A 71,164-nucleotide genomic window follows, 5' to 3' on the forward strand; every position below is an offset into this window, starting at 1 on the left:
ATTTTTAATTAATGCCGTAGGTGTTGAAAATAAAACATAAATCCCATGTGGTGAAATAAATTGTCACCGACTATAAGACGGAACTCCGGAATGTTCGTCTACATTCGAATAGTACTTTCCAATGGCGGTTTCTATGTAGGGCAACTAATACCACAAGCATCGGACTAATCTAACGTCGCCGCAGCTTGCGTGCACTCCTGTGCGCCTGGTTGAAGTAACGTTTTGTTGACGGTACAGCTATAAATCAAGCGCATTGCTTCTAATGGTCGGTATAAAAGCCATAAAAAGTTGTTCCACCGTGGCGTAAACAAAAAACACCGCGCTCCGTGTTAAAGTCAAAATGAAACCCCCCGTATGGAGCCGCCATGGTTGTCAGAGCATGTAGTGAACCCCAACAACGGCCCCTGCTAGGGGTGACTTTCACGATGGCACTTTGGCATTTAAAACGCGACATTTCGCTTTGGAAAGCACTGGGCCCCCAAAAGCAGGGAGAAAAGTGTCCCCAAAGTTATCAGGCGTCAAGCCCCGGTGGAGCACGATCTGGCGAGTGACACAATCCAGCGATGACAAAAAGGCGGCAGAGAAAGCGCGCCTACTGGCCATGTCGTTCGTTCCAGCGTTCGTCATTCGCCCAACCACTTATGTTCCGTCGTTTCATTGGTGGACACTTTTCTAACCCCCATACCGGAGGTTATCTACATTCCAGCAGTTTCGACGGGAAGCTTCATAACGAAGATACCCTTGTCCCCGCTTGACGGGGGACGGTGTTTTTACGACCAACCATCACGATGACACAACTTGCAGAAGGGAGGTTCCATCAGTCGTATCTCTGACGACAGTAAACTGTGTGACGTTTCGAAACGGCCCCGTGTGTTCGTGCAAAGAGGTTTCATTTTTTAATCTATCCGACGCTACCCAGCGCACAGATTCGAGGCCGGGTTGAAAAGAGGGATCCAAGCGATGCAACCACGACGACGAAGCCCCCTCTATTCGAACGCTTCCCCTGAGCGCGAACGAGAAAGCCCGGCTAGAAAGAGAAGAAACGCGCCAACATGAATGGCGCTTGCCGACATGATGGGGAAAAGGGGGTTGGGCGATAGAAAGAACGCGATTTGAAACAGCGCTACTTTTCATTCTTAGTGACCGCGAGCGAACCGTTTGGCAGCCAATCTTGGTACGCGGAGTGGTTTGTGAGTAAAGACGACTTGTGTAATTGTTAAATAGTAAGCGCCGTCGCGACCAGGGCCGCACGCCACCAGGAGGTACCATCTCGAGCGTCACAATCTGTTGGAGCCGACGCATGTTTGGGGTGGTGGAAGCCGTTTGGGTTGACCGAAAAATGCTTATGGAATTTGTTTTCAATGTTGGGTACATGACTGGCAATAAACCGCGAAACATGTTTTAAACTTCGGAACTTCAACGATGAATGAAAAGTTGTAAAAAGAACAAAAGCAGCAATACAGTTTTAAACACCAAATCAAACTGAATATAATAAAACATTAAATTGTGGTAAAAACTTTCAAAACAAACGACAACTAATACATATTCAGTTCAGCTCTTCTGTTTTTATTTTGAGGAAAAACACCTTGACACTGAGAATTAGCGTATTGAAAGCAGCTTATATTTTTAACAGTATTACAACATTCCATCTTGAGTAACTTGAAAGGATTCGTCCATGTGTGACACGTTAAATTATAAAAATAATAATATACAGTCAATGATATAAAAAATAGCTTTCAAGCTTTTAAAAAACAACTTGTACATTATGTAATTCACAGAAAATTGTGAAAATTGGTAAACTATTTTGTACGAATGTGTAATTCGTATATTTTGATCAATTTTTGGTTTTCTATGGACAAAAATACACAAACAACATGTTCCTGATTTCACGAAAAACATAAAAAGAGTTCTGTTGGTTTGAGTATTGTGTTCAGGTACACTTTTCTGTTAACCCAACGACAACATTCCTTCGGCACTCTGCCGCACGTGCCTTCTCTAACGGCATTTCAGTGTGCCAATCTGACGCACACTTCTACTACGACGCTCTTCTACTATTACTACTACCAAGTCTAGGATGCCACCATCGTAATGGATGCTGCCTCGCGGCTTCTCCCGGCCGCCTTCAGGAGGTGTGCCGTTTTAAAACAACTTGAACACTATTCGAGCAACACAACATTTTCGATAGTCCTGTGGTGGGGGTGGAAACATGCGCTCTTTCTACATTTTCATGCAATTGCAGATGGTTTGCGTTCTCGCGTGGGAAAAGTGTTCCCATCGTTGACGTGAACACATTTTAAACTTTAACCATTTACTGTGTTTTCGAACACATTTACAGATGTGACTGATATTGTTGGAATTGAAGTACTTTAAGTTATCTATTTGTTTAAACTATGAACATTTGACTTTCTCTAAAGCCTGCTTTTGGTTTTCCCGCAAATGGTATATTTTTTCGGCTAGAAGCAGTTTTCCCTCGATTCATTTCAACGCCCGGAGTGGAAAAATCCCCGTTTTGTTTGTATACCCCATGCATCTGGTTCGAACCGCACCGAAGCGAGTTTTTCCCTACTCTCCCCATCGACGGAATGGTGTTTCCATTTCCCCTCGTAGCAGTGCATAGCATCCATCCCTTCTCTTTGGTGCGTCGACGAGATTCAATACAAGCCGGAAGTTCGTTCAACCCGGCTGTGGGGCTTCAGAGCCAGGCAGCCTCCTCCGAGCATAGCAACCTAGGAACATTTTTATCTCATTCACTGGACCGAGATGCTGGTTCTCACGCATCCATGTGATGATCATCAGCTGCTGGGTTGGAAACAAACATGCCGACCTTCTACACAGTGGGAAAGCGACACACAGCATCTCAACTTCTCCTTCCGTTTCGGGGGAATCGTTCACGCGAGGGAAGGGATTGAATACTACTATCGCAGTTTTAAAAACCGCAAGCAATATCCCCACCCTTTGCGGTGCCCGAGCATTAGAAGTGGCATTAGAGGAGAAAAAAGGTCGTTTTCTATTCGTTCCTATCTTTCATACTCACCTTCTCACTAAATCCATTGCCAGGCGCCCATGAGCAGCCCGCGTCGGCCACGGGTTGCTTAGACGTGATTAGAAAAGCGCGCGCCGTTCGTCGTCCGTTGCCATGGGGATCGATCTCTGGTGGTGGTGGTGGTGGTTGTATATGCGAGGCTGCACTATGCTGCGCCTGGTACCACACGTTGCTCATCCACGTGTGTGTAGCAACATCGCTACGGCGCCATCGTCGTCGTCGTCGTCGTCGTCGTAGCGATAGATGAAGCATCTGGTCCAGCGCACACACCCAGACAACTACGACCGTATTAGAAACTGGTTTGCCGCCAACACCGGAATGTTACGCAGTGGTGCGGTGTACGATAGAGTGGCCAACTCAGGCTACCTCCCAGCAAACCTTCGACGCTATTCAATGCATTAGATTGTCGGATCGTGTTCCGGCTTTGTATGTATTATCCCAAGCGGCTAAACCGGATGATGAACCGAACCGTCCGTTCCGAAAACCGGGTGGAGTTGTTTGTCTCGAATATCGAATCGGTAGGGGGTTTGTGGAGATTATTATGCGGATTTAAACTCCATCCGTCTAAAGCCATCAAGCAACGGAGGCCCCTCGAGAGCGGTTGTCTAATGGTTTCTAATGCAGGATAAAGGAGGAAAGAATATCGTCACACCAAGCCCAAGTAGGCGACGAAGCCCGGTTCGTACCGAACTTAATCAGAATCTACCCGGCTGGCAGACACGAGCAGAAGGTGAACTAACGTTTCTAACGGTCGTGCGGGTATAGGATGAATCCGGCGTGTTAGAACCAGCTGTGCTTGTCGGAGAGGAAAAGGGAAGCTGTTTGCTTTTCCTTTCGTTCACAGGCAGTTGAAATTATTTTATAACAAATAAACATGACATGAACCATTCGTGTTTTTTCCCCCGTCAACCTGTTTCATTTGTTATGTGTTTCGATTCATTTTCTCAAGCCCCTCGGCGAGGCTGAGGAATAAAGCATCGTAGGAAAACCTACATACTACGGCCACGTACCTCCTGTTCGAGGCGCTAGCAAACGCATGTGCAAATCCTCGCCAACAACAACAATAATAAAAGAAATTTGAGAGAGAGAGTTAGCACCACCGCCCAACCAGGGTCGCATGAACGTTGGCCGAGTAACGCGGATAACGCAAGGGAAACTCGATACATTGGCGCGTTGTTTTCACCCCACACCGAGGCTGTTTCGAAGGAGATCCAGCTTCGGATCGCCATGTCGCGGTAGCACAAACACATCCACGCACTAACAATACCTTGAATGAAGCTCATCTCGATGAATGAACGCTGCCGAACGCGAACCCGCGGCGAGAAAACATGTGATTTTTTCCGCACCGTCCGGCACGGACCGCAGCATCGGCAGCAAGCAGCGTTGGAAGGAGTGTGACGCCGTATGCCAGCTGGCGTTGCTGCTACTCATACCTACGCTGGCAAATAGCCGTGCCTTCCGCCGACAGCGCGGGAACAGACCGGCATCTCGCACCGAACGGCATTCGGTAGGAAAACGGAGGACATCCCCTTTTTGCTGCTGGTCGCCGGGTGATCGCGCGATGCCGGTAAAGCGAGTGCTGCTTCCAGGACGCCAGGAGCGTTAGGATGCGTTGTGTTTTCTTCTGTCAGCTTTTTTCGCTGAGGAAAACCAACGCTACGTGATTTGTTAACACGACTTTTCCGTACCACAAAATGGGCGAAAGGCATCAAAGCAAACGATAGGATCGATTGCATTTCTCATCAATTATACTATTAAACTAATCTAAATTAGTTCAATTCTTCTAAATTCAATCCTATCGATAAGTACGTCTGCTACGAACTGTTGCGTTTCCTATTTTTAAAAATGAGCACACGCTAGGAAGTGTATCAGCAATTCGCGCTGGAATCTTGCGCCAAAACCGCTTGGGTCGTCAAATTTGCTTGCCTGGTACGGTGCGTTACAAACAAAATGTTTAACACGCTTTGAATTCCTTCGCGTGTCACGTAAATCGAAGCAATATGTCGCAAGAGGGAACGAATATTGCGCTTAAATGTGTGCCGACGTGTTGCACTGCTTCGTCTCTTGTTGTAGAACATCAGCTTCAATTGAAAGGGAACGACTTATTTATAAAAAGAAAAAGAAAATTACGACATACATGGAATGGTAGCCAGATCTTATAGTGATGGAATGCAATACACGATCAAAGAAGTGCAATGCTAGCACGTTCTTTCTGATATACATAAATGCAATCCATGATTATGTGAAACAGCGTGCCTAATACAGGAACAGGTTGCCGATAAACGCTTCCAGTTTTTTACATACGTTTCTAGATTTGTCAAATGGTTCTCATAGTTATACAAAATTTGTTTGCAATATCGTTTGCCAAGGCTAAGAGTCTGTTTGATACACTAAAAGGCATCGTTTGAAGCTCGCGAACACCAATTTAACGTTTTCACGATTAAACCGATTCTTTCTGCACCAATTTAACCGATTCTTTGTGATATAAATAAATGCAATGACTGATTATGTGGGACATGATTATGTGTGACTAATACGGGAACAGGTTGCCGGTAAGCGCTTCCAGTTTTTAAGTACGTTTCTAGATTTATCAAAGGTTCCAACAGATAGGCAAAAGTTGTTTCAAATATTGTTTGCCAAGATCAACAGTCTGATAAGTTCGGTATCTAAAGCTATCTTACAGTTTCTCAGTTTAGAATTCATAGCTTCTACATCTCAACGAATTTTTATTCACTTTCATTTCAGAGTTTTTTTGGTAATAAGCTAGAGTTAGGGCTATTTTTTCGAAAAAAGAGCTATAAGGGAAGACAATCAGCCTTGTATCAAGTTCGTTGAATTTGAGCGAACTTCGTGACGTTCGAAGCATGTGGATACTAAGGAACGGTACGTCAAGGAGGTGTGTGAAAACGGAATGTTGCAGCTCACTTATTGTCCCACAGAACACATGGCGGCTGACATTTTTACCAAGCCACTAGGAACAACAAAATTCAAGAAGCTATCTAGGTTGTTAGGTTTGACCTAAAGGAATTGTTGAAGCGGTTGTAATTGAGGAGGAGTGTTGAGTTTGCGATTACAACTTCAACAATCGAGTAGGCTATAGTTATGTAGTAGACTGTGTATTCTTTGTCTGTCTGTTAGTCTCATCGGATGTAATCTATATTCTGTTCAGTACGTGTAATAAAAGCAGAGTGGCGCAGTGGAAGCGAATCAAATAACCAATAAACTCCCTTTAGAATGCTCAATGATAGCAATCAATTGCAGTTATATCAATTTGTTCTAATAGTTGTAGTATCGGGGGGTGCCCATGGCGCAGCGGTAGCGCGAGGAAACACCACACCACAGGTGTGGGATCGAATCTCGAGTCTGGCACCCTCCGGTATTACGAACGGCTGACCACCGATCTATAATATACCGTCTTTCGGTCACACAAACTCTCTTCGGAGAGAGGCCTTGTCCCACTAGGGGATGTCGTGCCACATAAAAAAAAAAAAAAAGTTGTAGTATCACTGTCAGATTTTATAAAAGTATTCGATTCAATTCATAGTTGTATGGACATGATAAAACGTGTGGAAATGTGTTTCCAAAGCAGCTGAAAGATAAAATCAGTCAGACCAACACACGCACTAAGCAGTACACTAAATTATGACGATCGGAACGGTGGATGCTATTTAAACCGATCCCGAAGAATACGGCCGCTCATTCTGCCGGTAGCTCTCCTTGTGGTCAGAGGTATTCAGCGAACGCTACGAAATGCCAAGTAGTGAGTATTCATTTACACAGGTTTTTTTTAGTATATTAGGACACTAACATTTAAAAAAATGTGTTATCTTTGGTAGAACTAATCTTCGGTTACTATGGATCATGGGCAACATATCGTTCCGGAAAGGGAAAATACACTGCAGAGGACATCGACCCATACTCCTGCACTCATCTTATCTATGCTTTCGCTAGTCCCACTTCCAGAGGCGATGTGCGGATTGTGGACTACAACCTAGGCTTTGCGGAGTTCAACGGTTTGCGGAATCGTAATCCGAGTCTGAAGACGCTCATCGGCATTGGAGGCGCCAACTTAGGCGAGAGAATGTTTTATATTATAGCAGGCAATCCTTCGTTGAGGCGTACGTTTGCTGAGAACACTCGTCGATTCTGCCATACCCACGACTTCAACGGTGTGGACATCGATTGGGAGTTTCCGGAGTCTGGCGATCGGTACAACTTCGTTCAGATGCTGTCCGATTTGTCATCCGAGCTGGGTAGACATGGCCTTCTATTGACGGTCTCCGTGGGACCCAGCGAGTATAGGGCGTCCCAGTCCTACGACATTCCTGGCATTGCCCGGAACGTGGACTATATCCTTCTCATGACCTACGACTACAACGGATCGTGGGACGCATACACCGGACACAACGCACCGCTCTACTCCGGTTCGTCAGATAGCGAGTTCCAAAAACAGTTGTACATCGACCACAGCGTCCGGTACTGGAAGCGCCAGGGTGCCCCAAGCCACAAGTTGATATTGGGTCTTGCCACATTCGGGCGTACTTTCACGCTCTCCAACCCGGGCAACAATGGATTCCGGGCTAATGCCAGGGGAGCAGGACATACTGGACCTTACACAAAGGAATCCGGCATCCTAGCGTACTATGAAATTCAGGACCGCTTCCCGGAAACACGTTGGGACAGTGAACAATGCGTGCCGTATGCTGTTTCCGGTGACCAGTGGGTAGGATTTGACAATAAGAGAAGTATTCAACAAAAGTGCGAGTACATACAACGTGAGAGTCTTGGCGGTGCGATGGTGTGGACGATCGATATGGACGAACGTCGTGGAGGAGCCTTCACATTGCTCAATACGATCAACCGGTGCCTATAAAGGAATGCCTGTAGGTATTGGACACAGTGGCGTGATGGTCAGTTTGTTCAGTAGTTAGAAAAGTGATTTAGGAAAATAAATAATATGAAATAGAAACAATAATGTTGTTTCATGTGTGTTCGATTTAACATACAGCCGTTTTCACTGCGACGATAATGCGTTCACGTTTCGGCGAAAGATCATGACGCGGATGACGGTACGGAACTATGAGGCATTTATCACGTTCCTGTTGATTCACGGAAAGATACATTTTGTCATTGATATGTGGGTGCTTCTATAGAAGCGATTAAGATTACCAGGTTCTGAAAAAGGCTTAAATCCGTTTTTTCGGAAATAAAAAGTTTACAAAATGTCAGAGACCGATAAAACTGTGCTTCAAGTGAAATCGATTTAACCACATTCCAAGGCGATAGTATAAAGTGGATTAAATTTGCAAATCGTTTCACCGGAATGGTGTATGATGCAGAAATGTCAGACATTAGGAAATTTCAATATTTGTTGGCATTGTAGCATGAATAAGCTACCAGGCTATTTGACCACGTCAAACTAGTGGAGAGAAATTACAAAAGAGGTGTAGAGGTGTCAGGCGCTACCTGATCGATATCACGATGAAGGGATTACTTCAAGGCAGTGGTCTGACGAGGAGTCAACTCGAATCGTATTAGTATTAGTATTTGGGATGGACAAGCTCCAGGAATCTGTATCATCCTGGGATATACCTTTCTAAACCCTTGTAAGATACCAGTCTGACAAACAAACCCTTATTGATTTCGAACTTAGACGGATAACTTTCAAGCGTGCGGCAAGGAAGGAGTCCCAGTAATTGTCTGAGGTGACTTGGTTCTGCTTGGTTGACTACGATCTTGGGCAAAATTACTCAAGGTGGCAAACTTCGAAAAAAGGAAGTTCGTAGAAAACAGTTCGCAGATAAAGAAAGGCGACCGAATAAGGAGGTACACATGACAAGACGGACATTTCGTTGTGATACCGATCTAACTTTGAACGATATCTTGTTGACGGGACGTATAAGTTGTTCTTCACAGATACAGAATAAGGCCGGAGGCCTTCGTGGTCGATGTGGTGCAAATGTCTTAGTTCCGCAAGAGGATCGAAATCGTCAGCGAATATTGTGGAGAGAAACCGTAAAAAATAAAGAGTGTGAGGGTCCATGTAGTGACGCACGTCCTAACAGTCAGGACGACAACGTCATAACGGATAGTACCATGGAGCTTCAAGTTCACATATGATACGTTGCTTCAAAAAATGAGTGTAGAGAATGCTGCTACACTTACACTTTGGAACTTACAGCGAGTAACAATGGTGTGATCGGCTATCAACCGATACGTTTGTTATAACACCATATGATGTAATCGGTTGGCATAGTGTTAAGAAGTTATCGAAACCTAGAATTGTTTGGTTATCCCGCAAGATAATGGAATATTGACAATACGAATTTCGTTTTAATAATTAATATTTGAAGTTCCTTTCTTTTGCTTACGCGTGACTCTGCCAAGTTAAAGGACACGCCATGGTCACTTTTAGAAAGTAAGTTTTGGTTTATTTCAAACGCATTTGTCTTGCCAACGTAAATACACACTCACACATACACAACACGCGCGCACACACGGCCACACACGTTCCCACTTCCCTGAGGACACTCGTGCCAAACCAAAAGAAAATGTGTTAAATCATACGCAAGTTTTGTTTTTGTTCATAATAATATCACTACCGATAATAATCAGCTATTTCCGTTAACATCGTAGCCTCGTCAACGTCTAACACAGCAGCGTGATCGTCCCATTGTCACCGCCGACGAGCATCATCCGGTTGAGCGGAAGCAGGGCGAAGCTGGTCAGCACACCACGGAACGTTTCCGAGCGGAGCTTCGTGTAGGAGTACGGTGAGTCTGGGGCGATGGCGCTGTATACCCCGATCCGGTTCGTTGGCGTCCCGACGATCAGCTCCGTGCCGTTGTTCACCATGCAGTGGACCGGTTCCGGCCGGTTCCTGTAATAAACCACAACCAGGTGAATATATCTTTCCGAAAGAAATAGGACAGTTTACAACTCACCTCATATGAAACTGTAGATGTCCAGTGTTTGGATTCCACACGCCCAGCAATTGATCCAAGCTGGAGCTGACGAGCTGGCCATCGTTCGGGGCTAACAGCTGCAGCAGATCATTATCGTTCGCGCGCCAGGACGAGATAATACCACCGGTCCGGGCATCAACCACACCGATGTGCCCGGTATTGAGCCCGACCGCGATCCAGTGCGATCCGGGTGCCACCGCGATCGTGCGCACCGTTCCCGCCGGGATGTGTGCGATCTTCCACTCGTGGCAGTAGCTGAAGGTGCGCGCATCAATCAGCTTCACCGAGCTGTCGGCTGTTCCCGCGAGCACCAGACAGTTGGGCGAAGGGAACGTCTTCACGACCGACACCGGGGAATGACGTGGCACGTCTAGCTGACCGATTTGGGAGCCTACGAAGGGATCCCACAGATGCACGCCGGAGTCACAAGAGATTGTAAGCCTACAATAAAGTTGTTAGAATGAAAGAATCCCAAAAGATTACCATAGCACTCACCTTAGCGCTTCACAGAATGCCAACGAATGGACCGACTTCCGATGGTTGGCGTACGTGAACTGACAGGAGGACACCTTCGTTCCATCACCCTCGCTACGCAGCGACCACAACTTCACCGTCTTATCCTTTGAGGCCGAGATAAAACTGTTCTCGTTGTCCAGCGCCAGCAGGGCCTTGATCGAGCTCGAGTGCCCGGTGTAGGTTTGCAGTTTGATTTGCTTCAGGTTCAGCTTGGTGTCCTTCTCCGACCGGCCGATCTCATGCTCCCAGTATGCGAGCCAGTTACCACGCAAGTTGCGGGCACTGTTAACATTCTCCAACCGGTACGTCACCAACCCCAACAGGTCTTTCGGGTCCACTCGGGACGGCGTTGTTGTGACGCCTGACGAGTTTCCCGTTCCCTGGCGGGCACCACCTTCGATCCGATTGCCGATGATATTGGAACCGAAGCTGTTGGAGCAGTTGAGCGAATCCAGCTGCTGTTGCCGTTCGTCTTCCAGCGACGATGGGTCGCTTTGCATCGACTCGTCACCCTGATGGTTTTGGTTTGACGACGCCACTCTTCCACCGTAGTCCATCTGTTCGTGTTCGTGGCATAGGTTCAGTATGAGCGGCAGGTTGCGTACGCACTGTGCCATCTCCTGCTGGCCGAGGTAGTGAAGGAACGGAACGAAACTACAGTACGCCAGATTCGGCGTAAAAACGTCCCGTATTTCTTCCATCGCTTTCGCCCTCGCTTGACTCGCGGCATCGCCCGCCGACGTGGCGCTCCCGTGCTTCTCCAGCAGGAGCAGCGCGCTCGGCGGTGTACAGCTTCCGAACGGTGGATCACGCTCTTGTTCGGCCACCTGCGAACCGAAGGACGTTTCCGTCGTTGCCATGGGAGGAAAGTACTCCTGGTGCCGTGCGTATGCCTTGTCGAAGATGAGGAAGAATCGCTGCAGGGCCGGCATGCAAACGTTCTCGCGGGTCATCACGCGCCCGATTCGCACCGAGATGACGTACAGGGCGTCTATTAGCTTACGGGCGAGCACCGAGCGAGCCAGAAACCCGTTCGGCATGGTGTACTTGGACGATTCGAGCAATCGTACCGCGGGGTGTAGTATCTGGCGCAGAAACACCTCCTTCAGCTGCTCCATCACGGTCGAATCGTTGAGGTACGGTACGAGACACTTGAGCAGCTGAAGCGCACTGATGAGGCCACCCTCGAGCGTTGGCGTGATCTTCTTCCGGCAGAGGGCAATCACCTCGCTTATGTGCGGAAGATATTGCACGAGAATAAAGTGTTCCCCGAACAGCGCCGAGATTGATGTGAGACAATCGATCACACGAAGCGCAGCTTCGTCGCCGACTACGGATCCTTCGGCGATTGAGAAGTGATTCAGTCCGGCCGGTCCTCCACCCGGCGGTCCCGTGGGTGAGGAATCGGCACTGGATTCCCGACCGGAACCGGTGGCAGCAGCCCCGGGGAAAAGATTCTCCGCACCGATGTAGCAGAGGGTGAGCATTTTGAGCAGGTTTCGTGAGAGATACCGGGCGGTGAGGACCGGTCCGAGACGATGCGACAGCCAGATGATACTTTCCGAGCTCATCTCCGAGATTCGATTGGAACGCGTCTTATTGGAGTCGGTTGATTTGGTGCGGTTCAACACCGAATTTCCACTTGAGCCAGCTACCGATCCACGGTGCGGGCCTCCTTCAGTCCCTCCTACGATCAGCTCTTTCACTGAAGCGCCATCCGATCCCTTTACCGACGAGGACACCTCGGGTGTTTTCGCCAGGAATTCCCCCGAATCGATGCTCTTCTTGCTTCCGATTTCGCACCCGATCGAATTGAACTCAATGCTACGCCGGAAAGACGACGGTATCGGGATGGTCGGGGACTTTAGCTCGTTCTGCGTTAACCCGTCCGTGTCCTCGAAAGCTTCTTCCGCCTGCGAGTGGTTGAGCTTCAACTCAAACCCACCCTCGAGATCGTCCTGATCGTCGATGATGCGACGCATCGCATGCTCCACCACCTCGTCGTCCTCGATCGTCGCCGTGCTCCGACGTTTCGCCTGTGGATCCTCATCGAAGGCAAACATCTCCTGCGAGCCACCGTCGTGGCGATCATCCTCGTCGAGCGGATTGAAACCGCTGCCGGCCACCGTCGGTGAGATGGTTTTATCCGAACAGTTCGGCGAAACGAGCGTGTTCGAGAGGGATGGTGCTTCGCGTTCCGGGTCCACAGCTACAACGGGTCCACCACCATCATCCGGGCCGATCGAAGGATCATCCACCGTGGACGTCGAGGCAGCGTTCAGCTTAAAGCTTCTGTACGATCGGGATTTGCGGAACTCACCGAACGGACCGCCCGATGGTCCCCAGGTCGGTTCGTGGACGTGATATGATGGATTGAAGTCCCCGTCGCGGTATCCACCGACCGCTTCGACCAGTGGCACGACAAAGTGCTCGAGAAAGCAGCGCAAACCAAAGCGCACGATCAGCTTCAGCAGGAAACTGTGGTGGTAGAGTTTGACCGATTTTTTCGACTTGAACGACGTGTTACGGGGAGTGAACTTGAGCGAGAAGGAAGAGACCGGTGTCACCGTACTACCGTCCACCCGGGGACCAACCATACCGAGTGGTGCGCCACCGGACGAGGCTGCTGGCTGTTTCGTGCCACCAGGTGGTCGCACATTGCCTCCCACAATCGTGTCCATCTCGTCGGAATCGTAAAGAGCGAGGATCGGTTGAAGGAGACACGCTTGTGTCTTCCGTACACCGAGTGCCGTCGCGATCACATCGAACAGGTTCCAGGCAGCCGGAATGGATGTGTCATCGTGGAGGATCAGCTCGACAATGTGCGGCAGGAGGAGTTCGACGGCGGAATACTGTTCCCCGTGGCCACTGGGAGCTAGCAGCGGATCGGCAAGGGCATAGCACGCGTTCACCTTACACTCGGCGATCAGCCTCCGGTAGTCGATGCGCGCTTTATCGAGTGTCGCATACCGGGAACAGTTTTTCCCATCGCATTCGAAAAACGTCTGCAGCTCGAGCAGATGGAGACACTCGTCGAAGGCACCAAGGGCGCGGATGGTTTGATACAACCGGTGATAGTGCGGGGGAAACGGGATGAGAAGATTCGCGAGCAGCGGTTGAAGGAATTGATGAGGGGTAGGAGGTGGCAGTCCACGATCGGTAACCACGGGGCCGACGGGTTCATCCCCGATTGCGGTCGTACCTTCCATCCCGAGCAGTTGACGTACGATCGTAAGGATGCAGGGAGGTAGTGACTTTGCTTCGTCCGCTACGAGGCGCGTACAGGCGTCCAAACGGTTGTCAAAGTCCTGCCGTAGGCAGCTTCCAAGCGGCAGCAACTTTGGAGCAAGAAAAATCTCCACCATCAAACAGCCGAGCACTTTGAGATCTTTGGTTCGCTGCAGCAGTAGCAGCTGCTTGAGATTCTGTCTCGATGTGGCCATCGTTTGTTGATCCGGACCACCACTTCCGGTGGGACGATCCTTCTGAAGTGTCTTTTCGTACACTTCAGTGAAAATACGGTTAACGAATGCGTTCCCACCGGCATTAACCGGCCGTGCGTCCATCCGGGAACACCACAGATCGTACTCGTCCGGTTGGCGCGCCGCTTCTCGATCGAACCCACCCGAGTGGAACACTTTCTTCCGAAACGTGCCGAGATTTTCCACCGCCGTCAGCTGCGCGATCGGGTTGTAGGTTCTCGGGAGCACGATCAAACCGGGGGATGGTTTCGTCTGATGCACGTTAATATTGTAGCTCGACTCGGACAGCTTGAGGTTCTGGGTGGAGTGGCGATAGGAGGATGCGGCGGAGGATTGCTGCGAACTCATCGTCGTCGCCGGTGAACGATCCCTGTGCATCGGCGAGGCGGAGAATCCAGCGCCATCGATTTGTGCGCAGTGAGGGAATCCGTGCACCCGGGTGAGATCTTCAGTGCTGCGCGTTAGCCGGCGATTCGTTTCGTGCTGTAAATGCTGCAACCGAGGTGGTGTCTTTCCATTCCAGGCCGTAGGGAACTGGCGCGGTGGATGGGGACACCCGAACAGCTGCACGACACCCCGATGGCAGAGATTCTGATGTTTATCCACGAGCGACAGGCAAACGTTCTTGGAGCGGATGGCGGCAGTCCCGGTCAGCTTGTAGCCGAAGGTAAGATCGATCCAGTGATGCAACCGCTCGGACACGTACTGACTCTCCAGTAGCTCGCGATGCTTCAGCACAAAGTCCTCCGGGCAGCTCGACCAGCTGGGAATCTCCAGATCCGGCAGATCCTCGTGGATACTCTTGAACACGGCCGGATCGGTAAAGAACTCCGGAATGCACTCATCCGGTGTCCACTCGAAGAGGCGTTGGATCGTGGCCGGATACTCGGCCGGAACCCAGATTGGCCGGACGTGCTTACAGAGTACGGCTTTCGGTGTTCGACGCGCCATGTACACATAGTACGTAATCTCGGACAGTACGTCGGAGACGTGATGGGGTACAGTGACCTGACTGCTACTACCCGGTTGCTCATGGCCACCGATTCCCAAACCACCCACGAGTGCCGAGGCCGCCTGAAACGTAAGATCAAGCTGAGCATCGCCTTTGTTGAGTCGAAATTTGGACTTTTTCAAATCACGCCACGCCTGCCCGGAACGGGACGAGAAATCGGTCACCCACGGCATGATATGGTGGTACTCGGCACATCCAACCCTCCGCCCGGTCATATTGTTCAGGATGGTTAAATAATCAAAGTTCGACAGGTGCCCGTGGCACCACATTTCGCAGTACTCTCGCAGCGAATGCCGAAACTCGAGCTCTTTCACATTTAACGTTCGCATAAGTGTCGCTCCCGGCTGATGACCACCCGCCGGCCCCTGGTTGGTAATGGTTAGCTCTCCGAGCTGTCTTATTAACTCCTCGTCGTACTCGAGCAGATTCGCCTCCAGGTTCGGCATAACGCGCACCCAAAGGTTCTCCGTCATGTAGATGTCCTTCAGACTAACGTCTCCCAAGTTAAGCCCCCGATCGTGGAAGCTTTTCATCAGTTGCAGCAGCTGGTAGACGATGAACAGGGGCTTATTGTAGGACCGTTCCATCATCGCCGGGCTGTAGGTGACACAGTCGAGCAGATTGTTCGCCAGGTAGAGATCGTACAGGACGTAGAACGCGCAACCCGTCTCGATGGTTGCCAACACGGGAAAGAGATTCGCACTGGCCTGCGACCCATCACCACCACCGGGTGGAGGTAGTGATCCCAACGGATGGTCTTCCTTGCCCTGCAACACAGGACAACCGAAGGCGCGCGCCAACACCTCCCGAAAGACCACATCGTGGGGCAGTGTGGACGGTTGGCTTCCTGGCGCTGATATGTGTGTGCCACCAACGACCCCGTTCCCACCACCACCACCTCCCCCATCGGTGGACGCGGTCGACGTTGGTAGCGGTATCTTCCTGCCGTTTGTACTTTTGTTTACACTGGAATGGTGATGATACGGATCGCGCTCGCTGAACGCACTGCTCACGGCGTACGGTGGCGCTGATGACGTCGAGGGAATGTTTTCAGGCCGCGATTCAGCGTACTTTCGATAGGCCGCTTTCCAAGCGTTTTTGTGATTTGTGGTGGACACGTACTGCAGGAGCTGAGAGTAATGCAGCGGGTCATCACCGTCGCCATTGGTGGTGCCAAGGGGTGAATTCAGCAGATCGTTCGTACCAGACCCGGATGCTCCGTTTAAATGCTTGTTTTTCGGCAGTGGGATTACTTTGGAGTTTTGTTTTTTGTATACCTAAAAATAGAGGAAAAGTATAATATATAATGGTAATGGTAGTTTTTCAAAAGAACCATAAAAGAGCTCAACCAAATAAAATCAAAGATTCAAGCAATCAAAAACGTTATTTGACTCTACTTTTTAAATAAAAAAACGACAATCTAAAATGTAAGGAATAAATAGTCAGTACTATATCACTACAGACACTATTGATTTGCTTTTGCTCAGCTCACAAACTTGTTTACATTTCTTTTCAAAACCGGCGTGGAAAAGCATGCGAAACATAACCGATATCATACGATGCATTGTTCTCCTTGGTGTGCGTAAACACATGAAACATTACGAGCAAAAAAGGGGGTGGGTTTGTTTTGACATGGAAAGCCAGCAGGAGAAAAAAAAAACCAATCGAGGCACGCGCTCAATCGCAACTCCACCAGTGGAAAACTGTGTTATGAAACCGTATGGGAAATGGTGGCTATAATCGCTGGCTAACGGGAGTTTGGATTTACGACTTGCCGACTCCTCGTAGCGCAAACGCGGTAATTCGATACGGAAGAAAGGCATCGAATGAGGGGGGTTAGAAACGGGATTTTCATTTTTTTCGTCAATGCTACTTACGGTTGCATATATTCTGCTCCATGGTCCCGTTTCGTTTTCCGTGGGCCATTCGAGTGCGTCCGCCAGGCCGTAGGTGGGGAACTCTTTCGGCACCTTGCCCTGGGTCAACGATCGCAGCCAGGACTTGTGCACCAGCAGGACGAACCGATTCGGGCACCACGTTTCCCGTATCTGGTGCTTGGGGATGGAAAACTCTTGCATAAACGCTTCCATGGTGGCTTGCTTTTGAATAATTTCCACACTCCCAAATCGGGTGGCAGAGTTTTCAACGAAAGCGCAGCAAAACTTTACCCGACGATATGCATATTCTTGCTTCCCGTATTTTCTTTAATGAACTCGTTAGTCACCACTGGTTAGTCATCAACCTATAAATTATCACTATAAAATACACATCGGCACATTGTTTTAATTTGGTTTCGCAAGCGAACGACACACGGAATGATAACGAGCGGAATGTGAACACTTCGGTTCGGTTTCAACGGCCGAACAACACTGGAAAATGTGTCTTCCTTGCGTCCATCGATCAGCGATACGAAAGGTGATAACAAAACATCGATTTTATTTTGTGGTTGTTTTGACGTTTGGCTCGCTGCATGTTTTGTTTTGATATCCGTTTTAGGGATGAAACAGATGAGTCGGAATCATCACGCTAGCTCCGTTCACGTCAAAAATCCATCCTTACTGGTTTCCTTCCATAAACTGTATTTACATAAGAAAAACTTGACTTGACTCACACAACCAGACGACAATTCTCCGATATTATAGAAGAGTTTGTATAGAAACTTTGAATGTGAATTTCAAAATTATTTTGATTCCCCCCATGAATCCATCGAAAGAGTTGTTTACCCATCGCCATTCCATTTGTTGATATATACAGCGCCGCAAGTGGCTGGTTTTCAAAGCTAGTATTTTCAAAAAGTTTTTAAAATCTATCCGTTTTACTTACACTAAAAAACAATTCACAAACAAATATTTATTTACTGTTTCAATTAGCAATCGAAAGCAAATCGATGATATTGATCTCCTACAAAATACGTAACTTTTAACATGCATTGTGATCGAATCAGCTTGTTTATTCGATAACCCCTTCGGTTATGGTCACGGTTTTGCGAATAAACGCGAGCCACGTGCCTGGATCATTTTGAAAAGCACGCTCGTTTAATGCTCAATAAATCACGTTGCAAACAAAACATATAATTTAGATGAAGTCATTCTACAGCCCCTTGCAATAATCGCCAAAGTAAGTATCGATCGTAAAAAAAAACTAATTACCTTCTGTCACCCGAAACAAAAAGTCTAACAAAATCCACTCTATGCATCTGTGCTATTTTTTGTTTACGTTGAGATCAGGCAAGATCGCGATGTGTTAGTGTCAATCAGTGAAGCTTGCAAGATGAGTTTAAGTGCTACATAGTCGAATTTGCAGCTGCCACACATTTGTTTTTTTGTTTCCATTTCCAACAAACAACTTTTTTCGCTTCTCTAATCTTTTACAATGGCGAAGGAGCCTTTTTTGTTTTTGCTGTTTCGGTGCTCCTTATTAGAACTTTCTCTGCCTTATCTTGCCGGTCTTAGCTGCCTCGTGTACGCCCTAACGGTACCAGAGCTCGTACAAAGTATGACGATGGAGGTCGATTCGGTCCAGATTTGTCAAGTCGGTCCCTGGTGCCGGATGAAGGAAATGAAAGCAGTTCAACCGTGAGGCCTACCGGAGTGCGTTATCAGTTAATCACAGAGTCAATTTGATGTCATCACCCACGGCCGCCACGGAACTGGCAGCGAATGGACCGGTTTTATTTTAAGACCAGCGAGCCCCGTTTAACCGGCATTAGTACCACTGTTCGGTTCCTGCGGGATCGGTTCGTTCTTCTAGTGTGTGGTGTAGTGTGTGTCAAGTGTGACTGAAGCGTGATCCCTGTTGGTGCACCGTGAAAATGTTTAGTCCAAAGGCAGGCCCTTCGGGGGAGCGGACACCGTTGTTGAGTGGAAAACTCCTGGGCCCGGTGGTGATCGTAGAGGAAAAAATCGTCCAAGGTCCGATAGCGATCTTCGAGGAGCATCATGCCGTGACGGAAGAGTACAGGGAAATTGTGCTACCCGAAAACTTTCACTCGTCCTATCGGCACCGGTGGTTAGAATGTCTCTCTAGAGGTAACTATAATCTGTAAGATAAGTGTAAGCATTGAACTCTCGATAACAAATGGGTGAACTGTGTATGATCTGGTGAGAACCATAGTCGATATAAAAATTACACACAGTTGTAAACGTCAAATTCATTATCCTTCGTCGATCATCAATCACACAATATCTACTCTTTACTATGAAGGAATCAGCAATCAGTAAAAAAAGAGGTCAAAAACGTAAACTATTGTCCCACAACCAACGTTGTGACAATAAAGATAATAGAGCGAAATGTTGGCGCTTCTTTGACACAATCAAAGTTTTAAGTGCCCAGGCTGTATAACTAACTCTAGAATGTTTGCAAATAATCTATGCATATGACTTTTCCAGTTGAACTTTGAACAATAAGAGTTCTTCATTGTCAACTTTAGTGAAGTAAAGTCAGGGAAGCTGAATTCAAGAGGCGTATCATCGCATTAAAAAAGTAAAAAAAGAAAATGATGTTCATTAGGTGATTTTGTGAGAGTGAGAGTCAATCTTTTTTTAACGGTACTGCAAAAATACTTATATTCACGCACATTGCATTCTGTATGAATGATTAATTTACTACATTTTTTATTTCAAGAAAAGTAATGAATATACTATTTTATTGCCACGTTTGTATCAAACAAAGTTTATTTAAAACAAACAAATATTGTTCAGTTTTATCAGATTCTGCAATTTTGAAATTAATTGACAGTTGTTTTAATTTTTAATTTATAATATTGATGACATAATATCCACACAAATGCAGAAATTGATTATTTGTCTAATTCGACATGTTTGGCTGTAATTTTAGAATTTCCTGTCATCCGTTCAACAAATAATGTACGTTCATGGTAATTATTATGGTAAAACAGAGTTTAAGATGAATATTTCTCCTGATAACGTTTTACAGTTTTGAACGAATAACCAATACGTCAATAAAAACTTAAAACCAATTGTTAAAACTGTTTTGAACATCCATTATGGGATGTTGATGTTGGTGTATTCAAGATATACTCGCTTACCTTAAATCCCATCCCTGAAGGACGTTCACTTCCGTCCATTGGCAGGAGTTCTAGAAATTGAGGGTTCCTACCCTCCACACCGTACCGAACCGTTTAGATGTTTGCAGAGTTATTTTAGTCAACTTGTAATTGACTAACTTACACGCGTCCGCATTTACAAGTGCATTAGCGATAACTGATCATCATTCGTCACAATTTGCACACACATTGCAACGTGCCTAATATAATGTTGGCCGGCTATCACCCCGGTATCGAGGAGGGCGAGTGCATCCCATTAGTATGTCGGCTAACGCTCCCGTAGAAGACGTGGCGGAGGCGCTAGTGCAGTGTCGTGTAGACGATGCTTCTGTTCGGCAACGGAACATGGCTCATTTGCATGTTGAACCTACACGGCTGCAGCTGCTGACCGTCACGCACGTGACGGCGTGCGCTTTAAGAAGCCATCCCTCCCTCGCCATGGTTTCGACATTGATCTGTGCTATTGACCTAATCCAGGCCGTTTGCTCGACGGTTCGGTATGGTTTATGCATGGTTGGAATAATAACTTGGACTGGTTGGGGAAGAGAGTTCCAGGAACCGGAATTTCGCGCTCTCCAAGCAAACAAAAAACTCCGGAAGTTGTTTTCCGATGGCAGCTGGCGTCCAACTCAAAGTACAGAATAAAACTGTTTGAGGGGTTCTTTTTCTTTCCCCTGTTTTTCTCTACCAGCAGCTACCAGGCGACCAAAGACCAGCTTATATGGGATTGTTCTGTGTCTTTATGAATACCAAGTTTTCACTTTTATCTACACTTTCCCTTTCGTTTGAAGTATCATGCTGCCGTCCTGCCCCAATTTCCCCCTGGTACGAGCTATCTCTGGAGGACTCTTCACTTAGAGTCCTTCCATGGCTCGATCCCGTCTCGTCTTCGCCGGTCACAAAGCGTCCAAATGAACCTAACCTTACTCAACCGCCTACCACTAGCATTCGGGATGGGGATTGTCTCTCCATGCTGATCTCTTAGACACCATCGCACCCACTTCCACCAGTCCTGTCTTCCTGCCCCGGTCTCCAAACCGAACGAGGATTCCTACCGGAAAACCTGCGACCCTGGTACGGCCGCGCACGGTTCATCTTTGAAGTGAAAATATCAAAGGAACTCGCTAGGTGTCTTTGAAGTGCGTGGTGCGCGTTGTCTTGTTTGTCGGTGGGCAAATTAATTTCATTCCATTTTCATTAACATCAAACGGTTGGCCCGGGTGCTCTTGCTCCGGGTTGGCCGGATTTCTGCGGGCCACAAAGACATTCATCGCTTCGTCCTGCCAGTAGTGGGCGGCAGATGGGGCGGAAGTCTGTAGTCGTTGTTTCATGTTTGCTGCGTCCTATTGTTTGGAAAGTCGTTTTTTGGAGAGGGGAGAGGAAGAGCTTTTCCGGACATAGCGGAATGTCGCCTTCTGTGGAGTGGAGCTGAAGTTTACCAAAGCGGGGCGAAGGGTGGTCGTTGCAGTAGGGGGCGAATGTTAGATAAATGTAGAAGCAACAATCGTGCGCTGCATGGACAGATTTAGATCCTTTGAAGTATCTTTTTGATGGTGATGCCGACACTCCCTAAAAAAGGGACACTTTACTTCCAACTGCACTTCGGACATGTCCACAAGATATCGCGCAAAGAAGAGTGTATTGTTTCGAGGGGTTGTATCTTAAGCGGGGAATTGTTTCTGTAGAAAGAGGGATTGAATTTGAAAACATTTGAAATATGCTTTGATTGACCTGTACTATTTCTGCATGATTACATACTATCATGTGTAGTTTGATAAACTCTTTTATAAGCAGCTAAATCATTCCATAAACAGAGTGTTATTGAATTGAAATGTGTAATCAAAATGAAACTTGAATTATGAAAAAATCCATCGTTTGACCAAAAAGTATCGCACTTCCAATGAAACTAAATTGATAACACACGTACCTTTTGAACTAAATATTTGTTTGAGTTCATACATATACTTTCTTTTCTAGAAGTTATTTTTTATCAATTCATCGTGTAAATCATATTGCAAACTATCTTTAAATACAATTTGTTGTTTTCTTTTCCATTTTTGAACACCTTCAATCATTATTATACTCCAAATAGGACCTTTCTGTTTGTACTATTTCTATTTGTGAAATAAAACAAGAGTTTGAATTTCTCATTTACTTCACATCTTTTGTACCAATTATTGTGACAGCTAATCAAATTAGACTGATGACACATGTTCGCTTCTTTTGAAGCTATTTAGTTCCGCTCCACACCTGCCAGCAGCGTCAACATCATCGAGCAGGTTAAATGAATTTTAATCGTGATAACATTTTGTGTAATTCATCGCATTGCAAACGCGCGTGTGATGACTATTTGTATTTGTCTCGTTGAAGTCGTACAGGTGTTATTGCACCTTCAATGCCATGGGACGGAAATAGCCGTCCCGTTGCGTACGTAAATTTTCACTGTTTTTTTTCCTGATAGCTAAATTTACGATGTGGTCAGAAACTTTAGTGAGCAAAACAGGATTGCAATGCACGTCTCTATAATGAATCACTAGTACGAATGCGTTGCATTGTACGGTATAACAAATGTGACAATATTTACCGAATGTTCTAGTATCGAATGAACGTTACATACTGTTTAAACAAAAAACGATTGTAGAATTTAGGATATTTTGCCAGAAACTGAAACAGAAACGGATTTCAATTTAAAATTCAACAAATTATCTCCTAGGTTGTTGTTTTACATTTCAACACACCTCGCAGTGCGGGACATTGATTGATCATATACTGGCATTGGCCTTCGCGACTTGAGGACGCCAGTTAAGTCGAACGGCGCTACGAACTCAGCCATCACAAGACTCGTCCCATTTCCCACCTCGGTCACGGTCAGACTATCGGCATCGACGGGACAATCTGATAGTAACCCCCAAATCGTTCCCAAACAGGGGACCGCCAGCAAGATCACTATCGCTGAGGGTGTTGGGTGTAGGCAACTCTCCTGCACGAAAATGAAAGCGCCACCATCGAAATGCACAATATCTTCTCCCACTCTACTGTCCATTCATTATTTATAGAAAAAAAAATGAAGAAAGATAAAGAAGTCCTCTCAAGCGCACAGGCACACGCTTGAAGGGGACCTGCTTCATCTTATCTAGTTTACGGGAGCCGATTCTTGCTTATCATCTTGTCTCTCATCATGTCGCAGCACACAACAATGGGGAATTGTTATGATTAGCGCTCCTGTCAACGCTCATTAGAGCGACAAGCGTTTTCGTCATTGAGTGTTGGGCGATGAATAATGGGAGTCTGTTGTGTTTTACTACATTTTAAAACTCACTTATTACCAACCGTTGTGTACTTTCAACCACTTATTGATCTACTCAATTTGAAATAGAACCCTTCAACTGTAGGCTTGGGAACAATATTTACAAATTTACCCCTCTCTTCACATTAGTTGAGTGGAAAGTTTGACGAGGGGTTTGTTCGCGAATCAGACACTTTTATTGTGTTGAATCGTTAATTATGCTATTATACTATTGACACTTCTATAGAACAAGAAATGTGTGTGGAAGTGTGTTGGTTTGATATTTATAGTAGCTTATTTTTGTAACATTGAACGTCGTCTGCGTTAAGTATAATTTTATGCAAAACAAATTCTCCAATTTCTTGACTGAATCGAATGAAACTAGTTTTGATCAGTTTGGACTCATTGAATCCGGCGCGTAACCGACGATGCCGACATAAAACATACTCTAACCCACATAAAATAAAACTTTACCAAACGCACTACACTCTTGCGCCAATCCCTCTCCCACCCTCCTCCTTGTGCAAACTGTTGAAGGGTGATCAATGCTTGCAAATTATCATATCAGTCCCACATGTTAAAGTAAAACACACACAAACACATTTACTTGCATTGCATCACATCATCCCTGATCTGGTTTGTGCATTGTGGGGCTTCAGCTTTTATTCTCCTCGGCCACCCGCAATGCTTCCCATATGTACCCGGAACGGAAGCAAACACTAGCCCCCCGTATCGTACCGATGTTGGTCTAATTATGGGGTTCGGTTTTTGTTATCATTTTTGCAAACTGGGCAAACTTTGTGTGAGTGTTGGCATTAGATGGCAATGAACCGTGTTTTATTTTTGAATCGAGGAAGCCATCGGCGTAAAGATATCGCGAGATAGGTCCATTATTACCGATTGATATGGTATATTTAAAAAGTGGCGTAGGAAGGTCGATAGGATGTAATATTGGTACAAAGAATGATTTTAAAACATCTAAACAAGATAGTGGAGCGGCTTAAAAGGATTAATAAATACCAAGTATTGTTGCTAATATACAAAAAAGGTCCGTAATAATTTACAAAGAAAGTGAGTGTATATGCAAATGATCTATGAATATATGGCAGAAATAACAAAGCGTAAAAAAATTACTTGGAAAAGTGAAAAAAGTCAATATGAAAAACACATCAACAACAGAGAGAAGAATAAAAAAGAAATAAAAGAATCGGATTGAAGGAAAGGTTACACCAACAAAGGAGAAAATAGATGATCTTCAAAGTTAAGATTAGAGTTGAATCTGTGGTTGTTGATTAAACCATACGAATACACTTCTTTTAGAGCTGTATTTGTTCTTTAGCTGTTCTTTCTATTCATCTGCGTCATTGATTGTAGGCCTTCCCTCCCAATGCTGACACTCTGAGCTATCTCCAAACTCATGACGCGCAATCCTTCTGTCACCTCAAGGAGGTTCGATTCCCGATAGACATCCGGCGATGATGCGCAAGGGTTGTCGGTGATTGATTTATGGGGATTAAAATATCACACTCAGAGCTAGAGAGAGGGTGGTACTGAATTCGTCCGATCCGATTGGCATAACAAGGTGCCAACAACAACGAGGATACTTCACAAAACGAAGAGGCAGCCGGTCGGTGAGAGAAGAACGCAGGACATTATCGGGGCTCGTGCGCTTCTTTATCGAAACCAAGCCATAAACGCCGGTGGGGTTACCGTAGGACAGGGCGGTTTTATAGTACCACCCGCGAATGGCCACTCGATTGACTTAATTTCGCCACCGTGGGGAAGAAGAATTTCAAGGTTTTTTCCCCGCTCTCACAAAGGAGAAGCTGCTATGTAGAGCACCGGGTTAAACTTGCGGCTTCCCCGGAAACCCACGGGGCGTCGTCAAGGTGAGAGCATTGTTTGCCGCGGGTTAGCGAACTCCAGGCGGGGAGATTCACAAGTTGTTGGAAATAATGTTGTCACCGCGCACACCCGGTTCCAATCCGGGACGAAAGTGGTTGTAAGAATGTGCGAGAGTGCATTTTCTCGGGCGACTTGACGTGAAGTGGCCGGGTACGGAAAACCGGCTCTCATTGACGGCAGCAGACGGGACATTCTTTATCGGCGTTGGCGTGGTGCTAGTGGTTGTCTAATGACCATCTCTTTGAAGAGCCCGTCAATTTGGAGTCAAAATTATTACATGCTGGAATGTGGGATTTGCTGACGCCTGAATAGGACTGATGTGTCTCAATTGAGTAATTACCAACGCATATGGATGTCTTTTGATTTGGACTTTTTGGATATGATATGTTTTACACATATTTCTCAAACTCTTACCTCTAAAGTTAGCTAGAATTGTGTTCGATTTTGGTTTTAAAGATGAAATGTAATTACATGATAAAAAAGTGAATTAAGTGAATTAACATTTTAAATTGTAAAAAAAAAAGTTACAACAATTAGCCTCACGGCCACGAGAGGCGAAAATTATTTTTCACCCGAAAAAAACCGGTTTTTTTTCGCTTCAACACCGTTTTCACGAAGTTCACCATGGCCGGGCTCTTTATCGTAGGGCACTCACAACACTGTCTTTTATCAGAAGATTTTGGATGAAATTGATAATTCTTTAATTAATATATCAAATAAACGTTCAATAATTGCTAGACTCGGTGATAATACGCACCACGGCAGAACAGTTTGCTTAGATTTGAGCTGTCAAAACATTTTCACCCTTTTTTCGCTACCATTTTCGTGGTCCATCCACAGATTTTGAAAAACTTTTTCGGCACTCACAGTCGCGAAAAAGTGAGTGCCGAAAAAGTTTTTCGTCTCTCGTGGCCGTGAGGCTATTCGTAATATGTGCTGCTCTATATGATTTTCTCTGCTTTTCAATAAAATGTACAATTTCCCGGACGTAAAAGTCGCTTAGTGTACAGTGTATTTACATAAAGGTTAAAGTATTGTTACAAGGTTACATTTTTCCTTACTTTAAACTTAATGCTAGGATTTGTTATTACTCGAAATTGTAAAAGATCTGCCCAATTTGTATAGTTCACTTGAATCGTGTTGATTGTTTTCTGAAACAAGATAAGATTAATGAAGCATGCAATTTAAACTTTCAGACTTTTATTTAGTTATTATTTTTAGCCGAAACAGGTACTCATAATTGAATATATTGTTTTGTTGTTATATAATAGATTAAGTGCTCTTTTTCTTTTGCTGGCGATTTTTTTTCCATAAATGAGTGTAATTAAATTCGTTAAATCCAGAATTTTAAATATGTGCTTTAGCAATGTGTAAATCAATCTCGATCGCTTTCTATTTTTACTTATACCAGATCCTTGCGTTGATGTGTTGTATTTACTTCGCACCATTAATTCTATGAAAACTTCTGCGTATCTTTTTATGATCACAGACCTGACCTTTTTGCCTTGATGGTTTGGCTGGTGAAAACACCTATGTTTCTGTCGATCACTTGCTTAAACATATTTTAATCGACACACAGTTTGACCTCTTAATGCTACTGCTTAGCAACTCTTAACATCAATTTTCACGGTTCTTCCTCCCTTGACTACATAGAAGCATTAGAAAAAAAAGATCCTAAAACAAAAGGCATCCGACGGAACGTACCTCCAGACAGTTGTTCCGGCCCGGGTACTTGCGGGCCCACTGGCAACAACTTTAGGCCAGGCCGGGGCACCAGACGGTTCGTTAAGTCCCGTGCGGCGGTCGTCTCGTCTGGCAAAGTGCTTTCAACCGTTGGCCGCGCCAACCCGTCACCCAAACCCCGGCAACCCCTTTGGCACACACACGCACACACTGATAAGCCGCGGGCCACCTACACCGCGACGTACCAACACTGCGGAACGCGCGATATACGGCCTCAGGTGCGCGGACAATTATTTATGAGCGTTCCGTTCGTGCCGAGCGGTTCAATCGATTCGCGAACGTCCAACCGCCGACAACAACCGCCGGACGAGCAGGAGCTTTTTCCTCTATCGAGTTTCGAGAGTTCGATCGTGTGGTTTGCTCCGGTTGTCACTGTTGGACGGAGGACCCCCCGGCGAAAACGGGAAAAAGCGACAGTTTTCCTCAAACACGAAACCTGCTGAAATGTGATGTGCGCGATCGATTTCGACTGTCAAACCCTTTAATTAATCCAACGCACGATAAGAACGCAAACCTCCTCTGCCGAAAAGTGAAGTGAAACTTACCGCCCTAATAAACTTTAGCCCCGCCACCCTCGGTGGAAACCCTACGTCACACAGTGTGCGTCGAGTGTCAAAGTGTGCCGGAAAAAGGGCCCCCGATCGCTACGGCCTTCCCTACGGCCTCATTCTCGTCCTGCCAAATGCGGACACAGACCACCTGCGCAGGTCTAGGTGTCGTCTAAGGGAGGCAAAGGGCCCAGGCGGTGGCCAAGCCGAGTCGAGAGAGTAGTTTCCAACCCAGTCGACTCCAGCGACAATAGAGTTTCGCGATTTTGTTACGGGTTGGCGAAAGTGCGCGCGCCGATCGCGTCGTTGTCGTCGTCGTCGTCGTCGTGTTACGCTAGTGTGTGGTTTTTGGGTGTTGGATTTTGGTTTGCGGTTTTCACCGGTGCGTGGTAGCGGTACGCTTTATTGATTGTTTCACCTGGTGCCTCGAACAAACAAGCCAACAAAATGTATAGTTCCGGCTGGCAGCAGCGGTTATCCCGATGTGAGTAAATTCGATTAAACCAAACGAGACAAACCGTTTATGTTGAAGTGCAATCCAAGCGTTAATGGAAGCTTTTCGAAAAGGAAAAAATAAGTTCGGTTATCATCCAAGGAGCAGCAAAAGTTTGGAAAGTAGAAAAAACAGTATTCCCTTATCCTTTGTATAGCAAAGGGTGCTGCAACGAGTGTATGCTACTAATTAAACAAAACATTTTTGAGATGATCGAGAGTGTGAAAGGTCGATTTGTCTCAGCGATCCGTGGAAATGCATTCACAAATGCATTGATTAAATCCATCAGCTACGGCTAGGGTAGAGATCTTGGGTGATAAAATGCAAACCATCTCTACCGCTACCGCGTCCAGCCTTGTCCCTGGGCTGCGTGCATTAGGCGATCGTTTTATAAAAAAAGCACATTTCGATCGCGATCGTTCAATGTCAACGCATCGTGTGAGGACGCACAGGTTGCGAAGTATGGATTGCGATGAACATAGGCTTTGAGAGACGGTGTCGGCTTCGTCGAGCTCGATCTTTGATGTTGGCGAATTAGCGAATGGTAAACAGTCCCCGACATAGGCTTGCAAAACTCTAGTGCTACGTAGAACATAATACATTTTCAATCATTGATTCTTAATCGATGTGCAAACGGTTGAATCGTGCATTTCAAGGATTGAACGATTGAAATCATTTATTTGCTGTTTAACTTGCTTTTTGCTGCGGGAGATTCTTTTGGTGACAAAGTGCCTCACCCAAAACTTATAAAAATTTAAACTTCCAACTTCCAAATTATTATATAATTTTCCTCACGTGTGCGAAACTAAAGTGAACTACGCCACGTGTAAAGTATCCAATAGCGGTTAGTAATTAGTGAAGCTCATTTGTCACAGTTGAACCGAGCAAAAGTGAGGAGAAGCAGCGTTACTAATAAGATGCACATGCAAAGATACGACTGAACAACAAAACTATCCAATCAGGCAGGTGTTATCAAAAACTGACCGCACAAAACTCATCCATTAGGCAGATTAAACTTATCTTGCCTGTAGGATGTCCGCGTGATCGTCATTAAGCATGCTAACAAGAAATTTATTTTATTTGATATATTACACAGCAAATCCTAACTACCCACATAAAAACACTTAAAATTTTAAAAGTAAAGGTAGAGGCAAAACTATGTGGGGTTCAGTGAGATGTTTATTTTATTTCTTATTTTGAAAAGCTTTAAAAAAAAGCAAAAAGCATCCAACTACTGTGAAAAATAAAGCCAAACTAATTATTGTTTGCATTATAAACAAGCTTAAGAAGTTTATGCAAACCTTTGACCACATTGTAGAGAATATTTAATTTTGATTATTTTTAAAATAAAATTGTGATTTTATTAGCTTTCACCAGTCCTTCCGGTCGCCAACGAACTCTGGCGTTTCCTTTATTTGCACAACTGAAACGTTCCCGTCCATGGTCGGCGGTAGCTAAAAATAAATCCCAAACAAGTAATCAAACAACGATTTCGGTACCATTTGCGTCTCCAGCGGATTTCGTCCGATCGATCACGATCACTTTGGGAGTGTGTGCGGTAAAGGGGCAAGAGGGCTCGCGACAAAACAATTGTTGTCGCGAAAATAGAATGCGGCTCGTCACGTGTGTTTGCGGGGGAGGAAGCTTGAGGGGGGGGGGGGTGTTGCGCTATGTGGGGGTGTTTTTTATTATGATGTACCAACCACCCCTCGCCCCGTGGGTTGTAGTTTTCCCTCGTCTGCTCTTTCTTTGCATCGGCCCGTCACAACACAATGGAATGCCGAAACGGTGCCGTCATCATGCACGGAAATGATCGAAACGTTTGTGTGTTGCCGGTTAATAAAGAGGCACAAAAATAAAATAAAAAACTCCAGCGGACCGCAGCTCCAAGAGCAATCATTTTTCATTCACCACAGGGGTAGGGTTCGCTATTTTTCCCTTTTTTCTAAGCAATTTTCCCGGAATCCGACATGCAAATTTGATACAAATTAACAATGTTCCATCAAAGTGAGAGCGTAATTTTTTCTGTACCATTAACCTAACTATTACTATGCCATTATAGCGAAATAACAATTTTGTCATATTATTGAATCATGACTTCTTTTACTCATCAAGTGATAGCTTATATTTGGAGCTATTTTATATCAAGCCATTAGAAGAGTTTAAAGTTCAATAAAGCGAAGTTCAATAGAGCAGAAAATAGATAAAAAGCGGTGAAAAATCTCCACTTACAAAAAATGCCGGCCCATAATACAAAACACGCGGAAAAACTGCACAATTCTAATTGCACGTTTGGGTAAAAACAAGCATAGTCTCGTGCCCATAGTACTGAACATGAAAACCCCCGCCTCGAGAGGTGTTACTTAACACGCGGAAGTGAGTAGCAGTGTATCGGATTAATGTAAACGTCGACCATAATCATCGGAAGACGTCGACGAGAGAATGGGCGGAGGGAAAAGGAGTGGAAATCATGCATAAATCTAAGCAATCAGTTGATTCTGTGATGTGTCTGCGTAGTGGTTTTCGCAGTTGTAGAAGGAACACTAGGTATCCGCGTTTATAAAGAAGCCCCTTATTTTTGTTTAAGTTGCGAGAAGAATGTCGCGATGACAAATGAAGGCCGCATTCATCCTGGAAACCTTGAATTTTTACACTTTTGTTTTCAACTATAATTTCAGATTGATGGTGCGCTTTCGCTTTTAGTTTTGTTTCTATTTTTTTTCAAAACGAAAACATATTAAACGAAACCCAAAAATGGCACCTGCATTGTGCGCCAAAAATAAAAACATTTGAAAAATATAATAAATCCATACATACACACAAACTCTGTTTTCCCTTGTGCCGTGAGCGTTAAGCACGAGACCGAAAAGGCTGTCGGAAAATGGAAGTAAACACGCACGCACGCACGATCCACTGACACAGTATGTGCAAGCCGCAGCTGAAGATTGGACGCCGAAGGTTGCCCGCAAGTTCAGGGGCTTCACGGGTTGGTGGTTTCTTTTGGCCGCCAGCTTTTTTGTTTTGTTTTTTATGTCATTTGCTCGTCTAGGTCGGACGTGTTTTGCATTTAAAAATTAGGATTTTTGTATCAGTTGATAAATGATTTTTTCTATCTATTTGATAGGAACTTCCATGACTATAGAAGATCTTCTATCTATTTGATAGGAACTTCCATGACTGTAGGAGAACTTGATTATTGGTTTACAAATTAGAAACATTTGCTTTTATATTGAAACAGCGAAACTAAAAAAATGTTTCAATTGAGTCATACTTTTATCTATCTTCAGTTACCAAAACAAAAAGGTGTGACAAACCAAATCACCAAATCAAACAACGCGCACCTACCATTATCGTGTGGCAAATTTGACTATGATTACAAATCACAAAATGGAGGGCAAATAGAGGGCCCTTTCAAGACAGTACCTTTAACAACTTTGTGGTTCTTTAACACTCCCATGCAAATAAGGGAAAATGAGGGCAAGAATGACGCTAGATAGGGATGTGGTCCACAGAACGATTTCGATAAAGATTATCTGACTACAAACGAGGAAAAAACCACCGACGTCAAGCAAATTACACGCTATAAATTGCAATGCGGTACGGAAACCCCTCGGAAAGTCAGTCGGTGGTTTTATGCGCTTCTATTAGTGACCTTCATAAACAATATCCCTATCCGTCTGACAATCGCCCAAAATCACCCTTGTGCTACACCAAGGGCTGATAACAGTGTAATAAAAATAAATATCTGGTCAGTTATGACTACCGTTTTGTTGTTCCCATCCTGTACCAGTTCTCTCCCACTCGGAAAGCAGTAGTAGTTTGTGATTTTAATTCTGACTACCACTGCTTTGGTATTATCTTATCAAAATGTAATGCCATAAAAATGCCGAGCGCAAGAAAAAAGTCCGATGATTTTTCAATCATAAAAAAAGAAATCAATTGAGGATAAGATTGATCTACGATAGTGATGTCATTCAAAAATAGAGCTGAGGACTTCTATTTACATATTGAGGAAACAATATATAGGCTCATCAGCTGATTTCTTATGGCACAGATTTCTGTGTTGTTGTCTTTCCCTTGAAACGGATCCAGTTGTTTAAAGTGTCTGTAAATAGTTACAAGGGAATTCTTCTGGGGGGAAATCCATCGCACTAAACTAGGACACGGATATCAACCGAAGGACTGAGGACTGAAGATCACCATCGAAACACTCGAACCCCGACGATTCCATTTATTGGCATAATGAAACTACAAACAGTGTCAAGTGGTTGTGGAATGCACAACACGACACTGTAACTATTTGTTTTCTTCGCCAACATTTTGCTTGTCGCAGGCATTCCATCTTTTTCAGGTCACGGGACTTAGTTGGACTTCACACTCCAGGAAATTCCCATCTTGGAGCATTCTGGTTTTGTGTCGCATTGGATGTAAGAAATTTGACGGTAGATTGCTGCGATGATTGTTTTGGGCTCTGCGCAAACATGCGTAAATAATTGCGCAAACTCACAAGTCGTGTTGGGAATTCCCTCCATTTTTGGGAAATCTCGTTCGCCCAATGTCTATACCGGCGATTTATTTGCACGGCTCTGTCTATTTACAGTCGTCTGGTATCTCGGATTCCCTCTTTTGATCATGGTGGTTGGTGTTGGCATTGACCACAAGCGCGCGATTTCGCACCACATCTCTCCATCTCTCTGGGGAGTTGCAGAAGGACAGCCCATCGCCATCCGCTGGCACCTTCTTTTGGAAGGTTGTATCGGCATTCTTTTTTTTTTCGAGTGCTCGAGCTTGCCTCCTATCAGCAGTATCGGGGTAATTGAATTATGGAGTTAGATAACTGGTTGGTTGATTGACCTAGCAACCTCCACAGTGCATTACATCGATACCCAGAGTGCATGCCTCCCTTTTGCCCATTCGGTGCAACTCCCCGAGATATAGAGCCGTTGGAGGGGAATCGGGCGCGAAATCTTATCTGAGATTAGAGCCCACTTTATAGCTACTTTATAGTCGGTAAGCTGCGCTAGACAGCTGATAGGGAGCAAATTATCGTGCTGACAGGTGGCCCCACAGCTGCTGCCGGCTGTCGGGGAGCATCCATGATCGATTGGCGGGGACGGAAAGCGGGCCAAGATATATCTTATGCCCGGGTCGGGACAAAGGGTTTTGTTGCCAATGGTTTCCGATCTATCAAGTTAAGTCCGAGAGCGGATGATGAATTTACGACGTCATGACATAAACCGGCAGTGATTAGTTTGAACTACACACTTACGTACACACACATCGATGTTGGGTTAATTCCGAGCATTGTAGGCGTGGGACCTCGAAACTCCACGATACCGTTACAGCGAATCCGAACAGCTGATGCGTCTTATGTAAATCAATAACGATCGTCGATAGGAAATCGCGCGAACAGCTACACCCGAGATCCGTTGGTTCCCATCCAACCTAGTCTAGTGAAGCGGCACCCTACACTCTGTCTCTTGGTGATTTTCCGGATGGGAAGCGGGTTTGCTAATTCGCTCGACTTTCATGCGGCTGAACTTGTTTAAAGTGTTTCAGGTATGCATTCGATGTTTCCCGTGATTCCCATGCGTGTGATGATGGTATATCGATCAAAGTTCAAAACTGGAATCCACACAATGCAACGAGGGGTCGGTAGGGAGAATTCATTTTCCCTGTTCCACGCGACCGGTGATTTTCCTCTTCAAAGCGAGAAGCGCTCGGAAAGTGGCACTAGATTTTATTCGCGAAACGAAGGGCTTATGAGAAGTTGGGATTTTTCCATCTGTTGGGAACACTGGAAATTGTATTAAATAAACACATGTGCCTTTTCACATTCTATTTCATAACCAATATGGAAGATAACGGTGCGCAGGTATATTTCATCGAAGAATATGATCCATGCTAAAGATCAATTGCTTTTAAATTACATTTCCTTGCCACATACAAATTTTGGCACGGAAGTGTTCCAGTACGACTGGCAAAACAAACTTCACCAACAACGCGTTCGCTAGACGCTAGACCGACTCAGACGGTCGGCGGCGTAGAGAAGCGCCATCCTTCACACTTGATTAAATAACAGGCGTTCTTTCAATTGAATTCTTTTAACAACAACAGGCTCATTATTAGTTCCTTGTTCTGAGCGAAACAGGACAGTTCATTGATCACTGTTCGATAGATTGGTGTTGTAGGTACCATTAGTGATCGGGTTTCTTCCCCTATTCGGACACTGTGTGTTCTGTGTGTGTGCGCTTTATATTCCTTTGTTTTATATCATCGTTTAAATTGACCCAAACCATTAGCACGCAAAATGTTTGAAGGTGAGAGTGGAACGAAGGTGTTGTTGTCTTCTTAAATGGTTCAACGAAATCCTTGAGAATATACGGGCGTTGTAAACACACCTGTCGTGCGCTGCAGTCTCGTGCGGTTGTTAGGGTAGCATTTTAACACTTCAGGCTTCACTTCTCGCTGGTTGCCGATTCTAATTGACACTGGCCGTCAAACATTTAGGCAAACAGATCATTGATGCAGACCATTCGATGACTCTAAGACGTCATAAGCGATCGGTGGACAATGGCTTATTGGCTATGGTTAAATTATGGAATGTCAGGGACTAATTTTATCTGTGTATAGATAAAAAAGACAATATTAAACGTTTTTGAATGATGGAGAATGGTGAATCTGCAACAGTGTCGAGTTCTAAGATTATTACAGTAGTAACAAAGGTACAATAACGTTCTTGTCGATTGATGGCAAATGACTCTTGTCGGTTGATGTCGAGACTAGTGAAAGAATTTCTTGTCTATAAACCATGCTTCATGATATTTCCAACATCAGAAACAACAGAACAGAAAGAACAGCAACGACTTCAGAATTTCATTTGAGTTTATGAATCGGTGAATACGTCACTTTATATAGTAGTCTTTACAGCTCTTAACAGATGATTGAAGAACATAGGCTTATGTTCTGAAACGAGGGAATAAATTTTGGCTTGAAACTCCCTCGCTTTTGTTAAGCCTATTTCATTAGCTTTCTATTGCAAATGTTCTACAGCGTCCAACTAACCAATGTCTTGGTTTCTTCTAGTTTTCATCATCCCGCAGCGTGTGATCCTCGCCATCATGGGCTTCCTGGCGATCATGAACGCGTACACGATGCGAATCTCGCTGTCAATCGCCATCACGGAGATGGTGAACAAGACGGGCGGTGGCGGCGAGGAGGGCGAAAGTGGCGTCTGCCCGATCGACGAGAACGACAACCCGGACGACTTTACCGGCGGTGAGTTCGACTGGGATGAGGAGCTGCAGGGCATCATCCTGTCGTCGTTCTACTGGGGCTACGTCATCACGCACATCCCGGGCGGCATGTTGGCGGAGAAGTTCGGCGGCAAGTGGACGCTTAGTCTGGGCATCCTGTCGACGGCCTTCTTCACGCTGATCACCCCGTGGGCGGTGGAGCTCGGCGGCTCGACGGCGCTGATCGTTATCCGTGTGATGATGGGTTTGGGCGAAGGTACGACCTTCCCGGCGCTGAGTGCCCTGATGGCGACCTGGATCCCGGCGAAGGAGCGCAGCAAGCTGGGTTCGCTGGTGTTTGGCGGCGGTCAGGTCGGTACGATCCTCGGTAACCTGCTGTCCGGCGTGCTGCTGCACAACATCGACGGCTGGTCGTCGGTGTTTTACTTCTTCGGCGGCATGGGAGTTTTGTGGTTCGTGATCTTCGTAAGTATCTGCCTGCACAACTCTTGGCTCTGTGGTTTTCGAATTTGACTGACATGGTTTATTCTACAGACGCTCCTCTGCTACAGCGATCCCGAGTCGCATCCCTTCATCAGCGAAAAGGAAAAGGAGTATCTGAAGCGTGAGCTGGGAACGCTCGAGCGCGACCGCACACTGCCACCTACCCCCTGGCGGTACATCCTCACGAGCGTACCGATGATGGCGCTGGTGTGCGCCCAGATTGGCCACGACTGGGGCTTCTTCATCATGGTCACCGATCTGCCCAAGTACATGAGCGATGTGCTGCGATTCTCGATCAAGGACAACGGGCTCTACTCGTCCCTGCCGTATCTGGTGATGTGGATCGTGTCGCTGTCGACCGGCGTCCTAAGCGACTGGCTGATCACGTCCGGCCGGATGACGATCACGTTTGGTCGGAAGCTGTTCACCACGATCGGTAAGAGGACGGAAGAAAGCACTCTCAACACTCATATCCTTACACACACGCGAGCTTTGATTAAAATATGGGAGGTTCATGAAGAAGCAAAGCAGTCGCCCAATTATTCAATCTTTTACAATCTCAACGTTGAAGCTCTCTTCTAAATATCAAAGCGTACCATACTTCTCAGGATTTGTTCAGTTTGATTTGAATCATTAGAGATAGGAGATTATAGGAGAGAGATAGTAACCTATAGCCTCGATCTTGCTAAATATTAAAAATTCAAGACTTCCTCTTAGCACACTGAAATATTTATTTCCTTTTTTGCAAACAAATCGGTGAATTTATTAAGTAAACTGAATTTGTGTTAAGATCTTTGAGGCAGAAATCGATCTTGTAGGCCCGAATACAAGTAAAAGTTTACGTCTAAGAGTCACAAGACCCAGTACTCTTTATGAATTAATTTCCCGGTCCGTTATTCACCATATTCCGTGACGTACTTCCTCCGCAAGCTGCTCAGCTCAGTTTGATTGAAATCATCAGTTCCTACCAAATGACCCATTGAAAACTCTCCTTCAGTAGCGATTAATTGTTGACCACCATCATCATCATCTCCGCATTCCAATTACAGCGTCGATCGGACCGGCCTGCTTCATCGTCGGCGCGTCGTACGCCGGCTGCGAGAAGGCGGTGGTGGTCATGCTGTTCACCTTCGCCATGGGCCTCATGGGCACGTTCTACCCGGGCATGAAGGTGAACCCGCTCGATCTGAGCCCCAACTACGCCGGCACGCTGATGGCCATCACCAACGGCATCGGTGCCATCACCGGCATCATCGCACCGTACGTCGTCGGCGTGATGACACCCAACGTAAGTAGATCCACACACCGGAAGTCGAAGTCGTGGGGAGCGGGAGGAGGAGTGTAGAGGGAGGGAGTGTTTGTTATTGGATTTTTGCGAACGATCGTTAACCGTTTCCGCTCGACTACGGATGGCGCTTTTTTGTGTGTGAATCACCGTTTCGCAACAATTCGCTCGACAGGGCGGGGATTTCGGTGCATTTGTTTTGACCGTTTGCACATCGATTGCGAAAGGCCAAACAAGCTTACTTTTGCACGCTAACGTCAATCAATAACGATTTCTAATAATTTATCTTTGTCCTTCCCAATTTTAGCATACCCTCGATGAATGGCGGATCGTCTTCTGGATCTCGTTCGCCGTCTTCAACGTCACCAATCTGGCGTACATTCTGTGGGCATCGGGCGAGGTGCAGCCCTGGAATACGCCCCATCTGATGAACAAATCGGTCGAGGCGGGCGACTCGAACTCGTCCGACAAGGCGCTTGCCGAGCCGCGCAAAAGCGACCAAACACTTGGTGCCATAAAGCAGTGAGGAGAAGGGCGGGAGGATATGAGACGCGAGCGGACACCTCATCCATTGTTGCGCCCACAGGCAGAACCAGAGCAGGTCTCGAGAAGGACAACACAGCCGGATAGCGGACCGGAAGATATCCCCGCAGAAGGATGAACCTCTTTTTGTTTGCGAGTGATAACCAAACTTCTCAGTGAAGAACACGCAGGGGAACGACCCAAGGGTACACTAGAAACGGGGCGATCTTTAAACTGTTTCTTATTTTATTAAATATATTTACATACATTATTGTTAACACACGCCGTAGCGCCGCTAACGACCGTCGGGTTAATAGTTAATCCGACCCGTAGGCCACGCGACGGTTTATTCCACTGTAAAACCCGTATTGCCCCATTCGGCGCGATAAGATACCGTGTTCCGAGTGTGCGAGTTTATTTATAGCACTTGTCAGGCGATAGGATACGCGATAGGATTTACCAAGCAGAGGGATGCGCTGAAAGCAAGGGAGGCACGCATCGGTCCTCTGAACAAAGGAACTTTACAGGGTTTGTGTACAGTTGAAAGGTGCAGAAAGAGCTTTAGGGTATGCATTAGAACGAGTAACACTACTGAAGGAAGTCAAAATAAAGGTTATTCCTGTTTATGTAAGGAGTCAGTAGCAATGTTGAATGAATGCGTTTTTACAGATGACGGAAGTGAGTTCGTATGTATAAGAAATTAAAAGAAAATGATTTAATTTCTGTGTTGATCAATGGTGAGTAAATTTCCTGATGCACTTTGGCACACTTTATCAAATTTAATCTTTCATTTTAGTAACACACAATTCAGAGTTGTCAAGCATTAGCTTTGTTGTAAACTATGGAAACTAGAAACCGCTTGATTATATTTTATCAAGATCGATTCAAAGACTGATCGGGTCAAAACTATTCTCTGCTTCGCCATTATTGTGAAAGTAGGTTTAAAAAGTGTTTACTAGCATACTTGCATACTTGTGGGAGATCTTCGCAAAAAAACCTCTTAAACGAAATAGATAATTGAAAATTCTAGATCACAGATCACAATTCTAGATCACAATGCCCATGGTCTCGCGGATAGAAACTGCTCTTCTGTGTGAAATGATGGGATATGGATCCTTTTGGTCGCCATGATTGGCGACATTAAGTGTGTTGGTCTGCTTCATTAGCAGCCTTCCTCCAGAACATATACCGAACATATGCCTTACAGGATAAAAGAAATAAATGGGAAAGTGAAGCAAAGAGTTGCTTTACAAAACTTTTTGGGGTAAAATTTCATATTCGTTCGAATCATTTAACGATCATGGAGAAGCATGTTTTGGAGGTCTATGCGTGGTTCAAAGGATGCCAAACCTTTCGAATGCTGTAGGAAGAAACATCATAGGAGTCATTGGGAAAGCAGCATTGTTCTGTCGGATCATATCGAATCGAGAAGTCTATGGTGTTTTCTGCGTCGTTTAATCTGGAGGTGCAAAGGAACAAAGAGTAAACATGTTGAAGCTTCTGCAGTCCTGCATGGCTGGGAGTAAGTAGACAATGCGGGTATTTCAGTTCCAGAAGCTGCTTGTTTAACGCCCCCGGTTTTACACCCTCCGCTAGCTTTCTTCTGCCAGAAGAAGTACATTCTCACGATGATGACGTTTTTCGCCATCTTCAATCAGTACACGATGCGTATCTGTCTCCATCTGGCCATCACGGTGATGACGGGCGACCGGAATGAGACGGTGTCGGGCGTGACGATCGCCGACGAGGACCACTTCGATTGGGACGAACATCAGCAGGGCGTGATCCTGTCCGCGTTCTACTGGGGCTACACGGTTTCCCATTTCGCGAGCGCCCTGGTAGCGGATCAGTACTCGAAGCATCTGCTAGGGCTGAGCGTTCTGGTGACGGCCATCTTGACCCTGCTGACACCCCTGGCGATCGATGTTGGCGGTGCGTGGGCTTTGGTTGCCGTGCGGGTTCTCGAGGGGATCGGCGAAGGTGCCACCTTCCCCGTGCTGAGTGCCCTCGTTGCCCACTGGATACCGGCGTCGGAACGTGGCTTCTACGGTTCGTTCATCTTCAGCGGATGTCAGATTGGGGCGCTGGTCGGTGGCATCGGTACGGGTTACTTCATTGCCGCGCATGAAACCTGGCGTACGACGTTCTACATTTGGGGCGTCTTGGCCGTCGTCTGGTACGTGTTGTGGCTGTTCATCGGGTTCGAGAGCCCGGAAACGCATCCCTACATCGACGAGCGCGAACGGGCGGAACTGGCCGAGCGGTTGGCGGAGAGCAAGAAGAGTGCGCACATGCTGCCAATTCCATGGCGTCGCATCTTCTCCTCCTGCCCGCTGTGGGGCCTCATTGCCGGCCAGATTGGGCACGACTGGGGTACCTACCTCATCATCACCGATCTGCCGAAGTACATGAAGAGCATCCTGCACATTTCGGTCGCCGACAACGGACTCGTCTCGTACGCTCCCTTCTTCACCATGTGGCTGTTCTCGATCGTCGGCGGGTGGCTTTGCGATCTGCAGATTCGCAAGCAGTGCTCCAGTCGGACGAACGCCCGCAAACTCTGGACCACACTGGGGTCGCTGCTGCCCGCCTTCTTCATGATGGCCGCGTCCTACACCGGCAACGATAAGACGCTCGTCATCACCTTCTTCGCCCTGTGCGTCACATTTCTCGGCGGGTTCTATCCGGGTGTGAAGGTGAACTCGAACGACTTGAGCCCAAACTTTGCCGGCGTGCTGATGGCAATGGTTAACGGCATCGGTGCCATCACTGGTGAGTAATTGAGGTAGTTTCAACATTCGAATAAACGCTTTTCATATTTCATTTCCTTTTCCTCCAGGAATTCTTACACCGTACATCGCGGGACTTTTAACGCCAAATGTAAGTGTTTCCATGATTTTCTGTAGTAAAACTTTACGAAATTATCTGAAATTTAAAAGGCACTAAGGGGGTTTTCTCTAAATATAATATTACAGACACACTGTGTGTGTTGTGCAGGATTTAGCTCTATGAAAATATGTTTTAAGATCGGGAATTATTCATCATTCAATAGATAAATAAAACGACGGGAACATGAGTATTAAATTGACTACTACGTAGTTTACTACAAACTAAAATGCATACATATTTCGTAAAATATGTGAAAATTCTTCAAATTTGATGTGTTTTACAATTTCTATATTAGATAATATTAATTGCGACATTACATAAACGTCATTATATGTTGGTCTTTATTAGAATGCGAAGCAAACATTTTAATTGTGGTTGCATACACACATACAAATAATCTTCAGTATGATTTTGGGATAGGAAATTATTTTTATTTATAGCGTACACTCCTTAAAATCATATAATCAATTTAAGCTTTACCCTATTCGTCTGTAAAACATTAATTCTTCACCTTAAAACTTGAATAAGAATAAACTTGTGCATAAAGTTGGCGCCCATAAACCGTGTACCAACAAAAACTCTTAGCATTATTCCTATAAACAATGTTTTAAAAAGTGTGAAACCAACAGAAAACAAATACTCTTTAATTCGCAAAGAAAATTTTGTTTTTTTAATCACTATAATGCTTTACTAACAAATTTTTGAAACAAAAATTAAACTGTAACGTGCCTTGAATTTTTCAACAGCAAACCTTGGAAGAGTGGCGCGTCGTGTTCTGGATCGCATTCGGTGTCCTGAACGTGACCAACATCATCTTCATCCTGTTTGCGTCGGGCGAAATACAACCATGGAATTATCCTCCAGCCCCGGAGCAGCAGCAGCAGCAGCAGCAGGGATCGTCGTAGAAAGGGAAGCAAACGAAACCAAAAAGTCCATCTTCGACGAGATGAGGAAAACAAACGGGCACGACAAAGCAGGAGAGTGTAGGTGCAGCCAAACGTGCCGAAGAGTGATGAAGGGAAGAGATGGCGGCAGGAGAGGAAGATATCCGATGCCGAAAAACGGAAGGTTTGGCGCGCCAAAAACCCACTTTTTGGGTCCGCTTTTCGTTGGGACACCTTTTTTCGGGCTGCCACCCTGCTAAAATTTTGTATTAAAATTTCTCTCAACCTTGAACCGTGAGTAAAAATGGCCTTTTTCGAAGGACGTCGTGGTTGGTGTTGGTATTTTGTGGAACCCGAAGTTGTTTGTCCCTCCTCCTCCCGCTCGATGGGTGTGTCGTGCTTTTCTTTTTTTTCTATTTGGCGACATCTGGCAATCGGCATCTTCTTGCCGCAGAGAAGCGTTTCAATTCGGTTCTTTGGCTGCTGGTGGTTGCTTTTCCGTTCTCTTCACGTACAAAGTAGCGCGTCGTGCCCGCGTAGCACAGCATACGTATCAGCGGCGGGTTCGTGCGGCTGCGTCACGCGGTCACCGTCACATGAAAATACTCATGTGACTGTCCTACCAGGCGAGCAGCTTACACCAGGAGGCTGCACATCGGTGGCGCCACAGATGGCAGCGGCTTTCGCGCGCCATCGCACTTACACGCGGTCGCGTTCCCAACAGTCACCGCCAGCACCAACACCACCACCACCACTTGGTCTCATGACGACGACCAGTGGTGGCGATCGATTTACGATGATGCGATAACAGGGACCAAAGAAAACGTTCAACGATTAATGATACTCAATTATCGTCGAGTTTCCGCGCGTTGAAAAGGGCCTCAATGTCGCACCACGGGACGGAGGGAGACGTGCATAGAGTGTGAGCAGGAAACAACACCACTATGTGAGTGTGTGTTTGTTGGAGGAACAGTCATCATCGTTAGCATCAGCTGGTGGAAGGCAGACGCTCGTGGAGTTAATGGGTGACCATTTTTTCTCGCCTCCTGCTGGTGTTAGAACACCGGCGGAAAACACCCGTCACTTACAGCCGATTTTCGCCATTATCGCGTGATTTTTCCCGATCCCAGCGAAGGTGACGAGGGTGCTTCGTTTTGATGGGATCGTTGATGGCTCCCGCCGGAAGATTGATAGCTGCCAAGCGTTACGTCAGTCAAAATGACGCATGGTTTATTTCTAACAGGAAACCAGCAGCACGCAACGGCTCCGTCGGTAGACGGTTTTTGTGCGACTAGCGAAAGAGAACGCAAGCGTCGTGCACGTGTGAGAGGGGCAACAACAGAGACAGCACGCAGCAGCAGCGACTGCTGCGATGAATTTCCACGGCCGCACTTGCGTGGTTTGCTTGCCGGCTCTGCCTCCCGTTGCTTTTCCCAACCAACCTGGATTGGGGTGACTGTGTTTATACCAGAGATGGATTTACCCATTGTTACAACGTGCCAACGACAGTCGAGCTACCCTCTAATACTGGCTCCTGGTGCTTTGAAAAACATGTTGCAAGCTTTTGTTTTCAACAAGGCGGTTTCAAAGGAAAATTGTCGTTTAGGTTTTAGGTAAATCATCCTGTGACTTAGGTTTTAGGTAAATCTGTTAATGACTGAAAATTAAACAGACAAAATCAAAAGATTTAGAATAAACGCTTTCGGGTTTTTATGTTCAAATCATGTATTCCATATGTTCCCCTCCCGGTTTTAATAAATCAAATAAAGCTATTCTCAATGATAAACTGGTCTGGCAAGTGAAGCAACATTTTTTTTTATAGTAAGCGAACTGTTCAAACAACAAGTTGTAGATATTTAAAGTAATTCTTTTGCTTTCGTTATATGTATTGAATAAATCACGCTGACAGAAATTGTTTACTGAAAACGGGTTGTTCAGACGCTTTCATATAAAACTTATTTGCAGACAAATTGATAACATTAAATACTCCTAACGAGGAAATATATCCCTTTAAAAAATGCTTTAGATCTACACAAGACCAAACGAACGAAACGAAATTGATGTCACTAACAATTCAAGTCTAATTGTCAAATAACGAAACAGAAAAACTAAGGCAATTTGCGTAAAAAATCTCCTTAAAGCTGATTTACTGGGTTTTCTCATTCAATGCGAACTTTGGATTACAATCATCATACACATTTTTTGCGATACGGCCACTTACATTTTCAAAAAGCACAACAACTGTTTTTTAAACTGGAAAAGCTGTACAAACTATGATTGCATAGTTCGTTGATGAGTTGTTCATAGGGTATGTTGAGTAAATAGATAGATATTTTGTGAATGATTTATCAAAACACACCAAATAGTAGGATTTAACATAAAAACTACAATGAATATTAAATTAAGCATTATAGTTAGATTGAACTATAAATATAGTAAATTTATGAACCCAACAAAATGAATTACTAAGTCGCTATCGTTAGTCGTAAACAAGGTCGTGAAATTTTTATTGCTCGAAAGAAATTTAAACTCAACAATGTTTGCGCTTAATTCTGGATGACATACTATTAAACACATTAGTAACTCTGGAATACTGTACAAAGTATTAGATAAGCTAAAAACAACTTAACTTACTTATCCAAAAAATGCAAATCCACTTGTGAAACAGTGGTATGTTCAATAGACGATTGATTATAATTTTCTATCGAAGAAAATATAAACCTTCAGCGGCGTATCAAATACCCCATTCCCTTGGAATTTAAAACCCCAAGCAAAATGCACAGCATCTTCACACCCAAGACGGTTCGTGCTCTCGTCTCCTTTCGGGTGGTTCGGAAAATCGGCACTGGCTTTTCCATCGGCTATCTACCCATTGCGCAGCAAGGGCGAGTGTATCGATCGACGCCTCGACGGTGGTCCACGAGCTTCGATATCTTGGTCGTCTTCCAAGGAAACTGCCCACACGAACACAGGCGCCGGTCGCCACCGCGGTGGGTGGTTTCTCCCGCTCGGGCGTCGGCGAAGGGTGGTGGTGACGATGAGAAGCGCGAAGATAAATGTCGGTCATCGGTGCGGAAAGTCACTCGCTGGTCGGTTTCTTCATCCCCCGTCGTCTTCAACCCGCCGGTATGGGAGCCGGAAAACATCTCTCCGAATCTTGGCCCCGGGGCCAAGGTGGGTGGGAGGGTGGGGAGGTGAGAGGTTGGTATTGTTGTTTTGTTCTTTTTCTTTCACTTTCGATTTCACTTCGATACCCGCGCGCAGTACCTATCGCCGGCCATGCTAGCCTAGTAGACCGCACTACAATTGGTGTGCCACGGTGAAGGCCATCCGAGCCGAACGTGGGAGAGAACGGTCGTGTGTTCGGCGTGTTGACCGACCGACGGAGCCAAACCATGGTGGGTCATAATAATTTAACAAACTAAGTTTTAATGACCGTGCATTGTAGCAGGAAATGAACGGAAATATTACATGCAAAAAGGATATAAAATGGTCGTTATACAACGAACAGATGTGATGTCATAAAATGGTGCCATTTTTCAGAATTGATATCCCGCTGAAATGGTCTTTAAAAACGCACATAAAATACAAGTTAGGCTCAGTTTATAGTAGCGTGGGTAATAACCATAAAAAAAGTTTATACTTTAAATATTGTGTTGCGCTCTTCTGGCACACGAGGCAACGCTTTTCCCCTTCATGCCGACTCAAGGATAACGAAGGATAACGGTACAGGAAAAAAAAGGCAAAACAAACGACATAGTGTGCTGTACATAGAATGGGAAAGCGCCTCGTGCGTGTTTAGGCGCGAAAGGGATGGAACGAAAACGGGAAAATCGTGAAACGAGCTGCAGAGTACGCATGTCCTTTAAATGTCGGTTGCGTCACGAGCTCGGGAGGGATTTGCTAGAACCCCCTCTATCTCTCTCTCTTCCCCCGGTCAAAAACGGAATACAGGCCGACCCCTGGGATGTGGAAACCGTTTCGGGTGTCATGTTCGTGGCACATGCGCGCAGGGTGTTGTAGAAACGGTTCCGTTAAAAATAGCCAACCCCTCACGGTGGCGGGTTTGTGCTCACTTGGTGGACACTTGTTGATCCTTGCCGCGTGCATGTATGTACGGGACCTATTTATGGGTATTCTAGTTCGGCCGCACATCCGACTCCTGCCGCTCCTGCGCGACTGGTAGCGTTTAACGGAAAGCTATTGACTGATGGAAAATTCGGATTTTCCACGAGTCACGAAAGCAACGGTTCTACCGGGCACGCACGTGATCGCCCGGTTTTCCTCGAAATCTTCGTGCGGTGGAAACTGCACGCACGTGGTGTCGGTTCGCTCGGGAAAATTTTCCACCGGGAGAGAATTTTCCACCCGATCCATTGTTCCACGGCGCACATGCTGCGGTGTGGGATGCGCAGGATAATGGAAAAATCCCTTACCCACCGACGATTTTCGCGCCCAAATCTGTGGCGGGCGATGCTGAGATTGAATTTGAGGGTTTGCGTGTGCGTGCAATACTTTTCCCACGAAGGAAACATTGACAAAACGAATGGTGATTGACGCGATTCTCGCTGGTTCGTGCCCTTTCCGCCGGGTCGTGCTAAGGGTGGCTGATGAGATACATCTGGTCTGTAGCCAACATAGACATAGAGCAAGAGCGGTACACGAGGCTTACCTCCTGCTGAGGCACAAATAATACCTGTTTTGAAGTGCAATTTTGGAAGATTTGTTATGTTAAACAATGTTAGGAAGTGCAATCATAAGCCATTAAGTTTTTGTTTACATGTGATGATACCAAAAACGTTGAAAAATAAGTTTTTATACTAGGTTTGTTATATTCATTTAAATAATTTAAGGATTCTTGCTTATCTTCAATTGACATAAAAAAATGTTTATAAACTACCCTCCTTTAGGAAAAAGCTTAGTCGTAAAAACTAACTTTATTTCTCAATTAAGGCAAATAATGAAACTAACTTAATTTTTATGTTTGGAAAGATATCATTGACAAAATTTCTATTCCACAAAGGAACCACGTTTCAGCTAAGATTGTTAGAAACTGGTTAGAATTGTAAAAATAAGCATAAACTTAAAGTGAAGTGTCTAAAATTGGTTGGTGAAATGATTGCCTGGAAAAAGTATCAAACAAATTAAGCTGCAATGCAAATTCAATGATTGTAACAAATATTATAACACTTTGTTGTGAAAAAGTAATAAAATTACCATAAATTTAATTTACCCGAAATAACAGAATATGCAAAGAAAAGTCATCGCTTTACCTCCGGGGGTTTTTGTTCACTCCGCCATCGCTGAAACGACCAGCCTCGGGCGCGATGGTACCTCTTCGTTACGAGCACGAGTACCGAGAAACGCGCGCCATGTGCTCGGAACGCGTTACCTTCTGCGGCGTGCTGCGCTCCTGTTACTCGGCGAAGCAAAGTGGGACTGCCTCAATTTGATCGCCCGTTCGGGGTGCGCCTTTCATACACGCCCACATATTAATGGGGCAGCCCCGGGCGTGTGTTTGTGGCCGGACGACGGAACACCCGTCGCGGGCTGCCACGAAATCACTACGTCATCGAGCGCACGTTGGCGATGGCGAATCTGGCCAGGATTTGATACGCAGCAGTCCCACCGCCGGCCGGGAGTCCTTTCGCAAATTCGCAGCCAACCAGCGGCACCGGAAGGGTCGAGCGGACGGGAGAAGGGAAAAAAGCCACAACCCTAATGATTGTGTGTTCAACTTGTTGTTATCTCTCCGTTTCGACGTTCAATTACGCCCCGTCGTGGGGGATCCGGCGGGCCATGGAGTGCCACTGCCCTCTTCTTCGCGCTTCCGAAACTCTTCGCAAACCTTTCCGGCCGGAAGGTGTGGTTGTAGAGCAGATGTAAAGAAAAGCGTGAAAAAAACTTCATGCAAACCAACTTCGCAACGGAAGGGAAGCATTGGAAGCCGAATAACGATCCGGGTCTGGCTATGTGGAATGCAATAAAACGAGGACGACGACGACGACGCCATAAAATGATAACGACGCAGTAGGCTGGGAAAAGGAAAAAAGGGACGAATAAAACCCGTGGTGTGAGAGTGATAGTCGAGCGACAAGCGTGAGACAGAGCGGCATGGTATGCTGTAGTGCGAAGGAAAGAGAAACAGTGAGCACAATCGTACACTGCGCCGCCTTCCACTTGAGAAGGCCGGACGAAGCGCAGTTCCATTCGAAGCGGTGTTTAAAGTTAACTCTTCGCGGGAAAGTGAAACTAGAATAACAAAATTGGATTTTATTCGAGGGTTTTGAAACGGTGTCCAAGTCCTAATTGCCGCATTTAAGTATGATAACATTTCTGTAACTAATTAAGCGAGTTGTCTTGCAATGCAAACATGCAAATGATTTTAATAACTAAGCAAATAGTTGAAAAAATAAGTTGCCGAATTTAGTTTTATCTCAACCTTAGATTGTTTGTATTAATTTTCGATTGACAATTTTTAACCATCTTGATAAAAGATATACTCAAAACCTCGATACAAACAAGTTAAGTGTTACAATGAAAATAAACATATTAATTTTCTATTTGTAAGTCAATGTACACACTTCCAAAAATGTTTTAAACAAAATGAAGAATTGAAGATCAACAGTCGAATTTGTTTTCTTGTTGGTGAATGAGATTTAAAAATGGGAATAAAGACAAGTTACAAAATCTTTCTAAATATATGGTTTGAAAGACAACAACCTGGAAATAAAATGGAAATGATTTTGTTTAAAATATTTCCATCGATTTGTTCGAGACACGTTCGCATCCGAAGGGTTAGTTCGGTCTGCTCGATAAAATCCACCTCCGGAGCTACCTCGCTATCGTTCGCAAAACCTGCGGCCCTGGCCCGGGCGGCGTGGTCAGCTAAAGATAGACCGATCCCGAAGCCCTTGGCTCTCCCGGGGCGTGTACCGAACGTCGGCACTGGATTCGGTCGTGCTGCCACGGTTGCCGGAAGCCGGCTTTCTCGCAACCACATTGGAGCACGCGGCCAGCTTGCTGACTCTTCCCACAACCCGGACCGGCTGTTAAGTTTGGTTGTTGGAAAATAGTCACCCCCTCCCTCCGGACCTATTTCCCGATTGTTACACCCCCTGTTTATATGTGGGTGGGTACGCACCACTTGTCCAATTTTGGCAACCGAATTGTGCCGTTCTCGGAGGAAGGAGTGGAAAAGTGCGTTTTCAGCAAGTGTTTCACAAAAAGCTAGGGAAAAATGAAGGGTGTGCTGGCTGGGCGAATTTTCCACTCTCCCCATCTCAGTCGAAACCGCCAGGGAACGGTTGCATGCGCAAATTCCGTGTCCAGGGCCAAACCTTTTGTGGGTGTGTTGTTTGAAAAATGGGGCCCCTTCGAGAATAATGGGTTTTCATTATTTCTTGCAGGAATGCGTAGTAACAACGCATCGGATGGAGGATATCATGCCAAAAAAACACGCAATTAGGCAATTGGAGAGCGGTTCAGAGCATAAAACCCAGCCCACCAATTTCGGACACACATATGAACACCCGGTAAGCATCCGGATGGATTCAATTTAAAACCAGATTTGCCAAAGAAATTATAATTGTATTGCGGATACGCTTTTTATCAGGTAGAGGCGGGATTTCTTAGACAGATAATTCAATAACAAAGTAATTTTTAAATTGTGCCAATAATTATGGCAAATTTAATTCAGTTGAAATAACTTAAATTATTGAGGCAAATATTTTAATAAACAAGGGGCTCCAATTTTGCAGAAAAAAAAAACAATAAACAATTGAATAAACACCTCATTCTCCATTAAAACCAATCGAAATAAAACGACAAAGAAAAGAGCTAGGCGGAGCTAAATCAGATTGTTCCGGTGGACATAATTGCAACGCATTCAGGTGTTCGGATAACTCGAAACGATTGAGTCAGCACAACGCTAGGAAACGCCTTCTACAGAACCAAGTGCGTAAGACAAGAGATTAGGTGCGAGATAAAGAGGAGATGCTTCGAAGCTATTGTAAATGATGATCATGGGAAAGTTCATCGATAAAACAATCGGGAAAGTATAAAAACTGTTTTATTCAATTTATACAATTGAATGCTTTGTCAAGTACACTACATAAAAGTTAAATTACAATCATAATCATAAGTTACACATTAAATTGTTTCTCCTTCAAATGTTTAAAACACACATTATGTAATAACCCTATGCAGAGCTATACAATCCATACGAGAAGTTTCGTGTTGTACAACGAAAGATCATTTTGATGTGTTCAATTTTATCTTGATTTATTAGGTAGAAATATTATTATCAACAATTCATATTACATCCTCAAGATGCGTTCGTTTCTGTTTTGTTTTTAAAGTTCGCAACTTCAAATTTATTTTTTGTAGAAAACTACACTTTCCGAGGGGACAACAAATTTGTTCCAATGTTAATATCATTAATGTATTTAAAGAACCTTTAATGATTCAGATATGAGGTAAAATGCAACAAATTACTAACCTTGATGTGAACAATTTATTATTTATTGAAAACAACTATCAAGCCATTTTGTTCAAAACGTTCTATATATTGAAGTCTAGGAATTTAATTGGTTCCACACCCAAATGTTACGAATTAAACATTGCCCTCGTCTAGAAATTGTATAAAAAGCAAAAGGTGAACTCTGTTCAGAACTAACTCTCCCCATCTTGACGCAGGCGACGACCGTGAGGTGTTTCTCGCTTCTGCAGGAGGCGGGAACCAATCAAGAAAACCATCAAAACGGCCAATTTCTTCCCACCTGGAAAGGGAAAACCAGATGTAATAGAAAAGCATTGGTAAACGAGATGAAAAGGAATCCTCGAAGACGGTCGGAAGGAAGACGACCAATTTCGTGCCTTTCCCCACTCTCAGGTTCGATTCGGAATCGTTTCGTTCTGAAGAGGACGAACTCCGTTCGCTCAACCGTCCTCCAGTGCGGGCTGCCACACTGGTAGCATTTCGCTGCGATCAACCTGTTTTCCTCGGGCTGTTGGCACCTCGGGCACAAGCCGAACGCCCACGCCAGACGGCTCGGAATCCGCTCGTGTTCCGAGAATCGACCTGCGAGATGTATATTTTGGGAGTAGCCAAATCGACCGCCGCAAAACGACCGCGTTTTAGAGGTGGGGCACGACGAAACACAAACACGACGCAGCGCCGTCTTCGCGGTGTTTACAGAAAAACGCAACGCCGTGTTGTGTTTGTAGGTGTGGCCACGGTGCACAGAAACCTGGGCCAGTCTGGCGCTGTTTTGGTTCTCGCGCTAAAGGCGCGCAGAACGCGTAACCTCCGCCGGTTTGCTGCGATCCTGTGAAATTGGGGTACAAATTTCGACACACACAAAAGTACGAATAAGTCGCCGAAGGCCGGCTTGGGCCCCGACCTGGGCACGAAGCGGTTCCCTGGCGGGTTCGGGCTAGATGTTTCATACGAACCGCTTGGAAGTTCTCGAGTGAAAATGCTGCTAAAACGCGGGGTAACTTCGTTGAAAACACCATACGGAACGGGCTGTGTTGGTGTTCGTTCTGGAGCATCTTTACGGCGAAGGAGAAAAATACCAAAAGAAACCTGTAGCCCGTTCGATGGTTTAGTGATTTTTGGGAAAAGCAGGTAGAAGGGATCCTTTTCGACAGTTTCCTTTTGCGGGTTGTTGGGTTTCGTGTGTGGCGGTACAAAAACCGAGCACAAAGAGCTACCCCGAACCCACATATGCTGGTCGTATTGGTTGCGCGGGGAAGTTCCGAGAACCTGCCCGAACCGATCTGTTTCACCCGAGCCGGTGCTGCGCTCCTGTTCCAAATGGTAAAAAACATTGAACGGGTTAGAGTGTGTTCCCTTGGATCGGTAGGAACCCCTTTTGGAAGACATATGTCATTTTTGACGTTCGGCCCACTTGTTTACCATCACTAATTGAGTGGTTCGTAGAATTTCGTTGCGCTCCGAAGCCGTGACGACGGGAGGGTTCGGAGTTTTCGGCGTGGGGAAAAATCACGATCACACTCTTGTAGAAGGAGAGGATTCCCCAGCCTCGGAGTTCTAGGGGGCTCACCCCATGTGAAAGACAAAATTAAACGGTTGAACCCACGCCACCCGGTCTGGAATCGGACGGGGCCGTTGGAGGCCGCACCTTCCTGAAAAGTTTGCTCCAGCATCTCCGGGAACGGCGTGTGGTATCATACTCCCTCCTCCAACCCCGAAGAGTGGGGGGGGGGGGACACTAGCGGTGCGCTCTGATTGGTTAAGGAGCTCCAATTTTTCCGAACGGCACCGTTTAACCCTTTTGTTTTGGGCTCACAATAGGGCCAGGAGCTAAGGGCCCTCGGTAGGTAGCGCACACGAGAGAACGCCCCGCCGTACGATCCAGCTCGAAACCGGGTGAGGTTTTTTCCCCCGATGCGGAGGTGGAGGAAGCATTGGCGTGAGCAGGAAAAAGGGCCGACCAACCGAGCGAGAAGCTAGAACTCACGCGGGTGTGTGCGTGGGTATGTGCGTGCCAACACCGACGAGCCCAAAAGCCTCGGAAAAGTCGACCAAACCGCGCGGGCTCGGAAACTGGCGCTACCGAAAGTGCTGAGCCACACCGCTGTAGGCCTAGTATGGGAAGGCTTTTGATCTGGTCGTTCGCGCGGGCTGTGTGTGCCGTTCCTTTTCCACAGTCTGTGGCCGAGCATTTGTACAGCCCATTGTAGGCAGTGCCTACCTTGGTTACCTTCGGTCGTGCTTGATAAGTGCCTAGTAGGAGCCCCGTGCTCGATTAGAATATTATCTTCATTTTATTTCATATAATATCATATAAGAATAATATGCGGATGCGTTCTCATTAACATAAGTATTCAATTGCCAAGACATTGTTAAAAAGTATTAAAAAATTGAGGAATTATGTTTGCATATTTCATGCAAATATCATTACCTTATGCCCAGACAATTCCCCAAAATTTTAATTTTGAGTTTTTAAGCACTGCTAAGTGTCTATGATTCATTACAGCGATAAACCAAATATTATTAACAAGAGAAATCAACAGGTCTTACAGGCTTTAATTATGTCTTAAAACATAATATAATAACAAAACTATAGGTAGAATCGCATACGGATGTGTTTATTTAAACATCGTTTAATTTGCCGTCTAGCGTTTACTTTCAATGTTCAACCGTTATAATCAATACAAACGATCGTTACTGACCCAGGATAACTTCCAGCTCCTAGGTCTATGAAAATAGGCAATTGTTTATTTTAAACCATCGTTAAAATTAAATAAATCCGTACGCGATTCCACCTTATAGTTATTTTGTATATGAACATGAAAATATTTATATTGAAACCCTTTTCAATGGTTCTGAGGAGCTGAAAAATGTTGCCACTTGCATCCAAAGAGCTCACATTTGATTCGTTGTTCAATTGCCAATAGAAAATAAAATTAGCAATCACATAGTGTAAAACAGTTATTTCATGCAAGAAAACGATTTCAATAAAATACAAATCAAACAACATACTATTACGAATCTAACTCTCGTCACTTATCAATCCATAGTACAGGAAAGCTCAGGTAGCGCGACCTGGAATCCGATTGGGCTCGCACCGGCGAAGGTACGCGCAAAGGTAAGGGATAGCTATATCGAGGCTCCAGCTTCAGCTTCTACCAGGTTCAGGTGTTTCGAACCGAGTTTCCAGGTGAGCTGCTGTGTCCTCCTCCGGTCCTTCGAGCCGGGCCGCGTGGCTGAGCGGAGTTTACCTGATTTGTACAAAATCGGACAGGTGCAAAACGCCCGAACCATGAACCGAATGGAGCCCGAATCGACGAAGGGCTCGCGCACGAGGCTTCGGCTTCACGGACGAAATCTACCTTTAACGGTCGTTGTATTCCTCGCTATGGAAAGGGTTTTGTTCCGCCCAATCAACAATCCCCCCCAACCGATTCTCGCACCATCTTCTCACCGGTTTCGTAGGGCTTCTCATGAGGTTTATTCGCGACTCGTTTGGAGCCAACCCGCGTGGAAACGCCGTTGGTAGATGTGCATGGTACGTTGCTTCTCATTGTCTTCGTTCGAATGCGACTGGTAGGAAATAACTATAGGTAAACGAATGCCACCACCACACCACGTGGTGGAGCGCGTTTGCGCGATAAAACCCCCCTCGTCGTTCTTCAATGACCTATTTTCCTTCCCCCCTCCCCGGCGTGCCGTGTGTCTATTCTCTAGCGCGGTATTTTTTCCCTCCAATTTTGTGTTGAGCTGAAAGTCGGCAGGAAAAAAGTCGTGTAGCCGCCCAACCCGTATGCTACCCGCGTTGAACTGACTTTCACACGCAGATGCACTGAGTCATTGCGCGAACCTTTTTGGCGTTACCGTACACACACTGCTCTCGGATGGGTTGTATTTGCGCACAGAACACGTGCTAGTGATGTGCTCTCAACAATGGTTCTCATAAAGAAATATCAAAACAAAGATAGCACTAAAGTATGAGACAAGAAGAACTACTAAAACAGTTTGAAAATGTAAATTTTGTCCGTGAATCTTTTTCGAAGTGGTGTGTATAACTAAGTGCTCGATATGTATCAGTCCAACGAGAACATCTTGTATGCAAATAAGCGTTCCTTTGCAGCACTCTAGCTCTGAAGAGTTGCAAGTAGAATAGGAAAAACCTACCAAACTTTGGTTAAAGTTTTGTACTTGTAAATTTAAACCATTTCTCCACAAATGAAGATCTTTTATATTTGTCACATGTAACTCACTTCAATGTAGAAGCAAGAAAAACTGACAAAGATATTAATATGCATTTTTGCATTGGAAATTCACAAAATTTTAATTCAATTCTATCAAAATTCTACTTTCTATCTTTCTGTTTCAATTTCAATTTAAATTCTATTAAAAACACATAACAAATACACAAAAATACAAAAAGATTAAAGTAAGTTCAGATAGAGCAAAAACAAAACAAAAATTCTTGATTTCTCAACAATCGACCAACCTTGACATTCGTCGGTTGGCCAGACTGCTATATGCCAAAAACAATCGGTCCTAACTCGCTCTCGGTTCCGGTTCCTCGGTCAGGCTGGTATTTGCCCGACACAGAAACATTGCTTTTTAGCGCCAACCAGCAGTACAGCTGTACAGAAATTTATCGCAGCTGCGGCCTTGGTAGTGGCGAATCAGCCATCGGCAATAAGGAAAGAAAAGGTTTCCCAGTTTCTCAGCAGATGAGAAATAGGAATAGAAATAGAAATGAGACGTTCCATATATTTTCTTAACGCCAAGTGCAAACTGTTACTTTTGAATTAATGTACCGATTTTTTTTATTCTTCTTCATTGATTACTATTCGGGGAATAATCGTTAATAACCTAACAATCAATTTCTCAATTAAATTTTCAGATTCTAACGTTTTATTTAAAAATTTGCTTTGATGAAAAAGCTTTTTAAATTCTGCTTAGTTGAGTTGAACCCTGAAATATGCATTTTAATTGATCCTTATGTTTATTTTTGGGATGAAATAACTCTATATTGCTACTCTTGCTCATGTTTTTTATCTAGAAGAGGAATGGATATTCGTATTATTTAAATTATTTAAATATTTTTCTTTCATCCAGCCAAAATGACATTTTATTCAACCTAAGGTCGTATGTGTCATCGGGTAAATGAGTGTTGCAAGCGTAACAACGTCCCGAAATCCGCACTTAAGTGCCCGTGGTGTGCATCTCCGTTCGGCCATCACGACCAAGGGAACAGCAACGACGTCTCGCTTTCGGTCGGTCGGGTCGGTTTTACGTTTTCTCTTCGCGGCAGCATTTTGGAGGGAAAAAAACCTACCAACCGACCGGAGGGAAGGGAGATAAGGGAACCGCTAGCTAGCATTACCATACACGTACACGCGCCTGTACACGGGGCGTCTTTCGCTGTGTGTAAATGAGCATCTTCTTGCCCGAGGAGATAAGGCGCGAGAAAGCGATTGCCAGAGCTGCGTTGAGCAGATGCTGTAGTACGTGTCTCCTCCGCCGAGCTGCGGCCCTGGTTGTCGGTTCACTTTGAGATGCTGTTTGGCTTCATCTCTTGTTCCACTGAACCAGATTCGAGCACGCATATACACACCGGGGTTGTGAGTTTCATCTTTCGACTTACAGCATCCCAAACTGCAGCGTCCACCGACCGAATGTGACAGCGTGCCTTTGGGAGGTCCGTTGAGCATGTGGGAAAGGTGCCGTGAATTGCATCGCCCTAAGAAACCAGCAAGGATAGAGGGAGAAGACAACGGAGCCGGCAAACGTCTTCCATGTGCTCGATGAAGGAAAGTGAACATCTTTTCCAGTGGTGGTGGGAATGAAAATCATTTGAAGAAATATGAGAACCTCCTCCAACCGAACGAGGTAAAGTGCTGTGTCTCCTGAACCAACTTCATCTTCTTCCCAGCCGAACACGCTGGCGCTCGGTGCAGCTCACCAGGAACGCAGTTAGTGGCAGTTGCATGCATGCATGCGCGCACGAACGATCCCCTCCTCCCTCCCCCAGCCTCCCGGGGTGCCAACCCAAGGCAGCAACAATCTCCCTGCAACTGCATCTCACTTACTGCGCGGCACATGTTGTTCGCTTGCATGCAGTTCTGGTACCCGTTGTAAAGCGCAGGGTACAGTTACTACTGGGCCTGGTGTAATGCATTTTTTTTCGTTTACACTCTCGCTTGAGCCTCGTAAGTGTGTATGTGTTTGGGATGGGTGAGGCTGGGAGGGGTATTACATTCCCAAGTGTAATATTTACCTCCAGAGCGAGGACCACAAGAAACGGAAAAAGAGAGATGGAGCACGCATCTCGGCGTCGGATGCAATCGGTTTACGTTGATGCAGTTTGCGCCGGTCTGCTGTACGCGTCGGTCGATGCCCTTGCACTCTGGATGTTACACCGCGGTGCAATAAAATCTCGTTTGCGCTGGCTCTCGCTCTGAATAAGTGGCACGCATTGTTCGTAAGGAAGGCTAATCTCTAATTGAAAAAAAAACAAAGCAACGATGATTAATGTCTTAGTGTTTGAAAATAAATAAATAAATAACTGATATCGGATGTTTTAAGAAACATTACTTTTATTATTACTATTACTAAGAACTATGACTAAACCATCAAATTGATTTCACAAATAAATGAAAAACGCTATCATCTTAATGCCTCATGTAAAACGCCGCCTTGAGGTATCGAACCTCTATCGTGGGAAAATATCGTACTACACACAAATCAAGTAATAAGCTGTTACTTTCCTCCATTAACTAAGACTCTGGCAAACAGAGTTTGTTTACAAGGTCATTTAAATCATGCAAACAATTGTATTCTGAAGGAAAAAAGTACAAACAACGCGATCTAAAACCAAATGCAAATGCTTGCTTATTTATTTATTTTTCAGAAGGAACGGCAGGAAATTATGTTTTGTGGTTTTTTTGCGACACGGTTTTTCTCAACGTAAATCTCCCGTGGAAATCAACATCTATTTCTTAGTAGCGAAAGAAAGAAATGGGTTAAGGCAATAAAATAAACTCGGAAGGCTTAAAAAGTTCATACTGCAATATTTGCTGGCATCGAAATCGGTCATCGTTTAGTGTTTTATGAAAGCATTGTAATCCAATTCTTTACAACCACATTATCAGGGTATGTTTTGCAATTTAAAAATTAACAGATCCATTCCAAGCAGCTTCAGCATTCTTTTAAAAACTGATTTATTATAGGAATATTTTCTGTGAAAAGGCGGAAAATATTGATAATGCTCTAAAATATGTTCGTCTCAATCTGTAAAGGGCCATCATAACTCATTTACATTTTGCATGGGAGTTGGTGGATTTTAGGAGCACAGACTTCTGTAACTTTATCAGTCAAAGCTCATCGAATCAAAATTGCTAAAAATGCATTTCAAAATCATTGAAAAGCTTTCAGACATTTATTTTAAGATATTTCCCCCTTTGTAAACTAAATGAGTAGAATTGGTAAAACAAAAACCTAAAAGCTGTGTAGCTCCGTGGTGATTTGCGGCAGTTACGATTTTGAAGACCGGTAACAAATTTTCCCAATTTTTTCCCACCCATAGCTGACGAAAGGCACATGCGCCAGATTTTTCCCGACGATTTTCCAAGCGAAATTTTTCTCCTCGCTTCCCGGTAGGGTGGAAAAAAAAGAAACGGAGAAGCTGTCACCTTTTTTTCCCCAAGCATCCATCGATGCTGGTGGAAACCGAGCATAGAACACGAATTGCCGCCCTGATAAAGGCGCGCGCGAAAAAAGGAACGAATATAAAAATGAAACGCACCGAAACGCAAAAAAAAGTGTGTCTGTGTGGTTTATTTTGTTTTTCTTTTTTGTTTTTTCGCTAGTCCTTTTTCCCTTGCAGCAGCCTTTTCGCGCGTTTCGAGCGTGGCATCATTTTTTCGCATGCGGTCTTGGTAGGACACGTGTAGCGTTCGTAAAAGAATCGGACAAAAATCGGGACGCCCGTTTTCACACGTCCGTTCTTCCGTTTTCCGTTTTGATCTGCATGAGGTTGGGGTGAGTGGGTGATGGTGGTTATAGTGTGGTTTTATGGTGTCCACAATGTTCGCCCGTGGGCTGTTGTATTCCGATTTTTCCGTTTCGTGACGCTGGCGAGGGGTTTGGTGAAGAGATGATTTTCACGGTTCTTGCTATGCATGGTGGAAAAAAACGCAAGCCAGGTGAATACATGGAAGGGCTTGAAGATGAAGCGGTACAAAAAAGGAAAAAAGAAGTGGTGTAAAGAATTACATCCACCCTCGAGAAGGGTCGATTGAGAGGAAAACCAGTAAACACCTGATGGGAAGGGCAATTCTGAACGAATCGAAGCATTGAAAAGAAATCGCGGTGGAAGAACATGGGAAAACGTACTGAAAACATGTGGACGGAGAGAAACGGACGCGTGTGTATCGCGTGATTGCCGTTTTTGGTCTTCCGTGTATGCAGGTTTTTCACAGGATCGCAGCACTCGAGCAGGAGTACCTGGTTCGGAACGAAACAGAGAGAAGGCTGTGCGTTGTGATGCTGCTTCCATGGAAACCTTCTGGCAGCACTGGGAGGGAAAAAGAAAAGCGAACGGGTGAGTGAAAGGGAGCGAGATACGAGAAGCAACCATTGAGGCCTTCGTTGTGAAGTGTTTTCCAGAAATCCACCCCGTACTGAGAGTATATCCCAACACCATCAGACATACCCATCAGGTTACCTCCTCGGTTTACGCGCCTTAGCGGTTCACCATCATCATCATCTCTTCCTCTTTTCATTTCTTAGTTTCTTCTCTCTCTTATGTCTTACCATCTCCTTCCCAACGTTATGTTTATGTTTGTTCCGCGGCTTTTCTTCACCCGAACGTATGAACAATTTCCCGCCATCTGACACATGGGTGAGTTTTCTTCACCCTCACCTCCTTCTGCGGGGATTATGTATGCAATGTTCGCAACCCCACCACACTTCCTCGAGCACTTCTCGACCCTCGAACCTACGCCCGGCGGGGGATCCGTAATTTATTTTGAATATTTTGAAATGTACTTTCGATCAAGAAGCCATGCACGGACGGAGGATGCGTCTGTCGGTTGCTGGTTGGTTTGTGCTTGTTTTTTTTTTGCTGACCTATTTCTTTCCCGCATTTTCCCCCTTGGTGTGCATTTTGATTATTTTCCCTTCCGTTTTATTTGCCCGAGGGATTTGCATTTTTTCCTTCTGGTTTTGTTCCGCCTTTCTGTTTTTTGGTTTATGTGAGATGTTGCCTTATGTTCAAAGCGAATGGCTCATTGTTTGTGTTGGGGTGTTATATTTGTTGAGTAAAGTAACGAAATGAAGAGGGTAATGAAGAAACTCTCGAACTAAAAAATAAGTAAGCAATAGTTTTTAACCGCTCTAAAGTTCTGTTGTTTTGTTGGTATTCGTCTGATGTTTGCGTTCCTCTCGAGGCGATCGAGCGATGTGTGGAATGAAATTGTGTGCGTTTTCCACCGGTTGTGACCGGTCGAAGAGAACGTCACGAAAGGAACAGTGTCTCATGCACCAGAAAGTGCACCGGAGATGGCCAACCGTTTTCCTCTCTCTGTCTTTCGCTGTGTCCACTGAAGGACTTTTATTGAAAAAGCCATTTCGTTGACTTGAGGAAGAGGGCAACTTGAAACAAAAAATAAAATAAAACCTCTCATGCAAAAGGAACCGATCGGGATGGGCCCTTCAAATATGCCTGCTTCACGTTAAAGTGGCCACTCTAGAGGGACGAAAACGGGAAAGCAAAGAGGATACACCAACAATCCCAGGCCGGCGTTGGGTGCCCTTTGGTCGCTCGGCGAAAACCCTTCGCTGTACCGGCAAAATAGGGCGTGTTTCAAAAGTGTATCATACGAACAGGATCGCAGCGCGTGCAGGAGGTATTTTCGAAGGGCTCCGATATGGTCCACGGGCCGGCCCCTGATCCTTCGCTTTCGCTTTCTTACGCGTTCGTCCTCGTCTCGAATCCCGCGCGGAAGATCTCCCGCCACTCGGTGTCGTTGTTGGTTGAGGCTGGTTTCCTGTTGCCGGTTCGGGTTCATGTTGATTTTTCCCACTTTTTGCTGGCCTGTGAGAGCCGCTTCGGGAGGACTTGGGATGGACCTGTTTTGGTTTGGATGTTTATTTTTTCCCCCGATCCTCGGGCGTTTCGTGCGGAGCGGGATATGGTTGGTCGGAAACCGGTTTAGAAAAGGTTGGCCACAGGTTGTCCTTAAACGACGGATTTATTCCTTTTCACTCGTGAAGAGTATTGCTGCATTCGGGAGTAACGCGAAGAGAAGTTGCATTCATAGAATTTAAAAGATGCTGAAAGGGAGGTTCATGATTTAATTTTTCAGAATTTTAAAATTAATCGAAGTTTTATGCCATCTTCCATTAGAAAATGATAAATTAGGAAAAATTAAAAGCGGCTAATAAGATTATAAAAAAAATGTTTGCAAGAGTTTCTACAAATATTATTTTCGGAAATTAGAAACAATATGTTTTCGAATTGAAAAAGAATAAACTATTGATCTCGAATAAAGTAAAAATGGTTTAACCGTATAATCACGTTGTAACAAGCATTACAAAATGTATTCGAAAGGTAATATTATAAAAAAGAGTTGAAATCAGTGTGTGGGAATTGTTCAAATAAAATCCATTACGTACTACACAAAGAACATTACGAAAAATTGTTTTCAATTGTACTGTAACAAATAAATTAGAATCGTAGCTCGAAGTATATTATACCAGTTGATAACAGAACTTATGAAAAGTAATACAAGAGGAATAAGTAAAAACCTAGAAAAAAATAATTTTAGAACTAAACCTGTCGCGTCTCTAGGTTTCTTTATCTTTTCGACGGTTGAGAACCTTCGAAACAGTAGAAATAAAAATTTAAAAAAAAACTGGTTGTTGACAACAAGCGGCCGAATCTCATCGCAAGGATTTCGATGTTCATCTACCATCTGGTATTAGAAGCCTTGCCCGTCTTCACTCGTGGGCATTCCTGAAGATCACCCTGGAAACACCCTTGGGCGTCAGAATCAACAAACTCCCACGAAGGGGGGAATGAAAACCATTAGAGAGTTGGAGTCCGTTGGAATGAATACTGTATCTGGGCGCACAAAGAATGAACGGTGGTCCTCTGGATTTCGCCTGACAATGTGTATGTTGTGTTTCGACCCGGCGCGCGTGGAAGAACATGGTAGGTTTTAAACATTCCCCAACGAACCCCAATCGCTGAAGCATATTCCCCCGGGTTACGATAGTTTGCAACCAATCGACACATACCGGAACAAGTCGCCCCTCATCGAGGTGGCGTTCTGTTTACGTTTGGCGTTTCGATTTGCGTTCCGAACGAACTTTGACAATTAGAGAGTCCCCGCAGCAGAGGGCACACGGTACACACACGGCGGCCTTCGGGAGCTCGACTCAGTTAGTCAATTCCCATTGTTGTTGTTGTGATGATGTCCCCAACTTCCTGCCGACCAGGAACGACTCAACCAGTATTAGCGTGGAGCGTGAAAATTCCTTTTGTTACCAGTCATGGTTTGTAGATAGTTTAGGGAAAGCGTTTAGGAGTTTAGAAGCAGCGAAGAAAGTCGATTGGTGCTAACAGAAACCAGGAAAACGGAAAAATCCTTTACGGTTAAAAGTAGTGTAATTATAAGCTACGAGTTATCTATAGTGAAAAGCAGAAAACAAACCAGTTTAAAGTGTGGAAAGTGAAACATGTAACATTGTAACACCCGCAAGTATGTCCGGCAAAGGCGACGATGATTCGGGAAATAGTGATAAAGATTGGGAAATATTCGACATTCTCTGCGGCGAAAAGGTATGGTCAAATTCTTAAACCACAGCACGAAACACAATTATTTTTAATCGAAAAACTCCATGTTCGGAACAACAACAGTACACGAGAGTCCTTTGAATGCTTCTTTAATTATAGCAAGAATTCCTTTTGTTATTTTAAAGTGAAGATAAATAAAAATAAGAACTAACGTTACAGCAAAAATCATATGGTCATCAAAAAACTGCTGTTCTGATGAACTAATAGTTAGATTTAAATTTCGTATGCCAAGTGAAAAAAAGGTTATTTTCCAACTTCTCCATGTCTAAACTTAATGCAAACACTCTTATAAAATTACACCTGATTTTCCACTCACAACCATCAAGCTGTTTCCAGTCTTCAAACCTTGGCCAAAGACACGTTTGTATCCGAAGTAAGACTTGTCCAACAACTACGCTGTTATTTCGGGAAACTACCGTGTGGTGGAACTTCCTCAAACGTAGCCATGGAAACTGCACTTTGTTAGGATTTTTCTTTTTTCGCACTCGGTAATCGATCGAAATGGGTGCAAAAAATCCCTTCCCCTACGAACAATTGGTTCGCTAACGGATGGAACTCCTCATTCCGACACTCCCGACATCGGGAAACCTTCGCAGGTACAAGGGGGATCCCTGTAAATCCAAGCCGAGCCCGAAGAAAATTGTACCAATCGTCTAAAAACGGGCCGTTCCTCGTGGTGTGGAGTGAAAATCCAATAATATTAATCAAACATTCCCCTGACTACCTACCAATGCCTTGGACGAACCCGCGAACCTTCTCACAGTGTTGCTTTGCAGGAAAACTCCGGAAGAAGGCCCAAGGAAAATCCGACCAAGCGAACCGAGCGCGGGAAATAGCTGCCACCGTCGTTCGTTGCTGGGTTCGGAAAAACTTATGAGGACAGGTTTTCTTCCTCGTTCGGACACCGTGCCGGGTACTTGCGGTCGCTATCGGTTCGCGTACTAGCATTCACGGGGACTCCTAGATGCAAGCTAGTTTTGCTGCATCGAACGGGTGTGAAATTTACGCTTTCCATTTGAGAAGGCGTTGCACTTGCACCTGTCAGCGTCGCAGCAAGCCAGCCTTTTTGCAGTGGTTGCCGTTAACAAAACGAAAAACGTCATTTCCGGTCGAAATTGTGTCACTGGAAAATTTGAACGTGGAACTAGCTTCAACTCACATAAAATACAACATACGAAAGGAAAGAAAACACGGACACGAAACGCTATGAATGTGTATGTGGAAATGCTGAAGTGAGGAAAGAGTGAAAAATCGAAACGCACCGGAAACGATGTCGACAGTAGAAATCCTTCCAGGAATCGGTCGGGAATAGTGAAAGTGAAACTCTCCACCACAAAAATATGTTCACTGCCTTGTGATACAATTATTGTTTTGAAGCGATCGTAAGTTGTGTAAAAGCTTCAAGCAATTGTTCTTAGTTTATTTGTCGATTTTTAGTGCCTTAAATGGATTCAATCCAATTGTAATTTATAGAAAAATGTGATATGATAGGATAAATACGGCAAAGTCCAATATTCGTTACGAATATGAACAAGTTGTTCGCTCACGGATGATTTGTGAATTGACAAACTCAAAGCAAAAAGGGACTGATAAACTGTCGTGGTAATAAACCAATTATTCGCGGTGGAATTCTTCATAATGTTCTTCTCCACTTCAAACAAACAGGATTAGAAATTGATTGGTCTGTAAATTCTTACATTACAGTCAATGCATGTGGTTCGTATGCGTCTTTAAAAAAAAACAATTGTTCCATATTCAAGTGTTGTTATGGTGTTCAAATAATTTAACTTTGCATCAGAATTCCATCATACAATTTTCTTTTTCTAAACACACCAACCAATGAAAAGTTAATTTTAAATCAAAGAGATTCAATGTAATTCAGTAATCAAGCATAAACCTTGAGAAAAAACGACCAAACACGATGAAAATTATGAATTTAAATGTTCTTTCGAGCACACATAAATCGCAAATTGTGGATTTAAAAAATGCATCATAAAGCTTACAGCAACTTTTCTATATGACTTGAATGTAGATAATGTTTTATGTAGAAACTTTTGGATACACATTCGTGCTTTAAATTATTTTACCAAGCCCTTTGAGGAGCATTCTATTATCCAGTATTTGCAACAAAAATTATTTGGTAAAAAATGTATAACTCAACCTTTTGAGTGTATCGCCATTGAACAAATCGCAAGCCCGAAGTACCAGACAGACAGCTCATCGAAAGTCGGTCACAGGCAAACAACGGCAATGGCAACGGCTTAGACCAGCAGCGGGTCTCTTTGAAGTTCCGGAATGAGGTCAAACATTGATAACAAATAAAATCCAACCGCGTCCTGGATTTTTCTCCCCCGTAAAGGAATAATATACAACAAGGCAGAACCTCGCCAGCAACCTCATTCGTGTTGTTCCCTTTCCCAATGTCATAACGATACAAATCTATCGAAGCGGTTTGGATTACGTACAACGCAAAACACTTCCTTTGTGCACATTCACGCTTCCGGAGGTTGTTTGGAGGTGGTTAGTGTTTGTGGTAAAAATAACGTGCAGGGAAAGCCCTTCGTGCAGTGCCAAGGAAGGAGTGAGGATATGGTTTGATATTGAAACCGAACAAACATGCATTCTGTACGAATGTCGTATTGTTTGTAGCTCGAGCATTACTTAGGGATTTGTTCTGTTTGTTTTTTTATTTGCATTGCGCGCCTGCTTCGGACCACACACACACACAGAACATGCCAAAACATCACACACCACACTCCCCGGTACACCATCACCATCATGTAAGTTCCCTTCCCAGCGGCTGTCAGGATGGCAGGAGTTGATGTGAGTAATGTCTCTTTGCAGCCACCACCGTCCTGCAATGATCACCTGGCACACTCGATCGACCTGGCCACGACGCTCCGGAGCGAGCTGGCCGCTTCGACGTACAAGCGGGACCGTCTTATGGCCGAGCTGTCCGACGTCAAGAGCTCGCTGTGTGCGAAGGAGAGCGAATGCGAGTCGCTACGGGCCCAAAGTGCCCGCCAGACGTCACTCATCAGTTCGCTGCAGCAGAGGTTGGCCGCGACCGAGCAGCGGGAGAAGGCACTCCACAGCCGGTCGGAAACGGTGGTCCATACGCTGAACCGCGATAAGAACCACCTGGAGGAGAAGATTAAGGAGTTGGGCGGGAAGATCCACCGGTTGCAGTGCGAGCTGACGAAGGAGGAAGGCTTGCGGGATCAGGCACGCTGTCAGCTGCAGGATCTCATCCGGAGGCTGTGCCTGGTGCTCGGGATCGATGTGTGCGATGGAACGCACCTCACGCCCGACTGTGTGCTCTCGAAGACGGGCGAAACGGTCTCGGAGGTGCAGCGGTTGCGGGCGAAGCTGGCCGGCACGTGCGAGAACCTGTCGTCGACGGAATCGGAACTGATCAGCACAAAGACGACCGCTTCGGCCGAGAAGACCCGGTTGCATGCGCAGATCGAGGGGTTGCAGTCGCTTTCGCAAGGATTGGAGGGACGCTGCAGGCAAGCGGAACGGGATCTGCAGGTGACCCGCGACCGTCTGGCAGAGTGTGAGGTTAACGGGGACAAACTGAGAGGTAACTTACTTCTGACAAACATGTGCGGGAGTTCTATTGAATCGAGTCGAATTTTCCCTTTTCGTAGAGGAACTTCGAGGGTTTGAATCACGATGCTGTAGAATACAGAACAGCTACGACCGACTGCAGACCGAGCGTTTGCAGTTCCTGCGCACGATCGCCACGATCGTCGGCGTGAACGAGCCGTGCGAGAATAACATAAGAGACAAAATAAGGGACCTGACCAACCACAACCAGGCGTTACATGACGTAAGAAGCGCATATAGAAGGTCTTTGAGGGATTCAATTACTCCAATGACACTCTTCCACATTCCAGCAAGTCGCACAACTTCGTGATCAACACCACCAGGAAGTCGCTAAACATCGGGAGCATCAGGAAAGCAGTGCCTGTCGGTTGAAGGGTGAAGAGCAGCACCGGATGAACCTTGAGGACCGCCTCGAGAAGGCATGCCACGAGCTGCAACATTTCCGCGCTGAACATACAACGGTACGATCGGGAGGAAGATCAACCTTTAAGGATAGGATCTAAAATTCTGTGTGATTTCTTGACCCTCACTAACAGCTCAGCGACTATCTTCTCCGTTTGGCGCGGGCTCTCTGTTGGAGCGAATGTACGGAACCGCCAGCCCCGGGAAGCGATACGACGATCCTGTCCGAAACGCTTCTCGAACGAGCGGAACGTTTAGCCACGCATCATGAGCATCACCTGCATGGATCTTGCGATAAGGTATGTCCTGTTCTGAAGGCAAAACAAAAGCTTCAGAGCCAATCAACGTCATAATGAAACTGAAATTTGCTTCTCGTTACCGTCACCTCCTGTACAGAGCTGTTGGGAGTCCATCAATCACCATCACCATCACGCACACACGCACAGCCATTCGGCGAGCAAGCTGCGGCGCGAACGGTCCTGTACAGATTTGCCTCTGAAGGAAGTAGGTTTCCCCACCGATCGCCCCAACCGGGGCGCTGCTTTAGTGCTAGTCTCTATCGCTTTCCTTTTCCGTGCCTGGGTTCTCATCCTCACATTGACATAACATTGTTGCAACTTTCGTACCATCGTTTTTTGTGTCTGTATTGTAGAGCTCCACCCTGTACCATATGCAGCGTAAGGTGCGCGTCCTCAAGGAGCAGATACAGCGACGCGATCTGCATCTGGAGCTGCTGCGGCGCAAGATTGCACTGCTGGAGGATAACGCTAGGGGGAAGGCCACGCTACAAGTACTCTCGTTCATGTTCTTTTCTAACCATATACATGTTTTCGCTTACATAACGCTGTTTCTATGTCGTGACTTGCTACATCTTGAGCTACCTTTCAGTGGATTGATATCTCGGATCTCTTTCGTCCTTTTGTCCTTCATGACTCCATGCAGACCGAACGGGATGAGGCGATGCATAAGGCGCGTAAGAACTCCAAGCAAGCCGAACGCACCACCCATCAGCTGGCCGAGGTGAAGTCCCAGCTGGCGGAGGTGAAGATGCAGCTGAACGAGGCCTCCGAGTATAAGATCACAGCCCTCGAGCGTGCCCGCAAGTGCGACGAGCTGCAGTCGCGCCTTTGCGAGCTCGAGACGGAACGGGAACGGCTGGTGGGACAGCTGGCCGCCTACAAGTCTCGCGCACGGTCCGCCGTGGAGACGTCACACGATCGTCGGGTGCGGGATGAGCATGCCATGACGGTAAGTACCTCGGATCCAGTGTGATGGAGACCTGACTCCGATCCTGATCCGTCGCGACTCCTTCCCGCAGCATCTTCGGGATGAACTGTCACGCATCAAATCGCAGCTGGCAGACACCAACCACCGTTTATCGCAGCTGCAAGTGTTCCGCTCGTCGGTCGCCAAACTGCTGCATGTGTCCGACTGCTCGGACTCGGAGATCCTGCAGAAGTTGCAGTCCGTGTGTAGCAACCACTCGCATCACCATCACCACCGGCATTCCCACAGTGCGTCGAACCTTTCCCGGCGGTACGATTCTTCCTCGCCACTGGCTGGCGATCTGCACACGACGTTCCGGTACGACGACTTTACGGCGGGTGGTGGCGGTGGCGGGTCGCAGTCACTCGCCTGCCGACCGCTCAGCTCCAGCCCGGTGCACAATCGCCGATACATCGACTCCGGGTTCAACGATCACGACCACCACTACGATGATGAGTTTGATTATCACAAAAAATACTAATTCCTGCCACCGGACTATATGCCGGGATTCAGCACAAAAGTTGAGCCAACCAAAATAAAAACCACGCGTGTGTTCCGTCGCTACTTTCGATCATCATTTCAAATCAAATTTATTCGCTTCCTTTGGCGATTGGTGAACAAAAAAACCAAACTGGGAAAACGATAGCGCGGCTGTGAATGCACCACAGTAGGATGCAATAAATAAATCGTTCAGCTGCAGATGCGTTCGTTTTAAAAGCTCGTTCTTCTCGTCGCCGGCGTTGCGATGATGGTTTTGTATGTCTTCTTCGATTAATAAGCTCCTATATAAGCTCCTTTCTTTTATCTCACTCTTTGAAACGGGTGCTTCCGCTGAAAGTTTTATTAAAATGATCGCTTTACCACACATTTCTTATATAACGCTGTAAACGGTCGTTATTATCGATCGAACGTATTTTCCGTCGGTTGGAACGGAATGAAGCCAGCCCTCGGAGGTGTGTGCTGCAATGCTGCTGGGGTGCCAAATTGGCTGATTGATCTCATAATTAGACGGATTAACCTAATTTAAGTAGGGCGAATTGGAAATTAATTGACTTGCGGACGCTTCGGGACGGTCGAGCTGCGGTAAGGAGAGTAAAATGGGAAGGAAAAAGTATGGGTAGAAAGGTCCTTGTTGAAGTTAACTTGCACTTGTAGCCAGGCAAAGTGAAACAAGTGAAAGGACATGAAGAAACGATCAATTGTAGCATAACAAGCGACTTATTTTTAAATATTAGCAGAAACACAAGATTTGCGTATCATAATTTTCCCCTCCTCTGTAATTTTCCCCTTTTTCTCGGCACGTGATTGGTCAGCCCGAACCGTCAAATATTTCAAAGTTACAAGCTTAAAAGCTTTGCATGCAAGCTTTGCGTCCAACTGATGAAAGCCCATTCAAATAATAAATTCAAATAAAAACGGAAAACTGTCAACGGAAAATCAGTGGGCTTTCCAGTATATCTTTACCATTTTATTGCCGTCGATTTTGGCTGTCACCCACTTTTGTGGTGACATGGCAGTCAACGTGTTAAATGCGGTATGAGTAAGATAAATTTGCAGACAATTGCATATTTTAAATACCGTGCCCAATTGTTGTGGACAGATCACATAATGTCTATCAACTGGTCGAATCAGGCGGCAGTTGGAGAGGACAGGATCGATGCGCAGCCATCGCGATCGTGTCTCCACCACCAAGGAGCACGCACCAAAATCACGCTACGAGCATTCGTCCTTATTGTCGTGTGTTTAAAGGTCTTATTTATTTGTTTTAATGTGTTTAATAAATGTTATGTTTTAAAGTTTAGACCCAGTTGTGTTTCACTAGGGCGAAGTGCATGTAAAACGAAATATCACAACACCAAAGAACACAAAACTAATTTTATTTTTTTTTTTAATTTATGTACAGTCATTTCAAGGAAAAATGTGATTAACTTTAAAATCACGCGAGAAATATGTGATTTTCTGAATCCCGTTGTTAATGAAATGTTATGGCTAAACCTCCATTGCCATTGGATCTGAATGGTTGTCCCACTGTCCCATAACAAACCAGCTTAATTAAAAAATATATATATTTGCTTCATAGTGCCTACCAAATACTTTTTTTCTTTCATTCGTTTGTGTGAAGTTCAAGGCCACTATGAAAAACCTGTTCAATTGAACGAAATTGAAAATTTTCGTGATTGGAGCTGTGCAATTGTACTCTTTTCACCATCTCAATTTAAAAACCGCTTATTTTTAAAATACAATGTAATAGGATTAGTGTTCGGTGAGTTTCCATACAAAGTTGAGGATTTGCATCATTTTAAGTGCATTTGTTCAAGTAAGGACATCGTCCTACAAATATCCCACTTATCAATCTTTTCAAACATTTCTTTTTCGAGTATTCGTTTTAACATATAATAACAGGGTGAAAAACGATTTCTTCGTTAAAACTTTTATTTCATTAGAAATAGTACGACAGCAGTTTGGAAAGAGGCCTCCTTCTTCTTCTTCTTCTTCTTCTTGGCGTAACGACCAACTTGGTCATGCCTGTCATACTTTTATATTTTTTCCCTATGTGTATGTGGATAGTCTGTCCTCTCGTACAGGGGAGGGTCCGGTCCGGAAGCTGTGATTTTTAGATTGTTTTCACTGATGCAGATCAGTGTTTTGAAATCACAAACCTAATCGCTAACTTGGAAGCTCGTAAAACTCTTTATAATAAAAATGTATTCGTAAATTTAATTCAAAGCAATCTGTGATTGTTGGAATCATGGACTTCACCAGAAACACTTTACTAAATACTGACGAAACTGGTTTGACCAGTTCGCCCACAGCCTAATCAATTCCGTTTACCAAGCTCATTCCCCAGAAAGCAAAACAGCACGAATTTGAAATTCTTGATACATAACACCAACAAAAAAGTACATAAGCCTGTAAATGCCAAAGGATGCGGCATAAATTGTTTAAACATATCCAGTTTTTTATTTCCTCTTTCGTGAGTAAAATTCAAGAAAACACCTGTTGTGGTTATCGCATTTGAATGCTCGATCAAAATGGAATGAAAGTCTAAATTAGATGCTCAACGAAACATACTGGAGAATGGATGCAGTATTTATGACGTTGAATATCACTTTATTATTATGAATTGTGCAATTATGTTTTCGTAAGTTTTATTATTGTGGTTCCTGCTTGTTTGTTACGTAAAAAGATGCGAATAAAGCATTTCAGGGGCGTTAACTTGCTTTCCCTAAAAGAGGCGGCTCTTTCAATAAAAACATTCTTTTCATAAGATCGTTGTATGTGTTTACATCTATGTGTTAGGTCTGAAACTAAGTTCTCGCTGTTTGTCAAAAACTATCGCTTGTAATGGCAGTTGGCCGATTTTGACGTATCTGAATCGTCTTAATTTTAGCTTAGACATATAGTAAACAAACTGTATCGTCAAATTGGTAATTTCATTGTTGAATAATATAGTAATATTATCTGACAAATGTCGAATTTCGATTTCTTTTCGTCTTCAATTCGAAGAAAACTGCTGCTGCAGAGTTTCTGTAACATTCCGCCAGGCTATTTCTAAGTGTCTGCATGCGTTGGGGATGATCCAAAATCAAGGAAACTGCGTCCCTTACGATTTGATGCCCAAAGACGTTGAGCGTCGCCTGTATGCTTGCGAACTAGTGCTGTAGCGGTAAAATGGATACAGTATAGCATCCCGAACCATGAAAAACGTGGGGACCACCCGGCCATGTATCAACATCTACAGCGAAGCCCAACATCCAGGCTTCAAAGGTTTTGCGCTGCGTTTGATAGGATCAGTTGGGCGTTAGTTATAACGAACTCCTACAACCCATCGAAACCATCACTGGAGACAATTCAATTGTAACAATTCTTTTGTGACGGTATTCAAGCTCTGCCCAAAAGATGGGCAAAAGATGTGGTAAGCGATGGCCAATACTTTGAAAGAGCAATCTTTTACCACTAATTTTAAAATAAACAAATATTTTCATAAAAAACAGCGAGAACTTAATTGCAGATTTAATACAATTTTATTTAACCAAGCTAAATAATTCATGTTCATATCCTTAACTGTACAAATTTATACTTTGCGTGCTAACTCACGACCTTCTGTTCATTCTTTTTATCTAAGTTTTGTTTGCTCCGCATTCTCCAGACACAAATT

The 71,164-nt window shown here is 45.1% G+C and overlaps 5 protein-coding genes across 6 annotated transcripts; 4 read left to right on the plus strand and 1 right to left on the minus strand.

The window, feature by feature from the left end:
- The first annotated feature begins 6,793 nt into the window (after positions 1-6,793).
- On the plus strand, positions 6,794-7,916 carry LOC131293101 (acidic mammalian chitinase-like). Its single transcript, XM_058321181.1, has 2 exons — positions 6,794-6,803; positions 6,880-7,916. Exons 1-2 carry the CDS (start codon positions 6,794-6,796, stop codon positions 7,914-7,916), a joined length of 1,047 nt encoding a protein of 348 aa, XP_058177164.1.
- A 1,566-nt stretch (positions 7,917-9,482) lies between these two features.
- On the minus strand, positions 9,483-17,108 carry LOC131286679 (WD repeat-containing protein 81). Its single transcript, XM_058315669.1, has 4 exons — positions 16,896-17,108; positions 10,504-16,295; positions 9,988-10,449; positions 9,483-9,923 (listed from the first exon to the last, which is right to left on the minus strand). The coding sequence occupies exons 1-4, from the start codon at positions 17,106-17,108 to the stop codon at positions 9,692-9,694; spliced, it is 6,699 nt and encodes a 2,232-aa protein (XP_058171652.1). The 3' UTR covers positions 9,483-9,691.
- A 1,342-nt stretch (positions 17,109-18,450) lies between these two features.
- LOC131286853 (putative inorganic phosphate cotransporter) lies at positions 18,451-37,613 on the plus strand. 2 transcript variants are annotated; one of them, XM_058315868.1, is made up of 6 exons: positions 18,451-18,929; positions 18,972-19,046; positions 35,145-35,779; positions 35,849-36,233; positions 36,847-37,085; positions 37,390-37,613. In XM_058315868.1, the coding sequence occupies exons 1-6, from the start codon at positions 18,830-18,832 to the stop codon at positions 37,606-37,608; spliced, it is 1,653 nt and encodes a 550-aa protein (XP_058171851.1). In that variant the 5' UTR covers positions 18,451-18,829; the 3' UTR covers positions 37,609-37,613. The 2 variants fall into 2 exon arrangements, with proteins under 2 accessions (XP_058171851.1, XP_058171843.1); XM_058315860.1 differs by having other exon boundaries at positions 18,451-19,046.
- Positions 37,614-39,092: 1,479 nt separating this feature from the next.
- On the plus strand, positions 39,093-41,398 carry LOC131293102 (sialin-like). Its single transcript, XM_058321182.1, has 4 exons — positions 39,093-39,126; positions 39,201-40,376; positions 40,444-40,484; positions 41,240-41,398. The coding sequence occupies exons 1-4, from the start codon at positions 39,093-39,095 to the stop codon at positions 41,396-41,398; spliced, it is 1,410 nt and encodes a 469-aa protein (XP_058177165.1).
- A 20,234-nt stretch (positions 41,399-61,632) lies between these two features.
- LOC131281425 (coiled-coil domain-containing protein 170) lies at positions 61,633-67,486 on the plus strand. The gene is made up of 10 exons (XM_058310757.1): positions 61,633-61,710; positions 64,455-64,505; positions 64,570-65,311; positions 65,379-65,560; positions 65,628-65,798; positions 65,874-66,038; positions 66,136-66,243; positions 66,392-66,529; positions 66,682-66,987; positions 67,058-67,486. Exons 1-10 carry the CDS (start codon positions 61,633-61,635, stop codon positions 67,484-67,486), a joined length of 2,370 nt encoding a protein of 789 aa, XP_058166740.1.
- Positions 67,487-71,164: the final 3,678 nt, after the last annotated feature.

This window comes from Anopheles ziemanni, chromosome 2 (genome assembly GCF_943734765.1).
Source record: "Anopheles ziemanni chromosome 2, idAnoZiCoDA_A2_x.2, whole genome shotgun sequence".
Taxonomy (NCBI): domain Eukaryota; kingdom Metazoa; phylum Arthropoda; class Insecta; order Diptera; family Culicidae; genus Anopheles; species Anopheles ziemanni.

Bases quoted from the DNA above. Each gene is read 5' to 3' on its own strand.
- LOC131286679 (XM_058315669.1), bottom strand. From the start codon at position 17,108: ATGGAAGCGTTTATGCAAGAGTTTTCCATCCCCAAGCACCAGATACGG. The intron at 16,296-16,895 runs GTAAGTAGCATT...CTCTATTTTTAG, and splicing joins GGAGCAGAATATATGCAACC to GTATACAAAAAACAAAACTC. The intron at 10,450-10,503 runs GTGAGTGCTATG...ACTTTATTGTAG, and splicing joins GCATTCTGTGAAGCGCTAAG to GCTTACAATCTCTTGTGACT.
- LOC131286853 (XM_058315860.1), top strand. From the start codon at position 18,830: ATGTTTAGTCCAAAGGCAGGCCCTTCGGGGGAGCGGACACCGTTGTTG. The intron at 35,780-35,848 runs GTAAGTATCTGC...TTTATTCTACAG, and splicing joins TTTTGTGGTTCGTGATCTTC to ACGCTCCTCTGCTACAGCGA. The intron at 36,234-36,846 runs GTAAGAGGACGG...TTCCAATTACAG, and splicing joins GAAGCTGTTCACCACGATCG to CGTCGATCGGACCGGCCTGC.
- LOC131293102 (XM_058321182.1), top strand. From the start codon at position 39,093: ATGTTGAAGCTTCTGCAGTCCTGCATGGCTGGGA. The intron at 40,377-40,443 runs GTGAGTAATTGA...CTTTTCCTCCAG, and splicing joins CGGCATCGGTGCCATCACTG to GAATTCTTACACCGTACATC. The intron at 40,485-41,239 runs GTAAGTGTTTCC...ATTTTTCAACAG, and splicing joins CGGGACTTTTAACGCCAAAT to CAAACCTTGGAAGAGTGGCG.
- LOC131281425 (XM_058310757.1), top strand. From the start codon at position 61,633: ATGTCCGGCAAAGGCGACGATGATTCGGGAAATAGTGATAAAGATTGG. The intron at 61,711-64,454 runs GTATGGTCAAAT...ACACACACACAG, and splicing joins ACATTCTCTGCGGCGAAAAG to AACATGCCAAAACATCACAC. The intron at 66,039-66,135 runs GTATGTCCTGTT...CCTCCTGTACAG, and splicing joins TGCATGGATCTTGCGATAAG to AGCTGTTGGGAGTCCATCAA.